The following is a 52,195-nucleotide window of genomic DNA, read 5'->3' on the forward strand; positions in this document are numbered from 1 at the left end:
AAATTTGACGATTTTAAACATTTTTTTCGCTCATTTTTTAGACAAGTATGAAGGGTCACGATTTACCTAAATATTAAATAAATTAAAATAAATAATTTAACTCACTATATCAACAGATATGTATAAAAACTTCCTAACTAAAAAAATAATGAAACGTTTCTTGGTAAAACATGCTACTTCCTTTAAATGAATTTACCGGCAAAAGTTTGGAATATTAAAAATATATTTTGGAATATTACAGCATGAAATTGTTATTTGATGTTAACATTAGCTCAAATTGCTGGAAATGTCAGGTTTTGCTCTAATTTAACGTAAATTGTTTTAAATCACGCAACAGTAAAATATATTAAATAAATTCCAAAACTGGAAGCCTATTATTGTTCAAATTAATTTTAAGGAGCATTCATTACAAACTTCTTTCTTTAATATTCAATCTAAAAACCCATATTATAATTAATACGCTTTGCACTCACAATCTGAGTACCTATTTTTGCACTTTTGAGCACCACCCCGATTAAAATGCAAACAAGGACGACAAAATCACAAGGAATCTTTCAAAAGAAGTATGTATATAGGAAATGTTTCGCCGTGTAAAACAGCAAAAAACGGAAACACTTTTGTCGAAATCCTGCAAAGTCCAAGGGAGTACAAAGGCCGAGAGCATTTACATTGATTTATATTTCTTATTTGTGGCGCAGTGTCTCTTCGGATGGGATTGGGAAGGCCGTGTGGTGTCCCGCGGCGTGGCGCTGGTGCTGCTCTGCGCGCTTAAAACGTCAGGGTCAGCCGGCTGGCGAGGCAGTCGAGGCTTGCACGCGGCCCTTTAGCGCGAGATGAGCCGCAGCTGAGTGACAAACAAACGCGCGCACCTTCAGCAAATCATGCCGACTCTGAGACTGCTGCTGGCACTGGCCACCCTGGCGGTGGCCGCCACCACGGCCGCCCCGGCCGCCGCCCCCGCCGAGGAGGCGGCCGCGCTCACGCTGGTGCAGCCGACGCGCCAGCCGCTGCCGGACACCTCCAACATCACCGGCGAGCTCATCGAAAGGCTCGGCGTCAGCAAGTTCTTCTCGCTCTGGCTCGTGTTCAACGACCCCACCGAAACAGACATTAAAACTGGTCAGTATCCGATGATGGCGCTCTGGCTCTTGAATTTTCTACAATTTAATTGGAAAATTTTTAATGGTGCTCGTTTATTATTTCTTTTCAATCGTTGCAAAGGGTAATTTTGTTTCACTGAACCATTAAAAATTGACACGCCGTCGCGAACTGGATAATTGGTTAGTACTTCGGGCCTTGAAATAATTTTTTTAATTTTAAATTTAAGTTAAAGCCTTTGATTTGAAGTCCTATGAATCGTAGAAGCTCCTAAGTTCGTGTTGGCGAATTGCGTGCTCTTTTTGAACGGGATGTTGGGCCAGGAGCTAAAAGCTACTCCCCTTGCAACAAAATGCGTCGTCTTTGGTCTGCGTGTCGTCGCGGGTTTATGTGTGCCTGCCGCTCGCGCGCTGTCGGATGCAAAGAATAACGGAACAAGGAGGCAGTCAGTCAGTCGAGCGATTCAGCCAGCGAGCACACACGTCTATTGCTCCGACACTCTCTGCCCCGCATTATGAATAGACGCACACACACACACACACACACAATTAATAATTTATGCACATCGCTCGGAACAATCAAACCGATTCAAATGCACAACCGAGCGAGCGGCCGCTGGAGAAGGACACGCTGGGTGGAAGAAACAGTATACTTGTTGCCGCAGTGGCGCAGCGATTCGTCATTATTGGTCCTTGGCCGCGGCGAGCCCTCACGCTTGTGGCCCTTTTTCAATTGCCACCGATTAAGCCCGCTGATAGGAGTCAACTTCGAAGGACGCACTCGCGGTGAAAATCGCAATATTCAGGGGAACATCGACGCAGTCCTCTAACAATTTTTATTAAATTTCAAACAAAAAAATTCAAACTAGTCCTTGTCAGCTTAAATATTATTAGAATTTATGTTTTGGTAGATACTTTTGAAGGAAGGGCTTGGAAATCAAATCTTTCTCTCCATGAGGACTGTAAATTTAAGACGGTTTTAAGGCAAACAAAGTTGGCCCTTTTTTAAGACTAATTTTTAGGAAAAAAAAAACGCAAAAAACGCATTTTTTACGTTAAATACAAAATCAGTCCTGCCAATCGCCGAGATTTTTTATTTTTAAAAATTGTTTTCATGATTTTGCGGCGATTGGCGGAACTAATTTTGGATTCCAGGACATTGAAAGAAGTCATTTTACGTGAACAATACACATTGGCAGGATTGAGTCTGAAATCGTAGCGGAATTGCCTTCAAATAGAAAGCAACCGCTGGCGCCATTTATTGGTGGCTTCAAACACTAAGAGTTTTCTCAATCGGTGAATTGAACGGTTTTCAATAATTGCCAAATATGTGTAGTATGAATGAATGTTGTCTAATACTAATTTCATCAAGTCGCCAACTTTTGACAAAGAGCTTCCCAATTGAGAATTGACTAATTAAAAAAATTGCAACTCAGTTGTAAAATTTCTTTGCTGGATTTCTCTCTCAAAGAATAAAAATGATCATATAAATCTAAATATAAAAATGCAATGAAGCAGACTTTTTTATTTTGAAAACTTTTACGCGCAATAGAATCGATCATAAATATTTTGGGCTTCAGTAAATTATTTCTGAAGTAACCATATAATTTGCACCTTTGACGGTTTTGGACTGTGTTAGTGCTTTCAGACACTCTTAAAGAGGAATGATACTGGAAAAGCCTAGAAAATGCTTGTTGCCAATGCATAAACTCGTCCCTTAGGATTCAGTTAAAGCCTAAATTGACCTAAGGAGCGCTGTAATTTTTCGCGAAAAATGGCTGGAAAGTTGCCGTGCTTTTCGAATGGTAATGGCTGTCTCCTTACTTGAAATCCGATTTAATTTCAAAACCAAGAATTTCCCCATTAAGTGGCATACACCGTTGGACAGATCTCGATGAGAGGAATCGGAATATGCTAAGAAAATATATTCAAGCACTGTAAATTTTGGAGAAAATTGGCAAAATTTGAATTTTTATTGTAGGAAGGTCATTTTTTTATTATTGCAAATTGTTGAACCAATTGTTTATCGGTCAATTGTTTAAGGCATCCAACAATTTAAATAATTTTCAATTGTTGCCCAGTATCATTCCACTTTAATTGGATTTTAATTATTAATATGGCTCAGTAAATACTGTAAAAACGGCTTCGAATTGAATGATTTGTGCCCTCCAAACGTCGATTGTATATAAAATTCTTAGCCTCAAGTTCAGACAAAATGAGTTTGTTAAATTTAGTCTTGCATGGTTACATCTTTATCTCTATGTTATAGGTAAATAGAAACCAAGAGTAAAAATTCCTAGTCAAGCTCTGGTGACAGAGGAAGGAAACAATAGTTTTTCTCTCTGTGTGAAAAAGAGCTTTGAACTTGAGTCGAAAGCCGTGATTAGTGATTAGCAATTCCGATTAAATAAAGCACAAATAGAGTTTTCCCTGTTTCATAACAAAGAGGAAAATATTGTGTCTGTGAGGCTGAAAAGCACGTGCAGACGCGGAGCGGAAAACAAACACTATAGAGTTAGATATAAAAGATTGACCCGCCGACGAACATGCTTTCGTCCGCGTGACTTTGAAACCATATCGCAATCCTACTTGCTACACTACTGCACTGTCAATTGACTTGAATGGCTTTGTCTCCGTTTCCATAAACAAAATTTGTATTGCTGCCCTTCTTTGCTTCCGACTTATTCTGCCGAGACAGCATAATATCCGCACAAAACCAGTTCAATTATTAATAATTTTTAACTGCTTACGTGCTTTTAAACTAAAGCTAAAATTTTAAATTCATGCAGCTATTGTTAAGCAATTTAAATAATACTATTTTTACTTTAAACATGAATTGACAACGGATAAGTTGTTCTGAAGACAGATATAATAAGTCAAGATATTCAAAATTCGAAATTGGAAGTGTAAAGAAGAACCCGTGGACAGACCAACGAATTAAGATTTGTTAGACTTTGAGATTGGGTATTTGCTAACGAATGCGTGTATAGCGATTTTTAAAAATCCCACCTTCACTGGCTTGAAATATAAAGCGGCAGCGGTGACGCATGTCAGCAAATGATACGATTTCGAAACCACGTGCCACTGTAAGATTACAATTTCATTCGAAACCACCGCTTGCGGTTTAATAATGAGTAAGCACACGCATGCAGGGAGTGCAAAGAGCCCAACAATAAACACATGATATCATCGCGGCAGGCCAGAAGCCAGAAGGATACGCATTGTCTGACACGACGACGGTTATAAAACTAATAAGGCGTTTGCACTGCACCTCGTGCATAATTGCAATGCGAGAATTCGCGTGACATAATTTTTCTCCAGCGCAGCTAGCAAGGAAAACGAGCTGTTTATAATGTTTTTGCAATAAAAAAAGCCTCTCGCTTTGCGCAATCCCGTCCATTGTCATTTCGAGCAGTGCTTTTGTTGACAAATGCCGAATAATCTGTTACTGACACCCGTTGCAAAAGAACCGCTTGGCGATATAGCAATTAGCCATCGCAATCTAACAAATTTAAGTGGGATAAACAATCAAATTGGTCGAGAAGTTCGAAAAGGTTGGGCAAACAGGCCTTCATTTCAATTAGGAACTCAGAACGAAGAAATAAAATCAAAAGAATTTTCTTCACATTTTTCACCGGCAAAAATATTAAGCCAACAGAATTTTATTACTACAGTGTACTCATTAGAAATATTTTAATATTTGCATTTAATTTCTTCCCCAAAGTCGATCTTTGTCCTTTTCGTTGGAATCTTTCAACGTATTTCACCTCTCGAAAATTCCAAGGGCATTTACCATTAATTTTTAATCACGGAGCGTTTTTCTTGAGTGTGACGCAAGAATCCGTTGGTCCTCTGAAAGGGTTGTGTGTGTGTGCGCCCGAGAGAATAAGCCGGAATTTGGATGCGATAAGCGTTGCGGCGCGACCTGGACGAGCCGAAAATTGAGGCTGAGTGCTTTTCGTGGTTTGCCCGTCGGTGGCGAGCGCGCAGGAGGAAAACACAACGCGTAATTAAAGAGCTAGCCGACTCGAGAGGTCATCCACACCTGCTGCGCGCGACGAATGCGCCTCTCCGAGTGACGTAAGAAGAGCACTCGGAGAACTTTCTCTCCGGAATACGAGAAATGGATCTCGGGGACGCGTTCGCCAATTGGACTTTGCTTTTTGAATCACAATTTGTCTCGTATAGCGAGAGAGTAAGGTTCAAAGAGGGGCACTGTTCTAGTTGAGGGATTGAGGAAAGTCGGTGCGTTGGTGACTCTATAGCGCCGAGTGAATCACTCTGGGAGCGGCAACAAGTTTACTTCAAATGGAATTATTTAGCGATAAATTGAAAAGTCTTATTCACTTGTTTAAATACTTCAAAACCTAAAAAATCTTTGTTGCTAATCAGTTAAAGCCAAAATTGAGCTAGCGATTTTTTATGAAAGTTTCCGCAAAGTTAGTGGTGAGGACTGTCTTCCTACTTGAAATCGTATTTTATTTCGCAACGTGGAGTTTCCCCAAAATTTGTCTTACGCCGTTGGATAGACCTCGACTAGAGGAAACAAAATTTGCCAGGGAAATATGGTAATGCACCAAATAATTTGGAGAAAACTGGCAAAATTTAAATTGTATTATTATAACAAGGTCCTCTTTTAATCATTGCAAATTCTAGAACAAATTATCAATAATTATTGTTGTTAAAATAACAATATTGATCAACTTATAATTTTAGCCAACTATTTAAATAATTTTAAATTGTTGCTACTTTAAATAGCGTCCTAGTGAAGGCAAAAAATTCTTCAAAATTGGCAGGTCTTTTATTATTGATATTTATTTTAAAAAATATACAAATTTAAACAGAGTATGTATGCCTTTACAAAATATTTTTAAAGTCCATGCATTTTAATTTAAATTGACAGGCTGTTTTGAGACTTATTTTATTTTTAATGTTTACAAACCGTTCAAAATGAAGAGTGGAGGCACAATTTTTAAATCACTGTTCAAAATTTCACATCTCTGCGTTAAATCCAAATATATAAATATAAAGCTGCAAGTAGGGACAGTCATAAAAACGCTTGAAAGGCCAGAGTGTTTCAAAATCAAATTAACCATTTGCAAGTGATGCAACCTTGGCGTGCTCGTGGTCACGTGCGAACATCCGACAGGGAATTTCACGCCGCTAATTTATGAGCACAAGTCGAAGCAGCCGTTGACAATAATTATTGTCAAGAAAAGAACTCCTTTCTTGGCTCTGGCGTTCGCGGAATCGATGAGATATTTTCATGCCGTGTGACGGCAGGTTGGAAATTTTCGCGATTTCTTTAGCATGTTTGCTTTGGTGCAATTCTTTCCTCCTGGCCGGCCGTAATTGCGCTCGAGCGCGCGCGTTTGACCCTGAAACCGCTAATGAAAGGGAAGAAGAACGGCGGCGGTGTTACCAAATCGCGTTGAGTCAGCACTACTTGCTGCATTTCCCACGCCGAGCTATAACTAAATCGAAAAGCGGCCGACGCCAACAACAACACTGGCAAAGCCAAAATAACGAATTCGTTCGGAAAAGATAAAATTCTCGTCCGAGAGATTGGAACGGTACCGCGCGAAGCAGGGCATTCAATCCGCCAATTTGAATAAGGATGTGTTTTATTTTTTGCTTGAAGTTTAGCCGAGAATGCGGATCGAGGTAAAACTCGTTCTGCGCAAGTAACAGTGCAAAACCGAAAGATAAAGAGCGTGCTGAGAGGACAAAAATGTTGACATGTTACAGGCGTCGACTACGTGATCTTGGCACCTAAGGAACCGGCGCCACTGCAAAAAGAAGCTGACCCGCAAGACAGGCCGGCTATTGTCAAGAAGCTGCTGCTCGACCACGTGATTCTGGGCCAAAAGTTGAACCTAGCCGGCCGCGAGGACAAAAAACCATTCACTCTCTCAACGCTCGGCGGAAGGGACGTCGAGTTCTCTTTCAAACAAGGTATTAGAAAAATTCTACTTTTTACCAGTTGTGAGAATCAATTAAAATTTCACATAACAAGAAAACCACCGCCTCTCGCTGACCCAAATAAATAAAAAATAATGGTGCAATAATAATTCCGTTTTTCTAGACCAATGGTTCGCAAACGAAGCACTGATCGTGGGCTCGCCGGCCGAGATTCCTGCTCACGGCGAGTTGGTGGTGCTCAACAAGTACGCCTTCGCCGACTACGACCCTTCCGCAGCGCCAAAGGAAGGGTCGGAGGCGGCTTCGTCGCCGGCCCCTGCCGTCCTCAGCAGCAGCAGCCAGCCGGCTGCTGAGCCCACGACGGCGGCTCCCGAGGAACCCTTCCTCGGTGACCTGGCGGACGAGCTCTCTAAAATCACAGAGGTCTTCAACCTCACCAGAGTGCCAATCTTCAACAAGTTCCTACCTGACGCTAAAGTCTCAGAACTTCTTAAGCCTGGTATGTGTCACTTCACACGTCATTGCCAAATGGAGTAATTTCGTTAAAGAATTTTAATTTTAAAAGATTTTAAAGCAGTTTTACTTTTTTAAATAGGGGGAAGCTAAAGAAATAATATGTATATTACAATACATTATGTATGTCTGTTCATGTTTATATATATACATTAAAAGTATTAAAAATACAGACATTTTGTTATGTAAATAGCTAATATTTTGTTGCAAAATAATTTTAAATAATGTAAATAAAAATTTTAATTTTGCGATTAGGTGAACAATACACAGTGCTGTTCCCAATGGACAGAGCTTTCCAGAAGTGGCACCCCATTGATTGGGGATTCTACCCCTTCTCAGTACCTGAATTCACGTCAGAGATTGTCAGAAGCCACTTTGTTCACGGAACGCTCAGACTGGACCAAATCACTGATGGCTTTCAGACAAAAACCTTGACAAACAGGACACTAACCTTTAAAAAACTTCCAAGTAAGTTCAATTTTACAAAAACCATTCCGTGCAATGATTTGACTTTTATTAATTCAATTTTTTTAGGCGGTGACGTGATTGTGAATGGAGTCCCCGTAATGCGCCGAGAGGTTGCCTTGCAGAAGGGCACCGTGCTGGTCATCCCGGACGTGCTGTTCGTGAACCACCAAGTGGTGCAGGAGCTGAGAGCCAAAAACATGGACAAAGAGACGCCGCCGCTGATCGCGTTCCCTTGGTGGAACGCCCAGTTCCTCTCGCACGCCTTTTTGAGCCTCGACAAGAACGGCACCTTCCCCTCCATCGAAAGGCTGCTCAACATGGTGCCCAACCTGCACCTGAGAGTGCCGGGAAAAGGTTCGATCGAAAAAAATTCATAGCTTTGACAGAGCTCATAAATGTCTAATTTTAGACTACACCTTTTTGGTGCCCACGGAAGACGCGTTCCAGAAGGCAGGACTGTCCATTCCAACTTGGTGGAGCAGCGAAAAACACCAGTCCGACGTTTTGAGCCCCAAGAAGATGGAGACCATCGAGGATTTCCTCCTGAGACACCTGATTCATAGACGATTCTACATGAGGGAGCTCGTACCTGAATTGCAAATGCAGTCTCTCGACTCCACCACGTACATCGTCGAGCACAAAGGTGAAAAATCTTTGTTTTCCGAGAATTTTTGATAATATGAGAGTTTCTGAATTGAAAAAATGGCTGATTATGAAATTAAGATGACTTTAAAAAAATGTTTCTTTAAATTTAGACGGCTCTAGGCTATATTCAGATGAGTTTGGTACATTTTCAGGGGGATGTTGCAACATTATTTACATTTTGTTTTACTCAAATCAAATTTTAAGATTTTATAGCCACATGGCTTCAGTGATTTTTTTATAATTTTTTACGAAAATTATAATTCTATTTCAAACTATTAGGTAAAATCTGTTGAAAACGTCCCTTAAAAATCACATTTCAAGGACAAATTATATTAACCAAACGAAACTGAACCCTATATTTCCAATTCAAATCATGAAGATTGTAATTTTACACCAAATGAAAATGATTAATCATAAAAATGTATTTTTGCACAGTAAAAATATTAAAAACTTTTTTTGAAGCTCATTTGCTGTCTGAAAAGTGGGTAATACGTACATAAAAAATCGGTTTGCTGTCTTAAATTCCCACGCATGGCGTGATAAATAATCAATCAGTTAAAAAATTTAATTCCAACAAGAATTTTCGTTGAACTTAACACAAACTTCATTTATTCCAGATTCGAAAATCTTCCTGAAGACGGGTGGCGTGGAGTCGCAGATTGTACAGGGCGACAACTTCGTGTACAACCTGGGCACGATTTTGTTCGTGGACACGGTGCTGAGCGACAACGTGGAGGCACTCCGGGCCCTGACCCTGGAGCCGGCGCCGATGGAGACGACGGAGCCGGCCAAGGAGGTCGAGGACATGACCGAGCTGCTGAGCCCGGTGTACATCGAGGAGGTGAGCAGCGAGTCGCTGACCGGCGCCAAGGACGTGCTCGTCGACGAGGCCAGCGCTGAGCAAACGACGACAACGCAGGCTGCCCCGGTGACCGACGAGGCCAGCACCGAGAGCAACGCCATTCCCCAGCTGCCTTCTGAACCGTGAAAACAAACTATTTCGCCCCCTTGCTGCCCCATCTCCATTTTCACTCCAAGGATCAAATTTTGTAATTTATTTTTGTGTACCTAATTAATTGAGTGTTTTCATTGATATCTAGTACACACGTTTAGCATTGTTTCTCATTAGAGGTACATCATCTAGAATTGTAATGTTGTTGGATGACTATTTTTACTAAAAATAAAAGCCAAATACTCTACACGACAGTTTGGTTTCATTTTTTTTTAAAGAATAACGCAAGTGCTCTGTTTCCTCACAACGTGTTGAATTCTTTTTTATTTCCTATTTGAGAATGCATTTTGAAACATTCATTTCATACATATCAGATCTCAATGACACTGGTTCAATGAATCACGTGAGAGAGAGAGAGAGAGTGGTTGTTTTTAGCACAAAATTTTCCACCAAACCACTGAAGTTTTACAACAAAATCTTTTCTTCGTGGCAAACATTTAGGCGCCGAGGAGAGGTACACAAATCCAAAAGTTTCAGTAATGTGTGAGTGTGTGTGCTAGTTTAATATGGTGACTGTTTTCCTCCACACTTACCAAATCAGGCTTCAACTTTGAAAAAACTTCATTTAGAGGACTAGAAGAGCCATCAAAGTTTTTACATTTTATATATAATCTTAGTTTGTATAGAGGGCTAGATATATATTAATTTGTTATGTGTACAAAATCACAGAAAGGACACCAAATGCATGATGATGACGATGATGCAAATCATTTTCATATAATTTACTTATAATAATACTTCTCGTGATGTGAGATTGACAATTTTCAACCAGTGACTAGCTTCTTCTGACTTTTTTTTGGTAACAAAAATTGGTGGACAGAATCGTCCTGACATAGAATATGACTCTTTGTGTATAATATGAGATTCAAATAGTAGAACTGAGATTTGTCAAATATTGACATATTAATTTGGTTGATTTTGAAATTTCTCTCAAAACGTCTTAAGCAATAAGATGATATTTCACCAACCCCGGCGAGTAGAAGCTGGGGGAGGAACAAAACAAATCAAGTAAAAACAAAACAAAACAATTTGTGCAGTCAATCAGGTCTTAGTGACTCACTAAAAATCAATCAAATCGAATTTCTCCCAACTCACCCTCGGGGGCAATAACCAACAATTTCTTTCTTCAGAACTGATTCAAACCGAATAATAATGAAGAATATAAATGCGTGGATACGATGGCGCGAGCCCATTTCTTTCGGAATAAAATCGACACTTTGCCGCTGCATTTTGATCACTAGGGGGTCTGCGGACCGTGACCACGTCCATGCCCGATTAAATTTTCGCTCACTCAAACCGCTGCCGTTTGAGTCTGTGCAAGCCTCAGTAGCGCGAACTGCCCACTTCGCCGAGCCACGAGTCGGGGCTGGGAGGGAAGTCAGGGTAGCCGTGCGGACTGTTGGTCGAACTCAGGTCTGAGCCGGGGCCCGCCTGCAACGAACTGCTCGCTGGCGGACCTGCCGTGCTTCCTGCAACGCACAAAATCGCGTTAGAATAGAGCCAAATATGAATATTCTTAAATAAAGAGATACCATATTTTGTAGTTAAATATTTTATTTAATTTACAAAGGGGATAGGAAATTATTTAAATTGACAAAAATTATGATCTATTTAAAATTTCACTGCAGTTTAAAGAATAGTGTTATTTTATATTAAAAAGGTTAAAAAATAAATACATTGTGGCACAAAATGTTCTTGAATTATTGCAAAGTAGCAAACTGTTACTGACACGTCTTATAATTTAATAATTAATTTAAATTTATGCTAAAATATTTTTAAAAAAATCTTACTGCTGGCTGCCAGGTTGAAGACGCCCATTGTGTCCCAGCCAGGGCCTCCGTGGTGAGCAGGGGGAACGATGTGTTGCGGGGGCGGCGAATGGCTCTGCGGCAGGAATGACGGGCTGCCCGGAGCACCAATGTACGAGTTTGCTCCGCGCGGTGACGCGGCCCCGCTCTCGCCCTCAATCGTCAGGTTGGCCACGGTGCTGTAGCTGTCATTGCTGTTCAAATCTGGAAAAGAAAAATAAATATAAATTTTGCTTTCCAAGTTACAACCACTTTAAGCAATTCAAAATTAAATATTACACAAATTAAGATTATTTTTACTGCCTTGCATTTTTCACAGCAATCCCTGCAGGATTTACATTTACAAACAAAATTTACAGATTTTTCTTACCGTGGCTGTAACTAGAGTCGAGGATTTCCCGCTCCGAGTCTTTGGTGTCCATTTTGTCTGAGCGGGGCGAGGAGGATCCAGCGCCGCTGCCCTTTATCGATCGGAAGTATTGACTCCAGCGGGTGCGGCCCGCGTCCTTTTTCAGCCTCTTTTCCTTCGCTCTCCTGCAACAAAATCAAATAAAAAATCATCAATAAGAAAGTTTGATGTATGCAATCCGCAGGACATTCGTGTTGCGCGGGTTGCATAACAATCACCATGATGGATTCGAATGCGCGACGAGACGCGTACCTGTTTTGGAACCAGACCTGGACGACCCGCATGTCGAGGCCAGTGTCCTGGCTGAGCTGCTCGCGGACGTGCCTGGCCGGCTTGGGACTGTTGTTGTACGCCTGTTTCAGCGTCTCCAGCTGCTTGGCCGTGATGGTGGTGCGCGGCCGCTTGTTCGGCTGGTCGCCCTCCAGCGAGCCGTCTGAAACATCCCCGCCTGCTACTTTATCAGCTATTCAAATCAACAGCCAACGCTTTTTGATGACAATGAAATGGAATGAATTTTTGGGGGTAGGAGGTGGAAATTAAACCTTGCGGGATTTTCAACGAATTCTTCTCTTTTATAAACGTCAGTCACTTGGCGACTTAGTCTAACAGTTTACAAGGACCTTTGAACAGAATTGATATTCGACTTTCGAATTAACAATTTAAGAGAATCGACTTGAAGAACAATTTAAATTAGAAAAGAATTTACCCGATTGAGCCGGGTCCTTCACAATTAAACGCTCGGAACAATTTAGATGCGACTTGTTGGCTTCAGTGTCCGGCGAAAACTAATTTTAAATTCAAAATCTCTCTCTGTTGCATTAACTAATTTCTATCAATCTCATGAATAACAATACCCTAGACTAAAAATGAAAAAGGAGTGGAATCTCGGCTCCGCAACCACTACAAATTCAAGGAAAATAAAATACAACAATACACTTGAAAAAAACGCTTCTATTTTAATCGGTAATAAATTACAATTTCATCCCTCATCAATTTAGCCAGGTTGTCAGTTGTAAAGAGAAATTTAGTAAATGAAATTCCGAAGACGCTTTGAATTTAAAAAATCAGGGATCTGAATTTATGGGACATTTTAGTAAAAAAAGGCAGGGGCAGCAAAAGACCCAGAGGGTTGAGGTGCCATTGTGCAAAGGGAAATCGTGTGAGTCGCTCATATAAGCAGCAAAAAAAATAATAAGCCTGTGAACGAATCATTGAATAAAGGAGGAAACACGCGCGTTATTCTCTTTGTTGTGAAACAACCTCCAACCTCTGTGAGTTGGAGCGGGTGGCAGGTACCTGAGGGTATTCGCCGTGGAGGTCGCCAATTGTTACAAGGAATTTGTTTGACACGCCGGACTCTTTAAGCGGAACGAAAAATGTAGCTATACATATAACAATAACAAAGCAGAGACATTGTCCAGCGAATGTAAGATTTTGACTAAATCTTTTGAGGAACCAGCCGTTGGCTCGCATTGTTAAAAGGCATTCTCATGAGTGTCAAAGCAATGGGAGGTATTTGAGCAGTTCGGAGATCTAATACTGGCCACCCAATGTCAGAGATGGCAAAAAATGGTTAGTTTAGTGACTCAAAATGCTCAAATTGCTCAACGGGCTAGGAGGCGACTCGCCACTTGCTGGTTTGCACCTTTCCAGCATGCGTGATTTGGCTTCACGGGACGAATGTCTAGCGTTTCCATGCAGTCCACGGTGCGGAGGCAAGTGGCCCTTGAGTGGGCTGCGTCCCTGAAATGTGCGGCCTGGGGCGCCCTTGTTATCCGTTCGCGGTGTTATTGGCACTCGGAATTCAGCATTCGTGCTAGCGCAGTGCGCGCCCTTCCCTGTCCGAGAGGACAGGAATAAGAAGAGAAAAAAAAAGAAATTTGCAAAATTTTCTCAATCCAGTCCTGCGAATTCAGATCCCAATTGTAAGCAGAGACAATGTGATTTGAATTAGACAAGTTTAGCCGTTTGCGATTCGAATTCAAACGGAAATTGATCCTTTGAATCCTCCAACGTCGCTCAAGTGAGTGTGTCTCACGCTTTGTTTGGTCGTGTAGCACAACAATGTAGCACCTCGTCTGATAAAGCAAATTCCACTTTGTTGACTCGATCGGCGAGTAACGACGTGTGTGTGTTTCTAATCTATCAACATGCACACATATTAGACTGGCTGACGAGCAAACACCGTGCCACCGCTAATCGTTATACGTTATCTATTTAATTAAAGCTCTCGACGCCTCGAGTGGAGCAAACACGAATCGCGTCGTGTTTTTCAGCCCACCTTTGCAGCACAAAAGGCGAATATATGATTAAATTGTGCGCCCAACTGTCACTGTTTGCTAAAGCTCTGACACGCCTGACACTTTGCGTATTATATTAAAACGAGATCTGTTGACTTTTCCTCCCAAAATTATCGTTATATGTGTGCCATACTGCTCGAATGTGAAATTTTAGTCTTTTCTATGCACATTACGGATTAAGAATGGTTTGAAGAGGGACGATATACCGCGAAACTAAAAGAAATCTTTATTGTTGGTAACGTTTAAAACAACTCTAAAGGATTGCATTCAAGCCAAAATTTACAGTAAGTGGTTGTAAAGTGCTTTTCCAATGAAGAGCGCACTCGTCTGCCTGAACTTGGGATATGAATTTATTTCGTGATGAGGAATCACCTTGGCATAAAGGGCATAAATATATACCATTGAGTAGATCACGTCGTTTATCATGCATATTTGGTCAAGCGTCGTTAAATTCGAGGAAATTTGCAGAATCTGCTGATGGTTAGCACACTTTGATCATTGAAATTTGCAGAGTACAACTTTATTAAACAAGTTAAACTCAAACAATGATTACTCAAGTCAAAAATGTAAATAAATTTAAACGTTTCATATGGTTTGAATCAATTTAACCTTCAATAATTATCCTTTAATGCATTTTTTTAAATAAATTTGAAGAGTATTTGTTTGCTCTTGCACATTTGAGTTTGTTTTGTTCGAAATTTCCTAAATTTTAATCACCTTGCAAATAAAATGGAAGAAGTTTAAAAAGACAAGGGATTAAAAGTCTCACCTTTGCTTCTGGCGGTCTCCCAGTCGGCCTTGCACACGAGTCTTCGGTCGTCAGTGAGGTAGAACTCGTCGCCAGTGGCGAGCTGCCTGGAGCAGAGTGCGCATGCGAAGCAGCCGAGGTGGAAGACGTGTTCCTGCGCCCTGCGCACCACCTGCGTCGGAGGGATGCCCTGGTCACAGCCGGCGCACTTGGTGCCGAACCGCCTGCCGAAAAGCCTGCGTTCACTGACCGTGAAGGGCAGAAGTGGGCCCGAGCGTTATTTGCAGTCAATTTTTCAACAGTAAATAAAAAAAATCAGCACCGAAAATAATTGACTCAACTGTGGTCATTGCATGGCGGGTTTTAGAGTGAAACAATTTGGATAAAACGGTAGGAAATGGTTAAGAAGAGGATTTTAGCAGCTGAAAAGACATTTTTTTATTTTAATTTACTGTGGAGGAGATTTGAGTGAGGGAATTAATCAAATAATAAATCGATTGTTGGCTAAAAAAGAGCTCACGGCGGTACTGATCCTGATTTTTTTTCGCTCGAAATTGACTGCTTGCTTTGCTCGAGCCCAAGCGGCAAAAATTGAGACTCACTTGAAAAAGTCCTCCTTGCAGAAGACGTCACCATGTCGGGCGTAGCAGCGCTCGGCCAGCTGGGCGCCGCAGTCGGCGCACTTGAGGCAGCGCGCGTGCCATGGCCGGTCCAGCACCTTCAGGATGAAGCGGTCCAGGATCAGCTCCGAGCAACCTCCGCACCGTGGAATTGTTGCTGCAGACACGACATGAGAGACGGTTTAAAATCGATCAAGAGAGCGGAATTTCAAAGAATTTTATAATACACTGAGCAGTTTTCTTTAAAAAAATGCTTATGTCCGGAGGATTTAATACTAAATTGCACCAGTCCTCCATTTTCAGTTTGGAAACCTGCTTTTTTAATTCGATTAAAAGCATTCCGTTCGCAAACGGAAAATATACCGAACAAAGCGTGGAACTTTTCCGTCATGTGCGTCATATCTGGGTTCGAGTGTTGGAGTGCGGGCTGAAAGCCGGATGGGCTGTCATCGTGAAATGAAAACACAGCAAGCACGTGCCACAATTTAGTCGCTTTCCTCTCAACATATCCGCTGAGAACTCAATAAATGTGCTGCCTTTTGTTTTCAACATTCGGAGGGACGGCTGCCACAAAATTTATTGCTTAACATGTTGTATAGGAAATTGTGTCATGCACTAATGTGCACTGATAAAATGGTCCGGTGCTTTAGCACCTCTAGAAAATTTAATACTTTCATATAGAGCCAAAATGTTGCTAGGATTTAAAAAAAAAGTATTAAATTATTTGAGAAATTTGCTTTTATAATTTTTGAGACATCGCTAGCTATAATTTGTGGTCAGGAAACAATATTAATTTGTATTCAAGTCGAGCAGTAGCAGTGAAATATTAAATTAAGAAATTTTGTTGTGATTATTGTGGGAGGGAAGTACAAAGTAACGAAAAAAAACTTTTTAATTAATTCATTATAATATATACTCTGACTGATTCCGCTACGAAACTCGAATATTTTTTACATTGATTAGAAATTATCCAAAATTTAACCCTTCAGCTTTTGTGGAAATTTTCCCTTTTCAAACAAGAAATTTTACAACCTTCGAATTTTTCCCATCAAAATTAAATCAACCGGAAAATTTTAAATCAATATCTATTTGAAATGGTAAATACCGATGAGGGCCTGGTGTTGGAAGAGTTTGTTGTAGGCGAGGAGGGGTTCGAAGCCCCCGTCGGGGTCCTGCTCTGTGCACCGCTCGCTGATGAGCTTCATCGCGGCCGCGGCTCACCCAGCAGCACAGCACACATGACACAGTGGTAAAGCGGCCGCGCAGGATCGATCGACGGCGTTCGGACGGGCGGGCGTGCGTGCGGATCGGCGGTCCGTTCGCGACTGAGGGCTGCGGCCCCTCACTTCCCACCCCCGAGCGTATCGACCCCGGCGCCGGGGTGCGCGCGGCATTGGTGCGTTCGGGGTGGCTGACGTCGGCCGGGACACGCCCTGCTCGGCACCCCGCGAGGCCAGACCACACCCACCCCGTGAGAGAGGCGCAATTTATCCTCTGGCAGCGGCACAAATATCAATATTCGCTCTCGCACTGCTCCGCGCAGCACACAGCACAGCGCGGAGAGCAGAGCAAAAAGGAAAAAAAAGGAGACAAAAAGTTGCAGACGGTTCTTAATGCACGAAGAATCACAAGATGTTCCGCCGCCGATTAATCAATCTCTTTATTTTGCACCCCCTCGTCCTGCCGTTCGCTTTTTGCACTCGCCCAAGAGACTGCTGTTCGCTCGTCGAGCCAGCAGCCACGGCAGCAAATTTTTAATCAAGTTAATGTACTCCCAGCGGCCGCTTTGTTGCTTGTTTGCTCTCTGCTTCCAGCTTCAATAGCGAAATTTACATATCGACTTACTTTTGCAATCATTTATGTGCTATAATTCATTAAAATTGATTATGCTGTAACTGCTAACAGCCGTGTATTGAGAGACCATTAATAAATTGGAAGTATAATGTGTTTTACGATAAGTTTATACGGTAGCTATCGTTTGGTAAATATTGCAAAAAGGTTAGAGCATCGATTTTTGCTAGTACAAAACTTAAAAATCTGGCAAATGTTTATATCAGTACAGCTTTGCAAAATTATGTAATTTAGCTATCTCATCAATTGCTTTATAAAAGACAGTTAGCGCTGATTCAGTTTTTTAGCTCTAAAAGACTTCAGAATTTCTAATAGAACGTGTTAAATCTCGATTTGCTTTTATATAAAAGCATATATAGAAAGATTTGTATACATTATATAGTTCTACAATTTTGTAGATGACGATCTAAAAACAAAATTCCCACTTCCGAATCACAAACGCTAACATGAATTTTAAAAACTTATCCCATTAACTGCAAATTTTAATGTCTGAAGGATTATGGAAACAAGCAAATTTTGAAAATGTTCACCCGACATGCCCTCACGGATATGATTTTTATCAATATTCAAATAATTGTTTCCATCTCGGACTTATGTTTGTAAATTTTGTTATAGTGGCCATATATAGTATCAGTATATTATAATTTTTTACATGCGATGAATGTTTAATATAAACAGCCAAGTACAAAAGCAGCGTTACCTTTTATGTAAATTATATTCTCAACAATTAAAAATCAAAATATATTTATCCATTTCACCGTACTATAGTTATAAACTCGCACACTTTTCGAATGACAATCATGCGAAGGTAGTTTGTCATGTAGAAATATAAATGACAGTTCATCAAGTCCACGTATCACGTGTGTATTCATATTTTACGCTTAATTGAAGCTTTAAGAATAATTTTATTTATTTATGCACTTAAAATGAAAATATAGATAAAGTTAATATTTTAATTTAACGAAAAAATAATACATTATTGTTTTAAAAAAATTTTAGAAAATAAAATAAACAAATAATATCTATATACCTGTAGGAGCGGTAGTCGGATGAAGTAAAACACTCAACTACTGATTTTTAACTTTACTTAACTTCGTGTATTAGACTGAGTGAACAGAGAGTGGCCTAAACGGCTGGCCATAAAGTGCGTCGCGAAGTAGAGTTTTATTTGAATCATATTTATTGCTGTGCATTACTAATAAGGGTGAAATTGGGTTTGCCTTTATTGTCAGAGTTTATTGTAAATTGTAATATCGATGAATTGAGGAAACAATTAGTCAGCTAATTAATGTTGTTAATTTAAGTACATTTTGAGATAGGAGATACGGGGGAAACTTCTGGAGGTTTTCAGCACCATCTTAAGTGGGGGTGAGAAGTCACAAGCGCACAGGGCGCACTAGCACAAAGTGGGGGAGAGAGTCAGAGAGAGTCAGAGCCACCACATACCTAGAATTAAATACTATTAAATAATATATTTTATATTGTGGGTACGTGGAAGCGTTGACAGAAATGCGTATTCTTCATTGTAGTAATTCGTCTTTTATTCAAATGTCTCGTGGTTTAGTAATTAAGATCAAGACCAAGATCAAGATCAAGACCCGTAGTGCGGGTCTTATTAATTCGAGATCAAAGTTTCTAGAACATCCTCGCACGAAAACTCATCCTAGCCGGAGAGAGAATATTGTGTTGCGACTGCTGTCGTGCGAGGCTTAAGGTGCAGTGGGGGAGAAGGTGCAGCAAGGGTGCACTGATTGTTGCACACCTTTGTACTGCCACCTGGCGATACAGGTTAAAAGCAAAATAGTTATTACGACAGAAGTGGCGGGAAGGTGCCACAATATCATTAATTTAACTGTTTAGTAAAATGAACTTATGTATATAATTAATTAAAAATATCATAATTAACTTTTAAAAGAGTTAATGCGAGATCCTGTAACACGAGGGAAATTTTTGCCATGTTCATGTTGAAAACTTGATATTTAATTTTTATATCAAAATCAATAAGCACGACGTCTTTATGCTTTTTACATGTAAGAACTAAAACTGCACTATTTTTATTTTTCTGAAAAACGTCACTTATTGAGTAACTTAATATTAAATTTGTAGATTATTGATTTTCCCTACTGGGGACTGGTGCGTTAAATAGATCCATGCATAAACAGCTTTAAATACTCTGAAAATTGAGCCAGAGGTTGGTTTAAACAATCTGAGTTGAAATTAAATTTGCTGGCGCTGTAAACGTTAAACTTGGCATATGGTTTTTCTGTTGAATTGAAATTGATATGCCAACTGCAGAGAACTTCAGGAAATTAGTACAAGGATTATCTCGAGTCACGATTGCAATAGGCCGAAACCCAAACAATTTGCCAACGTGCTTCTCTCGTTTCTCAGCGTTTGCACAAACAAGCGAAAAACAAACAGAGCGGGCGGACCGTGTGCTGTGCTGGAAAGGTCTGCTTGTGCCGGCGTGGATACGTGCTCAAATAATCATTTAGTGCAACAAAGTGCGCGCTCGCCCTTTGCCAGTTTCCGGCAGAAAGTCGGTCAGAGCAGAGAGCGAGTAGTGCGGTCCCCGCGGGGCCACGTGTGCAGTCTTTGAAACAAGAGCCCACTCGGCGCTAATCTGCGACACGTGCCGCCTTTCACGGACTAGAAAGAGAGAGATGCAAACTTTGCACAGGCTTCGCTGCCAATGCCGCCGACAGCATCCCTGCCTCGCTTGATACTCTCGTCATTACTTTCGCGGGCTTCCTCAGTCCTGATTTCAGCTCTGACACATCTGACACTCGCATCATCTGCACCCGGCTGGATTAGTCTCGAAGCCCAACATGTTCTCCGTGATGTGCAGCTGATTGGAAGGTGAAAGATCGTAGAAAGAAGCTTTCAGATTACGCCTCATTTTCAGACACGTTAACTTATATGTGATTTTGACGATTTTGACATTGAAAATTAAGGATTGCATCCGATTTCGTAGAGGCTTTCCCTAGCATACTATTTTTTATACATAAAAAAATGCTTGATATGAATTTAAATTGATTTTACTTTGGATCAGATAGGCAACTATACCCCACACATCAGAAAATAAATGAAAAAATAATGAATAAACTAAGCCTATATGTCCAATTCTGGTAGAGGTCTGAGGATCTTGAGGATTTTTTACTGTAAATAGACCCCATTTGCATAAAAAAGCCATATTGAAAAAAAAACGACTTTCTCACAATTGTCAATTATATGGGCGCTATAAAATATAGAATTTAGAGTTCTGCAACTTACCCCAAGTTGATCCAAATTGATCGCAAAACAATAAATTGGACACCATTGAACTCGTTTCATCAAAAGTAACAACTTCTCTGCTGACCACAAAGTTGCAAGGTCACTAAAATCGATTTTTCAAGATGTAACTCATGTTTGAAAATGAATATATTAAAAAAAAAGTTTTGAAACTGCCATCTCGTTGAGATTGAGCTGGAAAAGTCAAATCTTGAATAGCGTTTTGCCTTAGCTTTTTGTTAAATTAATTTAAAAAAAAAGAAATTTGTTGCTATTTCAGGTTTTCAAAATATGTTTACTCTCCCAAATCGCAGCTTCTAATCATCAGATTTTCAAAAATCACACACCGCTAGACTAGTGTTATAACATGCCCTAGATAGCCGAAGTATTCTAAGGGTGCAAACCCTTTAGCTCCCTTTTTGCACCCTAAAAAACGTACACTTTTACAATTTTTTGTTGTTTGCACCTCTCCTTGCGCAGCGAAATTTAGTGTTTGTCATCCTGAAACTACTTCAGGACATCATTGGACGTGATTTTTGTTTTAAATGCGACCCTTGGAACCCGAGGTTTTTTACATTTTTTGCCACATCCTCTCTTCTAACCATTAGATTTACAAAATCTTCACTCAATGATTTATTTCATGCTGAAAACTGAAATTTTCTAATGACTTCTAATCTTTGATGGGTATTTCAGCACTTGTCTTTTTAGGGGTGACAAAAATAAATGGTTGATCAGATTAAATTTGAGTCATTTTTATGGCAAACATGCTTAATTCGTCGCGTCGTTTGTTTTCAAGCTGCAAAAATGCATTTTTTTCCACTTTTGAGGGGTATGGGGGGAAGTTAGTTAAAAAAAACTCTGATATCAAGAAGGATGAAGTCTTATTGAAATCCACTTTTCTTTATACCAAATATGCAGGCAACTTATTTTCATGAAATTAGTTTAAATTTCTTGTTTAAAAAAACTGAAACAAAGGCCAAGGTATGGAATTGAGGTTGGCTCGACTCACTCATTGTCAGTCATCCTCCTAAAAAAATTTAATTTATGCAACCGGCACGGTGCAGATGCTTGGCGAGGTGCATATACCAGCAAAAAAGGAATCAGAGTCTTCCCATCTCGATTTCAATTACTCTTCAATTTTAATGAAAAATACCGCTTGAGCAAATAAAAACGCACTTCACCCCAGTCCACATATAGCAGTTCGGAATTAACGAGTGCATGCAGTATGCAGTAATAATTATTTGTGTGGCATTAGGGCGAGAGGGAGAGGGACGAGACACACCAGACCGACGCGATCTGCTCCTTCATTCGCGTGCGCTGCTCTGGGGGATGCACTTAGACTGATTGCTCGTCGCCGCGCTAAACAGCCCTCGGCCTGCATGCACACGCACTCGCTCGCTCTACGTACTTACAAATCCCTCGGATTCGCGCCGGCGAAATGAGATGTATTGCCGAGCTGATCAAGGATGACTTGTTGAGACGAATTGAGACACACACACGCGCACGCGGCAAATCAATCTGCGAGAATTTTCGGGAGACAAATAAAAGCGACATGCAGGCTGGCGAAATCATTTTCTGCATTCTACGAATGAGGAGAGTGTGTCAAGCTGAAAGCTTTCTCCAGATTTATGACTTGAGACGCAATTCTAGCAGTTCTGCAAAGCATTGGAAAAGCGCCAAGCATATAAGGAAAAACTTATTATATATTTATTTCTTGCAAAACCAGTCGAGCTTTTTCAGGGGATTATAATGGTTTTTAATAAACATAGAGACGATATCCCATATATCTGCGTGACTATGTTATCGGTCTTTATAGAATAAATAATGTTCTTTTAGATGGTAAAATATATTCTAGGGCTTTATGTCATAAAATGTGTTACTGCTAAAAGCCTTTCGAAATATCTTCAAGAGAAAAATTTTGATTTTGATCTTACTGTGAATTTTTCCTAAGTGGAGTAGTTTCTCAAGACTTCGTTTTTTATCGTGCTCAGTAATGAGAATGAGTTAATGCGGACGTTTTCAACGACTGCTGATCAAGGATTAAATCTGTGGTGTGGATTTTGCTTTGCTACAGCGACGAGCACTGTTTCCCAATTGAAAATCGTGATTTCCTTTCCTTAGAAGGGAGGTTTACATCATAAATTGCACACCGTTGGACAGGCAGTGACGAGAAGAATCGAAATTAGCCAAAAATAAACTCCTAAGAAACCGTTCAAATTTTTGAGAAATTTAGCAAAATGTAAAATTTAACTGTTACTTTTTTAAAGACATGATTTTATTCTTGCTCAATGAAGAAATTAATTGTTGCTAAATTGGACAAACGAAATTCAATGTATCTTTAGTTTAAATGGAATGATACAGGGCAACAATTGAAAATTATTTGAATGGTTGGATGCCACAAACAATTGATCGATAAACAATTTGTTCAACAATTTGCAATAATAAAAAGAACCTTCCTACAGTAAAAATTCAAATTTTGCCAATTTTCTCACAAATTTACAGTGCTTGAACATATTTTCTTGGCATATTTCGATTCCTCTCGTCGAGATCTGTCCAACGGTGTATGCCACTCATTGGGGAAACTCTTAGTTTTGAAATTAAATCGGATTTCAAGTAAGAAGACAGTCATTACCATTTGAAAGGCACGGTAACTTTCCAGCCAATTTTCTCAAAAAAATACAGTGCTTCTAAATTCAATTTAGGCTTTAACTGAATCCTAAGGGACGAGTTTATGCATTGGAAACAAGCATTTTCCAGGCTTTTGTAGTATCATTCCTCTTTAAAACTAAAACTGTGACATTTGCGGAGCCGCATAATTATTATTTTCAATTTGGTAGCATTTTAATGTGGTTTAGTGCTCAGATTTTTCTGAAACCTTTCGTTGCATCTGAAATAGAAAAAAATAAATTTTTCTGTAATTTAACTCATTCCTTTCCCCATTTTGCATTTCCCCTGCAGTCCCTGCAGTGACCATGAATTCCACTTTTGAAGGCACGAATTTAAACTAGTCTCGTTAAAATCCCGAGTGTGGACGTTGGTGATTTTGTTTGGCAAACAGTTGTCAGCGGGCGGCTCGATTTCGTCTCAGGCGTGTTTGCTGTGAAAATTGAATTGGCCAGAGCATGAAGTGGGCTTTTTATTCTATTAAGGGCAGGCAGCCGAGCGGCGATAATCCCCGGCAATAAGTCGGCGGAAAGGGGGGCCCGTTTAGTCAGTACATTAGCACCCCACGCACGCGTAATATATCAGAGCGGCCGGGGTCCTCCGCACCATCATACGTGACATTACACCCGGCACAGATGCGAACCCGATTTCGCCACTCTGCAGCATCGCTCCGTATGCCGCTCATTTGTCTGTCACTCTCATTGTTATTCAAAATTTATTGCGTCGCCCGCTCATGAATTATTTATCCCCCGAAATGAATGATCCCGACCGACAAACAACTACACGGCTCACTGGTGCTAATTTTCCAAAGTCGTTTCCTAGCTGCAACAAGGAAGCTGATTTGTTTGATTTATTTAATTTACTGTTTTAAACTATATTCAGGTGTAATATTAGGGGGAATGTGAATCTTCTTTAGTTTGAATTTATTGATTATTTTAAATTTTATTTGAATTATTGTCACATTTACGTCATCCAAGCAAAACGGTATAATTATACGATTAATTATCAAAGATATGATTCAGGAGTTTCAATCTTAAAAGGAACTTCAAAATAACTTTGTTTATGCAAAATACCTGTACCATCTATAATTGTTTATACTAAAAGTTGTCTAAATGTGTCGAAATAAGCGCCTGGAACTGTCTAAATCGGCACTAATTCCGTCATATACCCCAAGTTTTAGGGTGCTTTATTCCAAAAGAAGTTCTTTTAGTAGGAATTTTCTGACCAAACAAAATTTCTTCGGTTTTCCAAATCGAATTTTTCTTTTGACTTCTATGAAATAATATTTTATATTAGATGATGTGTCCAGCATTGAAAATGTTCTAAAACATGTTTAATTTTTTTCAATGAAATCATTGCACCCCTTTCATATTTAACAAAAAGCGGAACATATGTATAATACTGGTTTTGATGGACTGTAGAAAATATGAGCAAAAATCGATCAAATTCTACAAAATAAAAATAGGAAGGAGGGATCCTTAAAATTGGGTAAGATTGAAAAAATAAGCTACGAAAAGAAGGTTTAGGTATAGATATCCCTACTAGCACTCAACAAGCTAATATTTTTCCGCCTGAAGCTTATAGTATACTCTCTTCCAGAACATGAAACTTCATATAAAATAAGAACGTATAATTTAAGCAGGACAACAATTTATGCATAAAACAATACATTGTTAATGATTTTATTAAACGCATGTGCGTGCAACAATTTTAAATCTACACAATTTATCAATTTTTACATATTTTTTAAGCTTTCCTCGGAGTTAATTACAATAACAATACATTATTATTTAAAATAAAACAATCTAAAAATAGAAGACAATTTAATAAGTTTCAACTCCCTGAATATTTAATTAATATCATTTTTCGCTTGGAGTTTACCAAAATAATAATTTTATATTCTGTTACATCACACTGCTATAACAAATAAATTTTCATTAAACGAATTATGCTTCAAACTTTTGATTTTTCAAGTCGAACGTTTCATTTCAAATTAAATAATAAATTGTAAATCCTTTAAAACACTATTAGTCACAACTCTGAAGAGGAAAGTTTTTTCTGCATTTAAAACGCAAGCTAGTGCATTTAAATCCCCATATTTTCAATTTAAATACTCGGTGCCTTTTGTTCAACAAAAAAGGGGCATTGGTCTGTCGTTGTTTTGCCGCGGTGACGACCAAATATTGAACCTGCTGCTGCTGTTTGGGGCGAATAAGGGCGTCGTTATCGGCAAACACCATCAATGGCAGCACAGAGAAAGCGAGATTACGCGCAGTGCACCTCTAATGCTCTTCCGTGTGGATGAACGCACAGCTCGAAAATGATGCGAGCGCGCGGTATTGTAGGTGCGCTCGCTATTGACGGCGCGGCGGCACTCCCCGCTGCTACGCAGCTATAGTCGAGGGCCATCTGGCGTTTCGCTGCTGCCAGAAAGACCATCAGCTGCGCAGCTCTGACTCGCCAATGCGACTTATTCACCCTGTTTTTCCGTTTGATGCTCGCCCGAGTGGCTTTCAGCTAGTTCACCCTTTTTGTTGTTTCCACAATAATTCTCATTCGGAGAGAAGCGCATGAGTTCCATTCAGCAGATTGATCGTGCAGGGGGCTCGCGTGTGTCTGCATGGTGACATATTGGCAGTCAACTCGAGAAAAACGCGTTGTACAGAGGATTTCAAGTGTCCTCCCACTAAAATAACTAAAAAGATTCACTTTGATCCGACTTGAAAGCGTTTTAATTTTGTTCAAAATCGTTGCAACCCATCTCGTTGTTAGATTTAGGTGAAAATAAATTATTTTCTTTTTGATTAGTCCATATAATTAGAGTTTGTTAATAAAATGCCACATTGAATTACTGTTTAATTTGAATTCCCCAAATTAGGTTTAGGGTATGTACCCATTTATCCCAACATTCGAAAGAAATTAACAATTGACCAAAAGAGGGTTGCATCAGTTTGCTCTGTGTATGCTAAGAAAATAATTAGTTTTTGTTTGGTTGCCCTAGAAATCTTATTCATACAAAAGTTCGGTGACAAATCGTTTTATAGACTACAATATCGAAAGCGCATCTTAGGAAAGGATTTTTTAATAAAACATAAGCAATATCCATCTTTTTCAACAAACTTTCACTGTTAGTCCCAAACAAATGCGAAAAAGTGTTACATAAAAAATTGGATAACAGAACTTCAGAAATTTAATGTGTGTACCTCTTTTAATTATGACTTTTAAGTTGCAATATTAACCGTAATTTGACCCTCTACGCGCCCAAAGGGTGCTCAGGGCACAGGAACGAGTTTTTTGCACATTGGGGTCTTGCCTGAGCGCCTTAATGGCTTCCAAAGGGTCAAATTGAGCATATTCTGAAATCTCACAACTTAGCAATTCCAACGGTGTGCAAAACTTGCAATTTTAACCTATACAGAGCCCGTCAGGTTTCGTTAAAAAGGTCACATTTTTTTCAAGCTGCAAAATTGACAAAAATAATTTAATTTTTTTTATATTTACATTTGAAGTGCTTTTATTTGGAACTGTGTAATCTATTATTCTGTATTTAAGTGTTTCTAATCATTTATAACACCATAAATTGTCGTAAGAAAGTGCTGTAATTCCCTTTAAGAAATAAAATTAGAAGTCTATAGTTGTTTATTACTTCAGGAGCTATAAAATAGTGTTTTATTTTTCTCTTCTGCACATTTCACCCTGTGACCACAGAAATCAAACCCTCGTCCGGCCGCTTCCTCATCGTGGCCCGAGTTAATTCGAGGAAACAACAACATATGTTGATCGTCGTGGTCGGCCAACCTGACTCCATAACGAGACCCCCACGCAAGGGCGGACGAAACGACACGCATATCCCGCGAGGCTTCACGCCCTGCTCTTTCGTATGAGTCGATGTAATTGATATACTAGACTATATAACCTCTGCTATAGTATCGTGAGTTGCGTGGAACCTGGTCCGCCGCACTCCACTCACTCGACTGCTGCTTCATTCACAATATACGATTGCACGCGTGCCGGCAGGAACAGGAAGGGAACATCGCTCTCTGTTCTTTTTAAAAGGTCTTCCCGCACTCTGACATTTAAACTCATCGAGCTAAACAAACCCCAGTGAAGAGATGAGCAAGTGCACCGACGATAAAGGGTTTCAATTACAAATAAAACTGGTTGATTAACTGCTGCGAACACTTTCTCAAATAAATTTGTAGCCTTATGTAAATATCATAGAGAACTTGTTTTTTTAAGAAAGTTCTCACAGAAGCGATGAATTTATTTTCAACATTAAAAGGTTCTTCTTCTGAGGGGAAATACATGTGTCAACTCAATTTTTGCAAGTTTCTGCTATTTTCATATCAGTTTTATACTGCCTTTAATTTAAACTGGGATTTCAAGGTTTAACTATTAACATGCCAACGTTGACTCATTTTTGTTTCGAGCAAAATTGCAGCTCCTATTTGTTAAATTTTTAACTTCTATACTAGATATTTTAAACAAATGCTAAATAAAATAATTTTATTAGCATTTTAGAAAATAAAATATCTATATCTTTTAGGTTTTATAAACAATTAAACAAATACATTTTGTAAATTTATAACAAAATGTTTTATTTTAAAGTTTTTGTATTAATTATTATTCATTGTCTTCAAATATTATTATAATATTATATAATAGAATCTGTTGTACACAAATAGGTCTGATAAACAAATTGAATTGACTGTCTTAAAATATTGTTTTTGATTTATTTTTAATTAATAGTTATATAAATATACGCTCCATTCTTATTTGGAGAACTTTACAAACATTCGTTGAATGTTGAATCCAGTAGATCTATTTGGTATTTTATAAATATAACGCTTATATACAAACATGTCAAGAAATTATAATTTTGGGGAATTTAAAATGATAATCAAAAGAATTAAATTTAATTTGGGTATTGCTCTGAAACTTCTTTATTTCCTGATGCGGCGATTGTGCTTTGAGTTTCAAAAATAGCGTGCAAAGTTTTCACCGGAAAATATTTGGACGCGGTCGCCCCCGCGAGAGGAGCACATTCGATGTATATATTCCTCGGCGTCTGTTTGAGCGCACGAAATAAAAAGCTAGCTATATCTCTTCTGCTTTTCGGGATATGATTCAGCTCTCGCGCGCGGCGGGCATAAAACACGGGCGAAAACATAAAACACTGGCTGGCGGACGGGCGGGGGAGTCGAAGCCCACCGGGGAATTCATAAAGCAACGAGCACAATATGGTAGACGAGCGCAGAGAGGAAATATTATTTCACGGGGGGTGGCAGTGGTGGCGGCGGCGGCAGTGGAAAAAGTAAAGGGCACACATGCTCTCTCTCTCTCTCTCTCTCTCGCTGCCGTGCCGCCGGTGTGCAAATATGCTGTTTGGTTTGCCTGTGTGCGCGCCACACTGGCCGCAGATCCGTGCATTATTGATAAGTGTGCGCGTGTGCTCGCGCTGAAAGAATGCTCTTGCGCGTTTTAACTCTTTTGCGATTCGCCCTTCACTCTTGCGGGCTGAGGAAGATTTTTTTCACTTCATGCGGTGTAATATGTTCTGAGCTAGAGTAGCACAATAGATTTTGAGGGGGAATATTTAAATTAAAATTCCTGCCCTATAGTGAATAAAATTATATTTAGATTTTAACATTAGAATATTAAAATCTAACAATTACAAAACTGTTTTTCTCATTTCTCAGAGTCATTTCACGACGGTTTGCTATCATATTTTCCATAAATATTTGATTCAATTTCTTAAAAGTGCATCATTAAAATTTATGGTTATTATTTTCAAAACCCACAGCACAAAAATTAAGTTTATTAAGGTTTTGTGACGATGATTATTCTCGACATGTTTCAGTTCGAACTGGCACCCTAATCATGAACAACATTGTCATAAAATATTGTAAAAATTATTGTTAATATTTAAAGAGGAATGATATTGGAAAAGCCTGGAAAATGCTTGTTGCCAATGTATAAACTCATCCCTTAGGATTCAGTTAAAGCCTAAATTGACCTAAGGAGCGCTGTAATTTTTTGAGAAAATTGGCTGGCAAGTTACCGTGCTTTTCAAATGGTAATGGCTGTCTCCTTACTTGAAATCCGATTTAATTTCAAAACCAAAAGTTTCCCCAATAAGTGGCATACACCGTTGGACAGATCTCGACGAGAGGAATCGAAATATGCCAAGAAAATATGTTCGAGCACTGTAAGTTTTGGACAAAATTGGCAAAATTTGAATTTTTATTGTAGGAAGGTCATTTTTTTATTATTGCAAATTGTTGAACAAATTGTTTATCGGTCAATTGTTCCAACAATTTAAATAATTTTCAATTGTTGCCCAGTATCATTCCACTTTAAATCGTGTCAAGAATAAAAGTCTGAGCTGAAACCAACATAGATAAGTCCGTTCATTAATTTTCATCGGCAGTGTGAATTGCAACTTAGTCCGGAGTAATCTAGCTGATTAATTATTCAAAACTTTGCCTTTTATCTAGAATTACGTTGCAACCTTCGCGTACCCAGGCTTTAATTTGGGCCGCAGGACAGAACTCCCCAGTAGTTACCCTCTCGGTGAAGCCGTGCCCTTTCAGGATTTTTCTGACCCCACCAACTTTAATTAGTTCCCAAAGTTGGGAATGGGAAATTTAGAATTACATTAAAAGAATTACTTCTTATAAAAACAAATTGAATTTTAATAATTTGAATATTTAATTTATTGATTTAGAAAATGAAGTTTAATTTTGTTAAAATATGAATTTTAGACGAGCGGTTTTAAGATCGCGTAGTTTCTTTAATTACTAGGGTAAAGCAATGAAAGAGGTAAGTTTGTTACTTACAAACTAAAGTATTATGTTGACAGGAACTGAACGATGCAGGAAAAATTATATGGTGTGTATTTGATATTAATATTATTCACCGGAGAATTGGCTTAATAAGAACAGAATTACAAACAGGAATACAACATTAAATGAATTATTATTTCCCAGAATTGAATTTAAAACAGAAGAAAAATAAGCTCAATTAGATTTTGAATTCTCACCACTCACTCTGCCACATTAAAGACGGAAAGTCAAACAGGACTTCTCCCACACTTGCCCGAAATCAATGCGTGGATGAAAAACTCTCAAGTGACCAGAGTGTTATTTTGTCAAACATTATACATAGTGGCAAGTGGGAGTGTCTTTCGATGTAATATACGTAAGGTAAGAGTGAGGGTGCAATAGTTTTACAACACTTACTTGTGACCAAATGCAATACATCCAGGTGCTCGAGGAGTAAGTGCTTTTGAATATTAAACAACCAAAAGGAATCATGTTAATATTTAGAAATATTCTGTTACTTAAGAAAGATGTGAAATTTCGGTAAGAAACATGTTTTGGTTTCCGAGGGGATTACTTAATGCAGGAGAGCAATATCCTTAAAAGTAACGCGTTTGTCAATTTGGAATGGAATCCATTGTGGTACCATGGTGGATTACTTAACGCGGTTTAGCAATACTGGCGTAATTAAAAAGTTCGGAAATTTCCACAGTTACTGGTACCATAAAGGATTCACATTATAGAAATGCATCCCTTTTGTGTAAATTTCCAGTCTAAATAATTATTATCATCTAATTATTGTGTAAATTTAAAACACATTTTGAATATTTAAATCCAAATCAATCAATGTTCAAAAACAAGAAAGGAATTTCAGGAGCCATCATGATCTGAGTCAAGAAGAATGTATTTATTTATTTTGGTATCTATCTACTTAAATAAATAATTTTGAACTTTGGTATAATATTTTAATTCAGTCTTGGACTTTTCCGACCGATTTGGTTGTTTAATTTAGTTTTTAGACCACATATGTAGAGAAAATTTAGGAATTTGAGGAGGGAAATCCCCTGATAAAATAAAATTAATCTGCAATATTTTAACTGCGTTGCCAAAATTTGGCTGATGACGACGATTTTCGATTAAAAATTCATGCGTCGAGCGGGCTGAGGATGAATTTCGGTCGGCGTGCTGCTACCCTTGCAGCGCTCGTTCATTCATACATATGTGAGCATACATCGTGTGCGCAGATTTGCGAGCGTACACGGACGTTTGTTTGCTCAGTGTCAACTGTTCTGTTTGTCTGGATCAAATTATGCCGACTCGTTCAAGCGCGCGCAATGCACGCGTTTTCCGCTCCGAGGGTGGGTGGCTGGTGTTTGCTTTTAAATTTACGCAGCACTCGAGAGCAAGTAGCTCGTGTGTGCGCGCACGTACTTAACTTGGGGTTGAAATATTATTATGTATTCGCCAAAATGTGTTTGTTCAGTCGACCGATTCTGCCGCAAGCAAATTAATTAGATTGGCTCTCGCGTTTGATGGTGAAAGTTGGAGCAATGTTATTTCGTGCTCCAATTTTCTTTTAGGTAAATAAATTTCCAAAAAGTTATAACCCTTTATGGGCGACATTACATCTAAACGAGATTTGACATGCTTAAAAAATCCTGTGTTATTATTTTTAATTGCACAATTTTTTATGTCTGATATATTTCGTCACTTTTTTTGCCAAATTCCTTGATCATTTTAAGAGAAGTAGGAATTTTTATAATTAATTGACTCATTTGATTTCTCCCACGCGTAAATTTTAAATTTATATCTAACCGTAAATTCACCAGTTGCATAAACCCTAGGTGTTCGAAGCCGCCAACAGATGGCGCCACCGTAGACTTTCGATTTTAAGGCAATTCCGCTGCGATTTCAGACTCAATCTAACTTCTGTGCATTCTTCAATTAATAATATATGCATTTTTTGACGTGCTGAAACCAAAATCGGTTCAGCCAATCACCGCAGAATCGTGAAAAACTATTTTTTGAAATCAAAAAATCTTTTTCAACGTTTCTACGGCGAATGGCTGAACCGATTTTGGTTTTCAGCACGTCCAAAAAAGCAAATTAATTGAAGAATGCAAAATAGCTGGATTGAGTCTGAAATCCCAGCGGAAATGCCTTAAAATCGAAAGTCTACGGTGGCGCCATCTGTTGGCGGCTTTGAACACTGAGGGTTTATGCAACTGGTCAATTGAGTACACCAAATCAATCAACTACTCTGTCTACTGCATTTAAATTCAACCATTAAAATAAATAAATTTTCAATTTTTTATTATATATTTTATTTATAAGTCAAAATCAAATCATGTAGTAAGGCAAATGTAGTGTACACAAAATTCAATTACAAAGTATCCACCTAGACAATAAAGCACGGACAAGCGCACTCCCAGCGGTGGGGGTTGCACATGCAGTAAAAGCAGCCACAGATCATCAACACGAGAAACACGCCAGTGATGATTAAGGCCAGGTAGATGCCCTGGGTCTCCAGCTTGCCCTTCTGTTCATTGGTCGGCAGTTTCCCTTCGCCGATGGTTTTTTGAAACGTATCGTCGAACACTGCCAATGCAACGATTTCTCCCTTGAATTCGGATTTCTGAACAGGTTCAATCGAACATTGTTGGCCTGAGGCGTCCGTGCTGGAGTTGCAGGAGACGACGAGGGCCGTCGAGTTTGCACTCAGGTTGGAGGAATTGGCCAGGGCACAAAGGGCGAGTAAAGCGAACAGAACCGTGTGAGAGGGGGCCATTTCGTCAAAATTTCAGATTCTGATTATAATAACAATGGGTTCTTAACAACAATAAAAAGTTTATTTTAAAAATTATAATTATAATCAAAAATGTTGCCCTCCATTTCATGCAAGAATAGTCAAAGGATTAGCAAAAATCATACGTAGGATACAGTAAAATGTAATCAGATGACCAAAAATGGGGAAAAATCCCTTTTCCGTCCATTCGACAGTTATAAATTCACTTGGAACTGCTCTTAAAGAGGAATGATACTGCAAAAGCCTGGAAAATGCTTGTTGCCAATGCATAAACTCGTCCCTTAGGATTCAGTTAAAGCCTAAATTTACCTAAGAAGCGCTGTAATTTTTTTAGAAAATTTGCTGGGAAGTTACCGTGCTTTTCAAATGGCAGTTGGCTGTCTCCTTACTTGAAATCCGATTTAATTTCAAAACCAAGAGTTTCCCCAATAAGTGGCATACACCGTTGAACAGATCTCGACGAGAGGAATCCGAATATGCCAAGAAAATATGTTCGAGAACTGTACATTTTGGAGAAAATTGGCAAAATTTGAATTTTTATTGTCGGAAGGTCATTTTTTTATTATTGCAAATTGTTGAACAAATTGTTTACCGGTCAATTGTTTAAGGCATCCAACAATTTAAATAATTTTCAATTGTTGCCCAGTATCATTCCACTTTAATTAAAATAAAATACATATAACTGTGTCGTTTCTTTCAAATTGTTGTATTTTTTTTAAATTTTATATTTGTCTCGGTGTTTGTCACCTTCTCTTCATAAAACAAGCATTTCCCCCATTTTCGCACCTGGCCGAAATGTTTCCAAGACCTAATTGACGTGTGTTATCACTGATCCGTGTTGCACTAAACGATCACAAAAGCTGCTTTTGAAAGGACACAGCATTTTAATTCGGATGACGCGCCAATTTTCGACCCTGCTACAATCACAACCACGTGCGTCAGCACGTGCCACTCGAAAAGGCTCGTCGGGGGTGCGAACTATATATGCGAACACGGGCCACCTTTTCGCGCCGGACGACAATAAATAAACCGCCTACCGCGAGTGTGCGCGTGCCGCCGACCGGCAGGAAATACGCTTTTAACGCCCGGCGAGCGCGATTTTTCGATTATCTCTCTCGCTGAATACAATAACGCGTTTGTTACGCCCACGAAGAGTCAAAACAAAATTATTACAAGCGGCCGGGAGGTGAAAACACGCGCGTTATATTTAGTCTCGACGCGACGAAAGGGGTGGAAGTGCAAATTATTGCTTGATGGACTGAGTAGGGATGAAAGCTTTCTTTGTTTCGTTTATTAGCTTCAATTTCATCCTGGAGCGTGAGAAAAGCAACTTTGTTTAGGTCAATTAGACATAGTGAAATATTTTATCACTTTTCCTTGAGTCCTGAGACAGATAATTTCCAATTTATTAAGGGTTGTTGTTGAAATTAAAACGGTAGATCAACCTTTAGGATTCAGAATGTTATTTTAACGTAAGATTAGCTTGAATCTTGCTGTGATAAACAATTTGTACCAATTAAAAACTAAAAAAACTGAATTAAATAGCCAAAAAATGTTTGAATATTTTCTCAAATAAAAGTCCTTTTTAATGAGAAAGAACAATTAAAACTATCGTTTAAAATTTTTAAGTCAAGTACAATTTTTGCCAATGGATGGGATGGAGCCAATGAGTCGAAATGCTAATCCAACTAAATACACACATCGCGGAGCAGATGAATCGAGAGGGTGCAATTAATCGTAGCAGCGGCACGGAGCGGCGCAACTTCCAGCTGTTTGTGTTTGACTTGCAATTTCCTCGGACCAATAGATAAGCATCGGATGGGCGCCTTTAACGTTCAATTTATCTCAATTTGTCGGACTGCATGCGCCCGTCGAGATGGTATCGCCCGTCATTATCACCTGGCACCCGCCGAAAACTGCCCTCAAAACGCTGACGAGCGCGGATAAAAAGCCCACGTTTTAATTATTAACAGCAGCACATTGCTCTTCTTCGCATCGCGGATTAATGAAAATGCAAATTACGGCGTCACGCGTAAAAACCTGTTGCGTTAATTTCGGTCGCCGGTGCTTAATTTTAACGGCGCAGTCGAAATCCCCCTCGCGCAGAGTGCGCTTTGTTTTACAACTCGGTGGCGAAAAGCGGCGGGGACGCAGGTGTGTCGGCAAAGATTTAGCCACGGCGATAATGACTCGCTCACACACTCTGCGCGCCCATCAGATTGCTGCGTTAAACTTTGCCCGCTGAATAATTTACGCCGGTTGCCTTGATTTCCAAGATGGAGACTGCAACACAGCACTACTTTGATTTTCATCCGCCGCCACCGCAAAGTTTTCAAATTAAATTGTCTCAGGTCTAAACCACCGGGAGCGCCAAATTCGCGCGACGCGCAAGTATGGCGTCGGGTGGGGTAAACTGGCGGATAAAAATATGGGAAAGATGAAGCAGTTTTTCGACAGAATTATGACATAAATAACATGTATTTATTTCGTTAATTCACCAGTCGCGAAAGCCCTTAGTGTTACCTTCGATTTTAATGCACTTCTGCTGCGATTTAAGACTCCATTCTGCTGCTGTGCATTCTAGAGTTCAAATTTTTGTATGTGTTGGAAACAAATTTCAGTCCAGCCAATCACCGCAGGAACGCCAGCAGATTTTTTATTTTGAAAAATTGTTTTTATATGATTCAACTACAATTATGGGCTGAACTGACCTTGGATTTGAGCACATCAAACGAAATTATGTTAAGAACAGAATGAACAACAGCAGCAGAAGTGCCTTGAAATCTAAATTAACTAGCTTAGAACACTATAGGGTTTTCACAAATAGTGAAATTCAAGTTAAAAATGTGGTAAAGAAGCGAGTTTTCAACATCGTTATTATATAATTTGCATACCATGAATTAAATACCCTTATTAGATCAGAAAAACAATCTCGTGAAACTCTTACAGAAAGCAAAAGCGAGAGCTCAAAGTTGTCCGCTATTCGACGCAATCTTGGATCTGATTGGTAGGAACTATTTTCACTCTACGCGTCTGGCGTCTGGCCCTCGGTGGTCTAAACTTCTTCCGTCACTTTAAGCAGCTTTTGTTTTATTTTTTTATTACCAGTAACTCAAATAGAAGTTCAATAAATAAGGGCGATTACCGGTGAGGTGTTTTGTAAAGTATTGTGTACCTTCAAGAGATGGTACATACGTTCAACTTGTCAGTGTTCTCTCACAGCTAACTTTATAGGATTGCTTTTAGAATTTGTTGAAACTTATACGCTGTATATTTGTGGGTTCACTTAATTCATATTTTTTAGTTATTGTAAGAATATAAAGGCGGTCACTTCCTTGATGAATTTTAATAATAATTAATTTGATAAATCGTAATATGCTTCAAAATTATTTATAACGCTTATTCAGTTAGCTTTCATCAGTTTTATCATGCAATATTTACCTCCTTTCAGAATTTTAATTATTGTAAAATTTCTTTGAATGTAGTTAAATAATTTAATAATAAAAGTTACTCATTTATAATTTCATTGAGTTAATAACTAAATATAATTAAAAATATTTCAATAATTTTAAATGTTATAATAAAATAAACTGTACATTTAGTATATACGTAATTTTTTCTTATTTTTATTTAATGTATAATATTTATTATATTAAATCACTTCTAAGGCTTGATATCTTTTTGTGTTCCTCAAAAATGTGTTTGACTGAAGTTCAATTTTCAACACAATTTATGTGTTTACCGTTATGATAGTTTTGCAAGATTTTTACGACTAAAACATTTTCAAAAGTTTATTCTGATGCAAACTTATCCGGCATTTAGAATAGATTTGATCATTCCAACTTGGTATACAAATAAGACGTGTTAAGAGACTTTCACAGTATTTCCTAGAGCTTACTTGATTATACTTGAAAGAGACTTTGACCCTCATTTGATTGTAAATTTTTTTTCAGAAACCAACATTAATAATTCATTAACCTAAACGAGATTTTAAGTTTAATTTCAGACCTGGGAAAATCATTTTATAAAACAAATGGATTTGGACAGCAGTAATTCCAAGAAACTCAGCAAAACAAAACAAAACAATGATTTATATTTACGTCTTTATTGATTTTTATAATTGCTTACGATCCAATGATCTGTGCTTTTTTAAAGTCCTTTACTTCGTTGCACGTGCCAGAAAAACAACGCATGCAGCCCTAAATGATGCGCACCTATTTTTATAAAAAGAACCAGGCTATTATGCAATCGAACGCATTAACTTCCATTATTGGCTTTAGCGCACATTACACTTCTATCTCACGCTCAATATTTTTGTATGCTGCAGAAGTTTCGATGAGCAATGAAGCGAAATTCGAGACAGTAGTAGTTGTCTGGTCGATCAAACAAAAAAGTAAAAAGCATCAGCACACGCGTGCAGGTCGCTGTTGGTTGCCGATCGCTCTCATCGGGCTAATCCCGCGTGTAATCCGATGTTTTCGGCGGTCGGCTAAAAAAGAAAGTGAGTGATGTGGGAAAGGGATGCTTCAGCTTGTTTGGTGCACGCGCCGACGGTGTCGGGTGTCTGTGGGAAAATAATAATCACGCGGCGGCGGAGGAGGATACAAGAGAGCAACAATCGCCGCCGCCGCGGCGTTCGTCCGGGGGCGGGAGGGGGTGAGCAGCCGGCCGGCCGGCACCCCCGCCGGCGACTAAACTCTTTTTAATATGCACGGCATACACATTTATCCTTCAATTATGCCCCCTCAATATTTAGCTTGGACCGTGCATGTTTGCTGCTGTTGATTCGCCGCTCGCCTCTTTTTCAGTCATTCCGCTTTGATGAGCCAAAGCAAATTTGTTTTTCATTCTCGGCATCATCAAAGCTTCATTAAATTTAATAATCAGCCCACTTGTCTGCCGGAACGAGGGCATAGTTTTTGTTGCTGCGCAACAACAAATTTGCGAGTCGCCGTAGCGAGGAGTGGCGCAATCCGTTTATTTTTGCTCATTAGTTAATCATACGCTAGCTCGCATACTTTTTGTCCATTTCGTAGTTCAACATTGGGAATTATTTAAGCTCATATTAGCGCTAGATGTCTGCGATCCTGTGCTGCCATCGTGCGTTGGCAGCTGGCAAAAAGAATTTTGAGTTTTACAGAATTAGAATAAAAAAGGAAACACTAAGAAAAAATGGAGTCTTATGCCCATTTAAATCAATTCCAAGAAGATAATAAATTCCATAAGAAATAAATTAATTTAGGTTGCTTTTTGAGAACAGCGACTTTCAACAAAAAACCCCTACCTCAGTTTTTATGGGAATTAAACGTAAAAATTACTGCGCCATGGGGAAGAAACTGTCGTTTATTGTTTATTTCCACTCTTAAATTCCTGGTTGTTTTACCCTTGAAAAATTCATCATGCAGAGGCAACAAACAAACACTTTGGACTCGGGAGACCAACCGAGTGAAAGTCCTCTAGATAAACGGATTTGACTTGGCGGTGGCCGCTGATTGGAGTCGTGTTCGCCGCTTGTCGGGGGCCGATAGCGCATAGGTGCGAGAGCCAAATTGCCGATGTCACCAGGCGGGCGGCAAATAACAATCGGCCAAGGGGGCGGCTTGAAAACACACACACTCGCGCGCGCGCGGGCCAAATTGCAATTTGTATTCGCACCGCACCGCTCTAATTTATCCGCCCGCCGTCTCATTAAAGATTGACACTCCAATTTGTAGGACACTGCGCGCACTTGTCACCGCACCAATCGCCGCGTAAATTGCACCCGGCTCTCCCGAACGGAAGCCAACTCTGCTGGATTTCTACGAGGAGCGAAGAGTGTGACGTATGCTCAAAATTATCTTTTTGCTACGCTTAACATTAAAAAATATTACACACTCTGCAACCTTCTGTATTTTCTCTGATACTATGCTGTGTGGATATGAAATTTTGATTCCTTGATAGATGCCAATGAAGGGATTGCAAAAACTGCACACCGTTAGGCTCATCTTGACCTCCTCTGACCGTTAAGGGATTTAGGGGATGTTGTATATATGACACGAAACTTTAATCTCAATTCAGAATAACACAAAAATCTTAATTTTTATTTCAGTTTGAGAGGTGCCCAGTTAACATTTTAAATCCAACAAAAATATAGTTGAATATAATTAAAACCAGGCTTCATCTTCGTTGTCAAAAAGAGAAATTTGTCGTTTCATGAATAGGTGGGTGTTTTTTAAGAATTGTATAGAATTTTTTGTGATTTTAGATGTGACATTATTGCATTGTTGTATTTGATTGTAATTAATTGTAACTCATGATTAGGACGTATGTGACGACGTCGAAACTGGTCGAGGAATAAAAACGACGAATTTCTCTTTTTGACAACGAGGATGAAGCCTGGTTTTAATTACATTCAACATGAAAACAACCTCGAGTGGTCGCATTTTTCAAATATTAAAAATATAGTTGTTTTTAGAATTTTTATCACCTTTTTTACCAAGAGAAATGTTAATAATTCCATAAATACACATGATAGCCGCTCTAGCAATTTCTTGACCCAAATGTACCACAGTGAAGCAACTATAACGACTGCATTTGTAAGTTTTTGTGATCAATATTTTGAGTTATTAACATTTTTCCAAATGTGATAAGAGATATATCAGTCCCACCCAAGCAAAAAAATTGATATTCAATTAAGACTTGAGTTGTACACATTTATCGAGATTAATAAATCTATCAATAAATAATTAAACCTGGCGGGTTTGCAACTTTCAACAGTCCTGATTTTTTAATGGAAACAAACACTTTCAACCTGCAGCAACTGGAAATTAAAGATTTTAGAACTGAAAATACTGAACTGTAGAGTTAACCTTTTGAACATAAAACCTTTTAATTTTCAATTTAGTTTTTCTTCAAAACATTTTCTCCAGCAAAATATGCAGGTTATTCCGTGTAAAATAAGCTTGTTTGCGTTTTAAATATTAGTTCGTCTGACTTTTAGAAGATCAGAAAAAAAGTAAAAATTCGATCGCTAAATGTAAAAATTGATCTATCTGTGTATGTTAGAGCCAACTTTAATGTATAGCAATTTTCACAAAGCTTTCACACAAAAAATACTACTTAATTTTTTGTTTTTGAACGGTTCTTCTCTTTTGAGATGAGCGAACAACTCGTGAAAATTCAATGTCCGAATATCATCGTGGGCACATTATGGGCCTCATTGGAGGAAGCCCATTCCAGAATAGTAACAGCTATAGTAAGTGTTACTGCGCTCCCGCACCGGGGTCTTTTTATTGAAACGCAAAACATTAGTCCCGTGAAATTAATTCACGCATGCTGGAAAGGTGCGAACCAGCAAGTAGCGAGTCGGAATGCTTTCGCAACTCTCAAATTTGAATGGAATCGTCATTGCAATGCAAAGGGAGTCAAACGTAGGCGCATCAGCCCACACTCGAACCCCAAACATCGCTCAAATCGTATTCTCACAACGTAACGTGCACGCAATTCGAGCCATCGGGTTGGCAAATTTTAATGCATGCGCATTGATTTTTGAAAAGCTTTCAAATCTGTGATCAATTGTGCTGAATATGCCAAAATCCGTAAAAAAATCGAATACTGTACAAAATAACAAAATTAATGTGCTAGCTTGCCAATTTAAATAAATCCTTCTTTCTATTAACGATTGATGCGTCTCCTGCAGTTGACAGCCTTGATATATTTTTTATAATATACAATTCATGAAATGCATTTTTCCTTCCTCGTCTGCTCGGCGGCACTCGAGCGAGCCGACATTTCCACATTTTTGCAGTGGTGCAAAGTATTTGTGTGCCTGCGCGCCGCGCGTTTTTGTGTCGTCGTTGTGCCGCCCGCGTTGGATGAAGCAAATAAAATATTGGTTCCATTTGCTGCCATAGCAACTGAACGAGCGAGGGAGAGAGAAAATCGAGCGGCACGGAGACGGGCAGGAGGGAAGCAGCCACACACCGAGATATACCACCCGCAACACACAACAAATGGCGCCAGCGTGGGGCTCGCTCGCTCACTCGCACAGCACAGCCAGCCATTTTGTCCCTTTAAAGTGAGCGCCGCAAAGTCCTGCAAGGGCATTTTAATGAGGCGGCCCAACAGATGAGCACCCACCCGCTCAACAGTTATTTCGCCGCTCGCGCCGCACCTCGGATTAATTTTCTTTATGAAGCGCATCATATTCCCCTCCTGAAGTGCAGTGCTTTAAGTTATGGATGCAATTTTTAAAATAATGCCTTTCAATTGCTTCGTATTTCTGCTCGTTAATCATTCCGTAATGAAATATAATTATTTTTAGTGTAAAATTATATTTTCTTTGTTCTAGCTTATACGGAAAAATTGTATTTTGTCTTGATCTGAGGCTATTTCCAAAGAATATGATGACAATTTAAATAAGCAGCAATGTAAAAACATTAAAAAAAAGCGAAAGACTATTCTTTCAATGCTTTTTATACAACTCATTAAGATTGGAAAAATCAGCTCTGAAATCGTTATTGGGGAGATGATGCTTGCCATATTGACGTTAGCAAAAATAAAAGACAGACATTTAAGAAAATAAGGAAGACGTGTACGAAATTAATGATTTAAATACGTCTGTTTATCAAATCAACCCGATTTGTAGAATTTAAAATGATCTTCAATTTTTCTGTGCATTCCATTAGCTAATAGGCACCAAAATACGCCATTTAAAGACTTTGTAGCCCCTTTTCTCTAGCAATTTTCATGCTAATCTTTGTTGTACTGTCTTTCGAAAGTGCGGCCCACCCAAACAAAGCAAAGAGCAGGCTACAGAAAACTTCAAAAACGTAAAAAATCGCTCAAAATGATCTACAGGGGTGTTGTTATAATTACAATAATTTGTTAGAATAGGGCTGTTCCACGCCAGCAGGCTAATTATGAGTCACGTGGTCAGCTAAGCTGTGTTAGCCGATCAAAGAGTCGAAAAATTGAATAATGCCAGAAAGAATTGTTTTAAAAAAATCCCTATAAAACCTCTTTTTTAAAATTTGGTCTCATACTCCAGCCGCTGGCAAAAAAACATAATCACCGGCCCAAAATTCGGCTGAAACTGATATTTAAACATAAAAAAACTACCTCACCAAATCTGTGTCTATAAATATGAAAACTAAAATGCTTTTCAAAAATGTTTAATAATAGGGAACAGATATTCAATTAAAGGTACTGGACCAAGTTCTCCCCATCTTTTTAACATTCATTCTTTTTGCATCATAATAATTATCTGTCTGGATACATAGTAAAATGGGGCACAGTTGCCCTGCAGAACCAGAATAAAATTTAATTTGAAACTAATTTGAACATGACTGAGAAACGCACATTTAGTTTACGTTTCGCATGACGCGGAAGGTAATTGGAAAATTGCAGAGTATACAGTGTAACCACCAGCGATGAAAAAAAGAGTAAAATAAAATATTTTTCACTGCTAACAGAAGAATAAATCTTATGGAGTCCTATGTAGCTTTTGGTTAAATATTGTATTGTATAACAAATTTGCTTGCTTTTCAAACTCATTTTTTTGTTTATCAAGTTCAAAACAATCCAGAAAAATTAGAAGCGAGACGGAACTGACCTTCGAGGTTCTTGTTTCTGGCGAGGAGGGCGAGCAGCACTTCCTGGCTGTGTCCCGGGGTGGGCGGACGCGTGGGGTCGTCCGGCGAGCTCTTGAGGTGCATCATGTGGGCCGGGGGCGGCTCGGGCCCGAGCGGCGGCAGCAGGGGCCCGGGCATCGGGGGCATGGGCGGCGGTGGCGGGTGGTGCAGCAGGAACTGTCCCACGGCCGCCGACATGGCGTACACCACGTCCTGCGGCGGAAGCGTGATGGTGGCGGCGTCCAGGGGCGGCCCGGCCTCCACGAATCTCGGCCCGAACAGCCGCGGCGGGTGATGCAGGCTGGCGCTCGGCACGCTCCACTCGCACGCGGAAAACTCGTCTGCTCTCTCTCTCGGGTTGGGCGGGTGGACACGACGACGACTCCCGCACGATCGAGTCACATGTCACACGCGGCCGCCGGAGAACCGAGGATGCAGCTAGTCTCGAACCTACTGGCACGGAAAAAGGGCCTTTAGTTACGCATGTTTGGTTAAAAAACTAAATTTTGGGGACATGTTTTGAGGACAAACTTTTACCCAATTGTTTCAAGTGTAAATGATTGGAATAATTTAATTTTATTAATTTTTTAAAAATTCCACTTGGTATTGTTACTATATATATAAACAGATTAGTTCAATATGACCACTTTTAAATTTTTAATTTACTCCAGTTGAATTATAAAATAAAACAAGATTTGTCTCTACGAAAAATTTGTAAAATCTCATGTTGGAAGAGAAATTTTCCCTTATTGTTAGAAAGTAAAAAATGACAACTTAATAAATTATTCATTACAAATTTTAATGTTTTACTAATACGTGTGCTAATTGTAAAAAGAAGAAAACCCATACATGAAAAATTATAAATCAATGTACATTCCAGAAGGCATTGTGTAATCCTAAATCCCTTGATCCAGAACTGAGAATGACTGATTCTAATCTTTTGGAATGTTAAGAGCGCACTTTACAAAATTAATCTCAACGGAAAGGTCTAACTTAATCTCCTGAATAGGCTTCCTCCCCTAGGTCGCAAGCAGTTGACAATGAGATGAGATTTCGGTTTCATAATACTTAAAAATTTTACTTCGTGGCTTTTAATTTTACTATGATGACAAATGTTTTATAAAAAGGCCAAAATCTTAGCAGGATTTCTTGAAGAACAATTTAAAACTGCTCTTAAAGTATTTTCAAACGAGGGGATATTTTGATTTTAGAAATGAAAAACAATTTTGCACTGCACGTATTTTCTAGATTTTCAACTCACGTGTTTGTAACAAATGGTGTTGTAACTTTTCACATAAAAATAGGCAATTGGAACAAAATTACCGGTTTTCCCCACTGATGAAGTAATTTTTCGAAACACACAAAACTTGGAAACACAAGGAAAATAGATTTGAAAAAACAGATGGGCAGGCCGTGTGTGTGTACCTGTGTGTGTCAGTGTCCGTCAGCACGCCGAGCACGAGTTGCGGAGGCAAAGGTTCGGCGCACGATTGAGCCTGCGAGAGAGCGGCAAGTGGCGAAGCTCGGCGGGGTGGGTGCGCCTGGGCAACGCAACCACCCCGAGCGGGAACCACCCCGAGCCGGGCCGGGGCGGGTCGGGGGTGGGGGGCGCATGGAAATCAGAAACAGGCGGGTATAGAGTATAGAGGTGTTGATTAAATTCCCCGGCCCCGGCGCTCGTGACGGCGGGCGGCATTATATTTTACTGCTGCCCCGCTCGTAAAACACAATGACTGCTGCTGCTGCTTCTCTCGAGAAAGGCAGGCGAAAATGCATTTCCGCGCCGACCGATGCCTGTACTGTGTGCAAGCCAGCGTGTTGGCGAATTTCATCACGCGTGTTCGCCGTGCATAATAACGCTTTAGTGCATAATTGAAATTTACGACGCGCTACGGCCCAACGAGGCGATGATTAAAACAGATGGCTCCGCGCGCGAGTCCAACTTAGGCCACACGCTTGACACACGCGCCCGGCGGGAAGTCTGCTTTTGCAGCTGCTGCTGATGATGATGATGATGATGGGGCGCATGTAACAGTTGACTAAAAACCCAGCCGCAATACACTTCGGAGTAAGTTTGCGCGTCTGGCGGACAAAAGTTTACTTCTTGGATTATAAGAATGCACAAATTTGAGATGAATTTTAAACATTAAAACAGTTGCTTTTTATTTTAAATGTAGAACATATTCGTACAAAATTAAATTGAACACACGTAACTATAATAAAATGTTTCTTTAGACTCCTTTTGGATTGTGTAAAAAAATTAAAGAATCCTAATTGCTACGAAATTATCACTCGAACTTTTTTAAATGTACCAGTACCTGGGCAGCCGATTGTCTTTGATGAATTTGGGCTGAAATACCTCCTGACTGTTCCTCAAATTTGGCTAAATAACCAAGTCATCGAGTTGCAAATCCATCTCTTTCTCAAAAAAGCAGACGCCCACGCCGAGCACGCGTCTTCCTGCTGCAGTGCAGAACATAATAAGAAAATTCAGTCTAATCCAATTTGACTCATTTAGGGTGTTGCAGGCGCTACGCTCTGGATGAAAAATTCAAATTCATTTCCCACCAAGCTTATTTGATGTGCCAGGTGGGGATTTTGAACGCAAACAACCGCACAAAGCACACGGCGGAAGGGAGAAAAACGTAGGCAGCAAATTACACGTTCCCTAGTCGCGCGCGGCTGAAAAAAGGCGCAATTTAAGATGAAAGATACACACCGGCGGCGTGCTTTGATACCGCCGCGTGCGCGTAGAATTTCTTTCGCAGGGAAAAAACAACAAGAAAAGAAAAGGGCGCGGGACACGCATTGCGGAATTCGCGAGCCGAGCAGAGCCGAGAGATTGCATTGTTGATTAAAAAACGCGTTACGCTCCCGCGACATGTAAGAAAGGCAAACGAAAGAACGGTTCAACTGTAGCGCCCTCTGGACCGTCTCAAACACGGGCTGGCGGGGAAACGTCACTTTTTCTAGGGAAAAATCCTCTCTAGCCAAACCGAGCAATAAGCGTTTGTCTTGATTTTTAACCAATTTCGTGTTTTTATAATAAAATCAAGAACATTAAAAACCGGAAAAACCTCATTATTTTCAGTTCATCTCCAGCAGTAGCTTCGTTTTTGTTTTTTCTTTCATCAATGGTCTGATCAGTTGACAATTTTAAATTTCACAAACCTGATTCATGCTAACAATAAGGGTAAATTATATTTTTTTCTGTTACATTGCCTTTTTTATTTTTAACCCTTTGAGGATTAGGGGTTATTGTTACTGTTTTCAACGTGAGGATTAAGGTGGGGTCCTTCAAAGAACCCAGACATCATTCGCCCCCGAGATCTAATTGTTTATACACTTGGATGAAATTTTCAGGGTAGCATCTTGACAACGTTATCTAAATTGTGTAGAGCAAAATTTTAACCCTCTGTGATTTTTAACCTCTTCCCACCCTTTGAAAATTAAAAAATGTTTTTATATTATTTCTGCTCTCTTGAGACCCCAGTTATGAACATATCAGATTCAAATTTTCAGGGTCGTATCTTTAATAAATTAGGTAAAGGGTGAAGCAAGAAATTTCCAACACCTACCTCCAAGGCCCTTGCTTGCCACCCCCTCAATCTTAAGGAATGCGATTCCTTTTGTTGTTCTCATGGAACGCACAAGTGCAGCTAATTTTTGTTTCAGGGCTATATCATCCCTTTCGATTTTGATAGCTCATAGGGTTAAAATTTTACGCTCTACTATTTAGCTTACATTGTCAGGGTGCTACCCTGAAAAATTCATCTTGTGTGAATTTGGTAGCAAATAATATCTGGGGTCTCTGAATTCAATTGATTTAAGGTTTTCCAGAAGAATCTGTTCAGTTATTTAAGGAGAAATAATTTATAATTTCTGGCCCACGTTGAAGAAACCCGCGGTGCTTTGAGTGTGTACACGCCGTTCCGTCTCTCTTTCGCATTCACAAAGGCAGCAGCAGCAGCAGCAGATAGATGAGGTCGACTTACCCTTCCTCTCTCGTCTCTTCTTTTTATCCGCATGTAAAGCAGCATGTCGAGGCATTCGCCCGTCCGCCCCCTTCCGCTCCGTGGCTTCCCTCTTTGAAAAAGGAGCGCAGCCTTTGCACAGCAGGGAAAAAAAGAAGACGAAGAAGGCAAGAGAGGAAAATTAAAATAGACTCTCTTTCTTGGCAGGCGGAGAGAGCAACGCGTGTGCAGCGAGGTGCGGAGAAAGCAGCAGCCAACATACGTTTTCATCACTCCCGCAGCCAGCGAAAATTTACTTAATTTGTCTTGCCAGCGCCCTGGGCAAAAGTCGGATTCGTTCAGCCCTGACTGTTGCTTCTCTTTCCCCGGTCATAATTTTGATTTAGAGCTCCGGCCTCTTTGTTCCTTCTAAATTAATCAAGTGTTTAACTCTGAGCTGAAAAATTTCGTTCGTAAGATAGCTAATTTGAAAAGCGAGAGTAGAGGCAGACTTTGATTAAAATCCTGAAAGACGCACTAAGTCGATTAACTGACAAACAAATTGGCTGTTTAAAAGTTTAGGCCAAAACTAGCGCATCTGCAAATGCACAAAAAACTTTTCAGCTTTGATCATGATTGAATTTTTCAAAATTTCCAATTATTCAAATGTTTGAAAAATCTTCCCCTTATTGAAATTTTGTTTTTAAAGTAACATTGACCCTCTTTTAATTCCGCGAGAGCTGGGTGTTTGTCGTCGCCACTCGCATCGTCATTATTGCTATATTATTGTTGCGAGAGTCACATGTGTGTGTGTGTGTGTGTGTCGTGCGGGTTGCCTGTCGGTGCGGCCCCTCGGTGCACTCTCGCTGATTAAAAGTGCGAGCACTAAGTGCTGGCTGCACTGTGGCCCTTTTGCCGACCTTGAATCTCGAACCAGCCGAGCCGGAGAGGCGCACAACACACACACCAATCCGCACCTACATCTTTAATGCCGCCATCATCGACCCCTTAATGGACGCGCGGGGTGCTCTTTGTGCCTCGCGCAGCCAACAACAAACGACGTAGAGAGCACTCGCGGCTTGTGCACGTGTATTTATAAAAAAAAACGCCCAGCGCACGATTGATGTTAATGTTGGGGTCTTTAATCAAGTTTTCGGAACTCCACCACAGTTTTTATGTTTTTAAAATTTTTTACTTCGATATAGAATTAATTTAACACCAGGTGTGTACAAAAAGGATAGTATATTAATTAATAGCCTATACTTACCAATAAAATAGAAAGATTGTTGGAAAATTCAGGCTCATTTAAAGCAGAGAATTTATCTGTATATTACATACCACTCATAGGACTGCATTTAAGGAATTTGAAAAATTTTAAAATTTAATTTTTCGCATTTTAATGAGACTTTATTTTGAAACATTTTGATAGAGTTCTAACTCATCTGCTAGTGATGTAGTTTAAAAAAGTGCGCATTAAATACCTGACACCAAGTCCAATCGAATTAAAACCTAATTTTAAGTAGGCAGATTATGTATGGAACTAAGTTTTTAAGTTAACAATTTTGACAACAGCTAAGCTTGGCAGAATTTTTACACGGTAAAAATGGTAAAATATAGGCAAATTTTCCCTTATTTAAATGATGAACAATTCCAAAAGAGATTTGATAAAAATACAGTTTTTGTTTGAGCACCGTCCTGATTTTTTAGTTTGTTTTCAAGGTATAGTATAGAGGTGTCGAAATAACTCATCCTGCCCAAAAAGTTTAATGAACTTTCTAGAAAATCGGGGTGTAATGTGAAACGGGCCTATTTTTTACCCTTGGAACGTGCAGACTTTTAAATGTCGACCAGATGAGTTGATGAAAGAAGTTTTTCATTTGAAATTAATCCCTCGTTGGTCGCACCTCCGTTTTGATTAACGTGGAATATGAAAACTCATAATACGCCTGCGGAGAAATTGGGGCGCATTGAGTGACAAGGTATCATACATATCTCGATCAGATTCTTTTTCCGCCATCGACAAAAAAGCAGGCAGGCCTGATCACTTCCTCGGAACGATTATCCAGCGAGCGAGCGAGCGTATTGTGCAACTGCGGCGTCCGGATTTGGGTCAAAGGAGCCTGGAAAAGCTTTTAAAGGCGGACTCGCGGCTGTACCGCTCTTATTCTTTGACTGCGAGAGATGGATTTGGCCTGTGGAAGAGCAAACTACATACATGTACGAACAGAGAGCTATGTACAGAGAGAGAGAGGGCTTTTGCGCGCGAGCGAGGAGAGAGAGAGAGAGAGAGAGAGAGAGAGAGAGAGAGAGAGAGAGAGAGAGAGCGTCGATGTAGTGCGCTAATGCCTGGCGTGGTACAAATGAGGCCTTGGGGATCATCGGGCTCAGCCGGAGAGAATACGTCGGCTCCACATATGTATGCGCCTATTTTATTCGTCCTTCCCGCCCGCTCTCCGTGCATGTATGTATTCATGTTCGCGTATAAAATAATGCCGTCTCTCCGGGGGATGAACCGGAGAGAGAGAGAGAGAGAGAGAGAGAGAGAGAGAGAGAGAGAGAGAGAGAGAGAGAGAGAGAGAGAGAGAGAGAGAGAGAGAGAGAGAGAGAAAGCGGGCGAGCGGCGCACAATTTATCGTGCAACTTTATCATCCTGCCATTGTATCACGGACACACACACACACGCGAATATCGCTGAAAGGGTCGTGCATCATTTCTAGGCCCCACTCGCTCTCGGCAAAACGACGTCGCTGCGTGAGTTGGGCGGCGAAAAGCGGTCGTTGAACGCGACTCTCCGCTATTGGATGATGCTTTTCACAAAGCCCAAAGTAACCATTAGTTAACAAAGGTTTTACTTTCTCTTTTTACAAAGAGTCTGTTTGTAAAAAAGCCATTATACGTAAGTATTTACACAGCTAACTAAAATAAAGTTCAAGAAACAGTGGACTCATATTTAAAAAAAAAGTTTGAAATATAAATACAAATTAAACATAGGGAAGGAAAATAGTACATTTTTCAAATACTTTATAACTTTTTTCTTTTCGCAATTTAACCTACATAATTTACATTTTTCACTCTCTCTTTTTAAAGGGTTGAAGGAGGGGATTGAAATAAATTTGCTGTTAATCTACTTCATTTAATTAAAGATTAAAAGAGTCTATTACATAGTATGTTAAGCACACGAGTTTTTTTTATTCTTTTAGTATTGAAGCATTAATTATTACAAAAACTATAGACCAAATATAATAGGGTTGAAAAGGGGTTGACGCCATTGGAATGTTTTGGCTATCTAGGAAATGTCATGACGAGTTGAACGGTGTGCAGTTTTGCAAATCGGATGCATATAGAAGTTTAGATTTGGTGAGAAACGTCTTTATCTATTGAAGACCGTCATCATTATATAAAAAAACTGAGTGTAAACTAAAACTAGGGTTCTAAGAGCCGCATTTATAAACACTGCACACCACTCGACTCGATTTTACGTCCCATATGATATACTGAAATACTTTCAGGGTGAAAAAATCGAAATTTAGTTGTGCATAATAATAAAAATATACAATTTAAGTTCTTTTTTTGCAAAAAAGGAGATGAGCGGGTGGCACCCTTACACTGCTCCGGCTATCTTGGGGAGGTTGAGACTAGTCTAGCGGTTTGTGGTTTTTGAAAATCCAACTTTTAAAAGCTGAGATTTAGCGCGATTACATTTCTGAAAGACAAGAAAAATCACGGTTTTTACTTTAAATTATTAATCAACACCATTCAATTTTTTTGAATCTTCCAACCTAATTTTTCGTGCTCTAAAATATGGTAATAAAACACATTAAAAATTTCAAGAAAAATAATTTTTTAAATTTAAATCAAATTTCAAAAATTTGATTGTAATGATGTACTACTTTGAAGTCAACAGGAAAATTGTTTAAATTGACGAGACGAGCTCAACAGGACCAGAATTTTTTTCTACGATCAAAATGAACCGATTTGGGAGAAATCTCTAATTTCAATCGCTCGTAACACCCGTAAATGCGTGAAAGAAAGGGTGTTCTCTGTTCTCACCGGAGTTTTGATCAATAGGAAATCTAGTTTCATTTAAATCTTCAGATCCCTGCCAGAATTATGAACGTTTCCTAGACTCAGCATTGCAATTGCTAAAAATAGAGCCGTTAAAGTTCTCAATTCGCCACTTCATTCAGAATTGAAGCATAAGGTGACATTTTTCATCCCATTAATCCACAAGTTACACCGGTTTTGCGTGGCACAACGGAAGGAAGCTGCTGGCGCGAGCGAGCGTGGAGCACGAGAGACAGTAATCGAGTCGTTAAGTGGATAATTGGGTGAGCCGGGAAAAGTTGGTCGGTGGCTCTCAGCGCTCAGCGCTCAGCAGAATCTGCGCGAGTCGGGAGGGTGGTAATGAAATTACCTCGGATGCGGCCTGAAAGGGACACACGAACAGAGATAGTGACTCTGCAGTTATTATAGAGAGCCGAATGGGTGCATTAATTTAATTGCCACCCTCCCGGCGGGGTGGATTGAAGCGAGGGAGGAAAGGATCGCACCCCCTCGCGCTGCATGATCGCGGCTAAACGCTCAGAAAATAAATATAATATTCGAGGGTGGCTCGACTGGTTTGTGTCACGGTGCAAGTGCTCCTCCGCCGATAATATGTTTTGCTTGCTTTTATCGTGCGCTCGTAAGTCGAGTGTTGTCCTGGGAATTCGTCCGCGTACCCGCCAAGCACTTCGCCGACGACATTAAAGCGCTGAACAAGCCCGTTGATATTTGCACACACACACACACACACACGCAGTGCAAACACTCTGCAGAGCCGGTTTCGGTTGTTCGAAATTTATAATCTGCTTAAAGAAAATCGTTTGGTAAAAACTATGTCATTTAATTTATTTTGCAAAGAGTTTAAACTTAAATAAACACAATTACCTGAAAAAATCCATAGCCGCTGAATTAACTGCAGAGAGGGCTATTAATCTCTGGCTGTTGAAAATGCACCAATTTTTCGGTAATAAACAAAACAAATGATGCAGCTCAGTGGAAACCCGCCACTTTTTATTGTTTTACAGTTTTTGTTTATAATAAAAATAGTATTTATCTGTTTAAAATTTAATTTAAGTTCAAATATTTTAAATTTGTAATATCGATTAATCGAAATTTTTATTTAATTTAATTAAGAAAAATTATTTACCCTCTGCAATTTGATAATAATATGGTCTTGTCTTGTAATTAAGATAAAATAAATTTTCCTGCCTCCCATTTGCAGTTACCAAAAATTCGATAATAATTACATATATTCTGGTTGTTGGGTGTTTTTGTTCTACCGTCTAATAATATCTTATATTATTTAAATTACGTACAAAAATTATTATGCAGGACACATTATCATATATTTATTTTCGCACAGCGGATTAAGCAAGAAGAGTCTTCATAGACAGGGAATATTCATAAAAGCCCTCCTCAGAAATGGAAAATCGATGGTGAACGCGGCGGAAAAAGCAGCAAGACAATAAAAATTAATGCCGCCCAGAGGAATCGATGCAGCCAATATTGCTAGAGAGAAGGAAGGAACACGGACGGTTTCGCAACAGGCCCGGACAAACAAACGAACGAACAAAACAGACACACGAGCAAATACTCTGGAACTGTCAAATGCCGTCGCCATCATCACGGCGCT

At 39.5% G+C, this 52,195-nt stretch overlaps 2 protein-coding genes across 7 annotated transcripts; one reads left to right on the forward strand and one right to left on the reverse strand.

The window, feature by feature from the left end:
* The first annotated feature begins 784 nt into the window (after positions 1-784).
* On the forward strand, positions 785-9,846 carry LOC135944506 (uncharacterized). Its single transcript, XM_065491505.1, has 7 exons — positions 785-1,119; positions 6,846-7,052; positions 7,183-7,518; positions 7,788-8,000; positions 8,067-8,354; positions 8,410-8,643; positions 9,263-9,846. The coding sequence occupies exons 1-7, from the start codon at positions 882-884 to the stop codon at positions 9,631-9,633; spliced, it is 1,887 nt and encodes a 628-aa protein (XP_065347577.1). The 5' UTR covers positions 785-881; the 3' UTR covers positions 9,634-9,846.
* Positions 9,847-9,888: 42 nt separating this feature from the next.
* On the reverse strand, positions 9,889-44,099 carry Lim3. Of its 6 annotated transcripts, none has more exons than XM_065497390.1 (8): positions 43,991-44,099; positions 42,547-43,015; positions 15,525-15,699; positions 14,944-15,146; positions 12,127-12,322; positions 11,836-11,999; positions 11,448-11,669; positions 9,889-11,126 (listed from the first exon to the last, which is right to left on the reverse strand). In XM_065497390.1, the coding sequence occupies exons 2-8, from the start codon at positions 42,761-42,763 to the stop codon at positions 10,981-10,983; spliced, it is 1,323 nt and encodes a 440-aa protein (XP_065353462.1). In that variant the 5' UTR covers positions 42,764-43,015; positions 43,991-44,099; the 3' UTR covers positions 9,889-10,980. The 6 variants fall into 6 exon arrangements, with proteins under 6 accessions (XP_065353462.1, XP_065353463.1, XP_065353459.1 ...); XM_065497391.1 differs by having other exon boundaries at positions 12,127-12,307; positions 14,944-15,158; XM_065497387.1 differs by having other exon boundaries at positions 14,944-15,158.
* Positions 44,100-52,195: the final 8,096 nt, after the last annotated feature.

Source organism: Cloeon dipterum, chromosome 1 (assembly GCF_949628265.1).
Source record: "Cloeon dipterum chromosome 1, ieCloDipt1.1, whole genome shotgun sequence".
NCBI classification, from domain to species: Eukaryota; Metazoa; Arthropoda; class Insecta; order Ephemeroptera; family Baetidae; genus Cloeon; species Cloeon dipterum.

Coding starts and splice junctions, on each gene's coding strand:
- LOC135944506 (XM_065491505.1), top strand. CDS start 882: ATGCCGACTCTGAGACTGCTGCTGGCACTGGCCACCCTGGCGGTGGCC. Junction 8,001..8,066: donor AACCTTTAAAAAACTTCCAA/GTAAGTTCAATT, acceptor CAATTTTTTTAG/GCGGTGACGTGATTGTGAAT. Junction 8,644..9,262: donor GTACATCGTCGAGCACAAAG/GTGAAAAATCTT, acceptor CATTTATTCCAG/ATTCGAAAATCTTCCTGAAG.
- Lim3 (XM_065497387.1), bottom strand. CDS start 42,763: ATGTCGGCGGCCGTGGGACAGTTCCTGCTGCACCACCCGCCACCGCCG. Junction 12,323..14,943: donor GGAGACCGCCAGAAGCAAAG/GTGAGACTTTTA, acceptor ATAAAGTAGCAG/GCGGGGATGTTTCAGACGGC. Junction 11,670..11,835: donor CGACTCTAGTTACAGCCACG/GTAAGAAAAATC, acceptor TTTCTTTTCCAG/ATTTGAACAGCAATGACAGC.